The following is a 72089-nucleotide window of genomic DNA, read 5'->3' as shown; positions in this document are numbered from 1 at the left end:
TAGCATTGAATTTGGGTGCCCAGTGAGGAAGTACTGCTCCAGGAGTAGCTCTAGGTCCTGCTGGGTCTCTCTGTGACTGCAGCCGGCTCCGCCCTCCTCCACACTCCCCCAGCTTGGAGATCCCCCTGGCTCCCTGGAATATCAGCATCAGCAGTCCTTCTTTAAGAGTCAGCCAGCAGGAACGCCTCCCTTGTGGGGAGGAGCCATCGAGGCTACCCCTTGCTGGCCTCCAGAGTAACAAAGCCAGCAGCCATGTTAGAGTGAAGAGGCCTGGCTGTGGAGGGCTGTGTGCTTAGACTGGAATTATAGCAGTTCATTTTCTAAAGTGCCACGAGACCTGGGGATGAACCTTCGGAGAGAAGGGAAAACCACAACGGCAGTCCCCTTGGTGAGATGCAATTCATCATGGGCATGACGGCTGGGTCTGTCATCAAGAAGGGTTCTTTTTCCTGTGAGGCACAAAAGCAATCCCATGGGCTCTGTGTTGCAGCAAGAGGACCCTTGAACTCCCTCAGACACCCTGGCTGTGTGCAGGGAGCTTCTGAAATCCAGAGACGGGGGCATGCATCGCCCTGAGGGCACAGAGCAGAGGTATATTAGGAATTCCAGTTCCTATGCCCCTCACCATACTTCCTCTCTCTAATTGAGAGTGGAGACAGTGTGCGGTGAGGGTAGTTTGCAGTGGCAGTGAGACCCATTTATTTCACTTCTTGTTATTTTCTCACTGAGATGTAACTTAGAAGTAGTCTCAGGAATAAGAGGGACACTTTTGCTTCCTAGTGAACGGAGGCTAACAGTCTGCTAATAGCCTGGGTAAGAGACCAGGCAAGGTAGCAGCTGCCATCCTGAACACCATTGCACCATCTCAGTTACCTCCTGCACAACCAGAAGTGAGTCCTTGTGACCTCACAATACCCCACAATGGAGCAGGGAGCACCAGCAAAAACTCACCCCTGCTGCCTCCTCCTACCAGCTAGCCTCTAGCGACATCTCTGAACAAGGTCTCTCCCTGCTCACACTCAGCTATGCAGAGTGGGGAAAGGTACAACCTTCAGAACCCTCTGCTTAGCTCCTACTGCTAACCTCGTGGATAAAGGTAGCCAGCATCCCCTGTTGGGTCACAGGGAGCTGTCCTGCCTAGCTGGCTCTGCGTCAGATCTGACCTGAATGCACCTGTTCTAAAACGTTTTATTAAAAGATTAACTGCAAACTCTTCCTTTAGCGTTTTCTGTCTAAAGCAAGCACTGGGGATTCTGGGGGAACCTCTGAAGAGCGCCGTGCCTTTACTTGCAATTCTTCCAGAGGTATCTGAATTTCCATGTCTTTCTTCCCCACGTCCCCATCCCATCCCTGGACAGAAACACAGAGTTTGAGGTTTGTTATATCTTGTGTCAGAAAGCCCTTCGACAGAGCGACACTTCAGGGCAACCAAGTGCGACCTTGCGTTTCACCTAGGGGCGGTCCTCCTCCCCGCCCCCCAACCCTGCGGTCTATGCCAGGTGGAGGCAGCGCCCCCTCTAGTGGTCAGTGCTTTCAGCCTGCACAAGAATTCTGGAAAGAACAAGGTAAATTGTTCTGGGGTTTAACGCAGACCCCAGAATCTAAATTTAAAATAAAAGCATTTCTTCTGGATTTTTTGAACAGGAATTATTTTTCTGTCCAATGCAAAGGATCCCGTGGGGTCGTTACAGCCGATGCTTCTGCCTTCCTTGTTCCCCACGCTCATTCCCACATACTGGGCCAACACAAGGAGTGAAAGGCTGGCTGGTCATTGCCTTCTCTGGGCCTCGGTGTCTTCATTTTTCATCTTGGAAAAACATAATTATTTCTGCTGCCATGATCTGAAATCTCTTACCCATAGGGAACGGTGTTCTATGTCCTTCTAATTCTTCATTTGTTTCCAACAGTTTCCACAATGCAAATCTCATTCTCTACTTGTGACTCTTGTGGCAGGGACAAAATTATAACGTGCCAGGGACAGAATTACAACATAGCAGATACCCAGCCCTTCAGAATGAGTGGAATTTGGGGAGAAAGCGTCTTAAGAGGATTGTAAGGGAGTTTTCTGGGTGCTATACGTCAAAATTCAGACCTTGCTTCCCTCCCGCGGCCACCCTCTCAGCTTCCAGGTTCTAACCAGGTGGAAAGAGTGACCAGAATTCCCTGCTGGGTGTGGGAGGTCATACGCAGGCCCAGGTTTATTTGGGTTTGCTCTTAGGGGGGTTCCCACTGTCCCTAGAGTAGAACTAGTGGGTTCAGTGTGAACTCCAGCCCTACCCTGCCAGGACCAGCTCACTGTTCAGCCTCCTGTCTCTCCACTGCCTTCATTTCCCCAGGCACTGCCACTTGGGGCTACAAGAATATTCCTGTGGAAGAAAGATGATACTCTCTTGTGCCCCTGATTGCACATCTGTGGCTTCCGCTGCTCTACCCCATGCTCTCTCCTGCTTCTCACTGAGTACTCCAAGGGAGCCCTTTACCCCCAAATTTTCCCATACCCTCAGGCTGGCTGAGGGCATCTCACAGGCGTGGGCAGAAGCTACCATCACACTCCCCACCACTATAGTAATGGCCTGTTGATCTGTCTGTTCATTGAGGCACATACCGAAAATATCAGAGTCACAGGGCAGACAGGAGCCCCACAGCTCACTTGGTCCCAAGTGAGCCGGTCGAGATTCATTCATTTTCTTTCACAAACTTCACAGAGAAACCAAATCTACAACTTCCTACCAAAATACTCTATGTCTCCCAATCCTCCAGCCCCCAGCCTCCTGAATGTTCAGCCTTCATTGCCGAAGAAGACCATTATTTGGGAACAAAGGAATCTTGTAGTCTTGAAGATCATGACTGAGTTCTAATCCTTCTACCTCCTGGCCTTCTGTTATTCAGACAAAATTATCTAAATTTCTTGAAATTCTCTTTTTGGAGATATGAAAATTGGAGACACCTTTTGTGGAGTTTTTAAATTTGAGATTCTTGCGTAAGAAATTCTCCCTTCCCCATTTCTTTTCTCTTGGCATTTTCCCCCAAGAATCATCTGGAGAATATAATGGTTTTGTAACTGAGCTATGAGACGAGTCCTCAGGCCTGATGCTCCGTAATAGGGGTAGAGCGAGATCCTCTTTTCTTCATGAGCACAGGAAGGAGAAGTCTGCCAGATAAAGGAATTGGCTGATGCATTCCTGAAAGCAACCTACACTTCTTTGCGCTGGCATTTTCAGTCTGACTTACTCCAATCTTCAATTATTAAAGCAAGGAATGAGTTTTTCACTGAATCATGATAATCAAAAAATGAGTCTAACATGGCCAGTACTTAGGAGTTCCACCAAAGGGGATCACTAGCAAACTCCTGAATTTTCTATCTTTGCAGTTTCCTTGAAGCTAATATGACCTCCACCTAGCTGGAGGGACCCGTGCTCTGATAGCAGTCAGTTCTCCTCTTCACAGTCATACATCTAGCAAGCCCAGCGTCCTATTGAAAGCAGCCATGTTAAGTCACTCACTAGATTCATAAACAGCTGCTTCCTGGTTGAAAAAGAAACCTGGGTTGTGGTCCTGGTGAAGTCCTTTCCACAACAGACGACCTCAGGGACGTCTCTATGAGTACAGAGCTTACACCAGGTCTCTCTTCAGTAGCTTTGAGGTGCTGTGAAAAGACATTAGATATTGACAGAAGCCACTTGATCTCCATCCCTGGGAAAAACCCTCCTTGAATTGCCTTGTCACAGCGCCTAGTAAATATTTTCAGACTGCAAGGTTTGTGGTTGAGAAAGTTAGGAAGCCAAGATTCCCCATTCTAGCCCATTGAAGAATAAGTAATGTATAAAATAGAGGGGCAACATTATCACGTGTACTCTTCCTGACAGAGATGTTGGAGCTGACAACTGGAGACAACATGGCTTGGTGACAACATCATAAAAGGTGTGCCAGTGAAATGTAAATATATCTCCTTGCCTGGATGCATGTGCACACATGGGGCTGAAAGAAGTCAAAGACTCTCTTGTCAAAATCAAGGGAGCCCACCGTGCCTGGTAGAACCAAGAAAATACAAATCAGAGGGGACGCCATCCTGAGGGACACCCTGGCAGGGCAGGGTGGAAGGAGCGGGGTCTGGAGATGGGGAGCCCGGCCCTCAGAAGCAGAAGACAAGCCTCAGAGCCCGCTGTTTGGGGGTTCCCATGCTATTTGCCTGCAGTGAGATTCACATTCCTGGGGCATGTGCTTTCTTGCATCTTCCCTTGCTCAGGCAGTCTCTTCTGCCTAGAGGGAAGGATAGGTCTTCGCTGGAGGAGACTGAGAATCCCAAGGGGTCCTGCAAGTCTATCTCTTCCATGGGGCAGTAGGGAGTCAGAATCTCCCAGCTAAAGGGAATATTTTTGTCCGACCCTTTGTCTTCATCCAGACAAATGTTTAAACCAATCATTACAGATAGCAGGTATTTATCTAGACTTTTCTTTCTCAGTCTGATGATACAGCCTCTTTTGTTAGCTATTCTAAGATTTTACACAGTGTTTTCCCACTGGAGAAAAATCAATTTCACATATGCCAGTGAAAAACTCTCTCTCTCTCTCTCTCACACACACACACACACACACACACACAGGCACACACACACACACAAAATGGGGGTGCTGGGTTTTGAATCATTTTGGCCAATCAAGGAAACTGCAGTGTGGACATCCCAACTGAACTGCAGTGGAGAGGACTGCTTACCAGGCAATATTTCATTAGGACTGATTCAGCCGTTAATCGCTCTGTGGTTTCTGACTAATTCCTTCCTTCCCTTTGGTACAGCACATCCTTTCAAGGAGAGAGAGGTTTGAGGGTAGCTTGGCAGCTTCACAACTTCCATTTGCTTAAAAATGTGGAGATGTCCCCTAGATTCCTGAGAGAGAGAGAGAGAGAAGAAAGAGAGAGAGAGAGAGAGAGAGAGAGAGAGATACGCAAATTCTGTCACTCCAGGGAAGTACAATCATGCAAGCCCACACATTCCATCCAGGAGTGCCCCTGGCTGAGCCAATCCTCCAAGTCAGATCCAGGAACAAAGCCTCTCATTTGGGCACCCAGATGATTCATTTAAAGGACATCTGAGCCTCTCCAGAGTGATAACAAGGAGGACTACAGAAATGATGATGACTGAGTGCCTAATCTTGAGCTTTACTCTGAAATGTGTTGGGTCTACCATGGAAGTGTGGGCTCTGAATGAATTCAGAGTCAAACCTAAGGGAGAGATTAAGCTGTGGTTGATGGCAGCCATATTCATGCTGATTTCCAGCATGCAACAGAACAATCATATATCTGTTTGGTTGGCTTATATCAACATTAGCTTCTATTAGGTTGGTGCAAGAGTAATTACCATTAAAGAGAATGACAAAAACCGCAGTTACTTTTGCACCAAACTAATAATACTAGTACTAGCTGACTCCATAGATTTACAAGTCCTAAGCAGTCATTTGGATTAACATGAAAATTCGTTGACTAATGATAGTATTTATAAGACTATGTATTTTGCTTACGTTATCTCATTTAATTCTCACGACGTCTTTACAAGGTAGGCACTACTGTCATTTCTGTTTCCTAACTGAGGCTCTAAAGGGTTAAGTAATGTGCCAGGGACAGACACAGTTGGTTTCAAAGCCAGGCAGTCTGACTCCAGAGCAGGACCTGATTCCTAAACCTTAGCTACACTGAACTTTGTCATTAGAGAAGATGGCAACCATTCTTGAAGTAACCGCACTGCTGCTTCTGTGGCTCTGATTAGGCTGTTAATTTTCCTAAGGGTAGAAGTCAGCTTCTCATTTTCTTTCATTTCCCTGAAAGTGCTCGATAGGGAACTGTGCACACAATGAGCTCAATCATGTCGACTCGTTCATTCAGTTGGGGAATTTGGCCCGCAGTTAACTCCTATCTCCTGCCATCTCGCTGACTGTTGGCAATGCTGCTTCACCCTCAGTCGCTGCTTATGTCTGTGAAAATGCTAAAGAGAGATTGGAAGCAGGATTGTGTGTTGATAATTATTTTTCCCGGATTGATGATAATATTGAAGAGGAAGGAGCTAGGAGTGAGTTGCTAAGCGACAGAAAAAGAGCAAGTGGAAGTTTCTTAGAAGTAGAGCAGGAAATGAGAGAGCAGAAAGTGAGAAGGTAGGAGAACTGAAGCAAAGCCTCGCTGGAGAAGGATGGTTCAGAGAGAAGTAATTATAGGATGTTTATATTGATGACAATTTAAGCATCTGAAGCACAGCCCATGACATTTTATTTGGATAACTTGGGCTTACAACAACTTGGCACTGAATCTAGGCAAAGGAATAATAACTTAGCAAACAAATTCAACTGTAATAAATCTGGGAGAAGAATGATGGCGTCAGTGAGTTCACATATGCTTCTAGTAGAGACTAGTGAGATGCATTTAACACCCGGCCTATTTCCTTTCTTATATAAGGAACTCCTTTACTCCATGTGGACAGAATAGCTTGGCACGGCACCGTTCTGTCACTCTGCTAGGTCATATTCTCTTGAAGACATTAAATGACAGTGCTCACCAACATCTAAATGATAAGTAGAAAGTCGACACATATTTACCGAGTACCTGATTGTACATAACATGCAAAGATCCGAAACATACGTGTTATGGCATGATCCATGGAATGTTGCTGGAAAGACCGAAGCACAAAGATGGCAAGCACATGGTACATGTATGCCCTTGCCCTGCTTGTCCTCAAAGCAGATACAGTAAAGCAGTCCTGATGCACGGTCTCATTGAGCCAGGGTGCTGCCCCAGCAAACCTCCCAAAACAGCATTCCATGCAACCCTCACTGATTATTCAGAATTGCCCCAAGAAGAGAAACCTATGTCCTATCCTTGCCCCCACTATCGTGAGTAGAACTCCAGTCTAATATAGTGAATTATTGCATAACAGACTATAGGGCTTAACGAGGAATTCAGAGGACATGGCGATTACTCAGGGCTGTAGTGACATGGTCTTGAGCTTCATGTCAGAAGATGGGTGTGACTGAGGTTGGCATTGGAAAAGGAGTGATGGCCACACGGACAAAGGCACAGTGGTCCTGAAGGCCCAACAGCCACCAAAAGCAGGTAAATATTGAGGAACAGGTTCCTAATTCACAACCATCTGATGAGGGACTAAGGGGTCCAGCCTTGGGGTGCTGAGAAAAGCAATAGCCGACTGCCTAGCAACCATTGCTAAACTCTATAAACCAAGGATGAGCTGGAGAAGAGGACAGGGGCCAGGAAATGCAGTCAGTTTTCAAAGCAGAGCTCGTGTCACAAACCCAGAGGAGTGTTAGGAGCACTGAATAGAAATGTGAGCTTCCAAAAAGAGTATATGGAAAGCTTCAAAGTGCAGAATCTTCAGTAGAAAACATGCTGAGAAGTGTAAGAGATTATGGGAAAATTAAAATGCCTTGTGGCTCACCATCATAGGGTAGATAAAGCAGCTGAGGGTCAGGTGAAAAGTCTTTCCTGCTGTCTTTAGAAGGTAGCTTGTTTTCATTTCCACTGAAGGCAAAATAGAAGGGGATATCTTGCAGCAAGATATATTTAGGAATGACATCAGAGGCACTTTTTTAAGAGATGGGGTCTTGCTGTGCCACCCAGGTTGGAGTGCAGTGGCGTGATCATGGCTCACCACAGCCCCAAACCCTTAGACTCAAGGATCCCCCCATCTCAGTCTCCCAAGCAGCCAGGATTACAGGTATGCACCACGGTGCCTGGCTCAGAAGCACTTTATAATAGAGTTGTTGGAAACTGGTCCAGATCAGCAAGAATGATATGGCATCTTATTCACAGGGTGTCTTCAAAAAAGGGAAATGTCCACAGATTTGGGCTGTGTTACATACATTTCCACCTGGAGCCAGAGAATAAACTAAATAGCCCCTGAATACCCATTTCAAGCAGGAGGCTAGGACTGTAAACAGCACGCAATCCTAGACTAGCTAAGCAGGGCAGCATGTCCGAGAAGCTCCTTCTATCCACTCCCGGATGTCTTACACTCTCCCTCCCGCTGTAACCACACCACCACTCATATAACCCAACAAGAACAGAATGTAATCAGCCCGCTGGTTTTGGGTACCTCCTAAACAATTTCATAGTATAAGCATTGCCATTCCCCAGTGTGAGTCAAGTTCTTTGGCTGGTGTCAGATCTAAACATTTTAGGCAGAATTATATTTAACAAAGCCTTTGTACCCTGGTGTTCCCAGCAGAAGATATCAATGAGGAAGGCAACAGCTAGAGCTCAAATTCCTGAAATTCTATCACTGATTTTCATTAAATCATCTTAAACAAATAATCAATGAGGAGAAGATATCAATGAGGAAGGCAACAGTTAGAGCTCAAATTCCTGAAATTCTATCACTGATTTTCATTAAATCATCTTAAACAAATAATGTCTACTGTCTTGAGCTTTTATTTTCATTCTTTAAAATGTGTATGAGGCCATATATCTACTTAATTACCAAGACAGAATATTTCGGGAAGAAAGAGACAGTAGCACTAATGATCCAAGAAGCAAACCGGATCCATCTCTTACTGGCCTAGCAATATGCACTAGGAAAAAAAAAAAGCAAAAAGCAGAAGACAGAATATTAGTGGTCAGGGTACGCAAAGTCTGTGCATATTGTATAAGTGTGAAAGACAGGTGCCCCCAGCAAATTTAAGGTGGAGACAGAAACCGGGAGCAGCAGGAGAACCACAAAAAATATAGCCAAAAGTATTTTAGCATGAAACAATTGCACTTGAGGAAGAAATGATTATAAAATGATAGGGACTCTCATTCTCTAGGAAGACACTCAAGGGCCTGCGGTGCTATATTTCTCCAAAAATTCTGATTTCTTTCTTTCTGTAACAACGTACGTGAAAGCCTGCCTTTTACAGGCTGGAAAGACCAAGGGGTGTATGTGTATAGAGATGGAGCAATCCAGTTGGCCTGGCAAGATTCCTGAAGAGTCTTTGAGGAAAGAGGACAAAAGTCTTGGAATTAGCTGAGAAATCCATTCCACCATTGTGATATGGAAAAGGACACATTTTCAAAAAGAATATAAGAAAGAAGTAGGAGATACAAGAACTAAGTTAAAATGTTGATCTTGAAGATTCAAGAAATTCATAGACATCCAGTGTGTTGTGCTTAAGCTTACACCGACTACCTAGCACCATTCAGATGAAGTGAATGAGCAAATAGCCCAAAAGATCACCCTGTTTATCTTCCAACTTGGATTGGAAATTGGGTCTTGGTACTGCCCCCAAGGCCCCCCAGACTTATTTCCTTTGAGCTGGAAGGTAAAATTCCTTCTCCTATGTCCACCTTTCCTTCCACCCTAGCCTCTTGCAAACCCCCTACTATAGGAGCCGTCCAAAGTCCCAAATAATGCCATCTGTGAGTCCCTCTTTATTCCATTCATGTTAGACGTCAGGAAACTCCAGCCATTCTTCTGATAGCTACACACAATTTATGGTGGGTGTTTCTCTCAGCCTCTTCCTCCATGGAAGAGTTTATCCTGTTGCTGGTGTTTGGGTCTGGGAACAAATTCTCTGAGGGCTGGGTAGGAGTATGCTTGGCATCTGGGGCAGTCCTCATATTCGAGCTTCCTCTGATGTTCATTTTTCTCTTCTAGCCTTCTCTCTTTAAAGGCACGAAGCTCCTTGCGGACCACTGACTGCGTTTGGAAGTTAATCTCTGAGTTTACAGCAGCCCTGACCTTCTGGGGGTAAAATACAAAAGAAACGAAAGACGTCAGTGAGCATTAAGGGGCTTCAAAGCCACTTTCCTATTTCTGGGAACAAAATTGCCACAAACTTGGTGATTTAAAACAATAGAAACTTGTTTTTGAATTTTTTTTTTTTTTTCTGAGACGGAGTTTTGCTGTTGTTACCCAGTCTGGAGTGTAATGGCACGATCTCGGCTCACCGCAACCTCCACCTTCTGGGTTCAAGCAATTCTCCTGCCTCAGCCTCCCCAGTAGCTGGGACTACAGGCGTGCACCACCACGCCCAGCTAATTTTTTGTATTTTTAGTAGAGACGGGGTTTCACCATGTTGACCAGGATGGTCTCGATCTCTTGACCTCGTGATCCACCTGCCTCGGCCTCCCAAAGTGCTGGGATTATAGGTGTGAGCCACCGCACCCGCCCGACCAACAATAGAAACTTGTTCTGTCTGTTTGGGGCGGTCAGACGTCTAAAATCTGGCAGGGTTGAGCTCCGTCCAGGTGCACTGGGGAGATTCTTTCCTTGCCTCGCTGGCTTTGGCAGCTGCCCCGGCCTTCCTGGCTTGTGACGGCACCATCCAGTCTCTGCTCCAGTCTTCACATCGTCTTCTCCTCCATGTGTTTGTCTTCTCTGAGTATCTATCTGGCAAACGTACATGAGATTGCACTGAGGGCCTACCCAGATAATCCAGACTAGCCTCTTTCTTTCAAGTTCTGTAACTTTTGGGGGGAAATAAACATTCTTAACTTAAATCACATCTGCACAAACCCTTTTTCCAAATAGGTAATATTCACAGATTCCAGGAATTGGATGCAGATGTTTCTTGAGGGGAGGAAAGGGCCATTTTTTCAGCCCACACAGTGGGGAAAAAACTGATATTAATTTTGTATGGCACACAGTGTCTCATATTAATTCTACAGCAGTCTGTCAATGAAATATTCTTATTCACGTTCTGTAGATAAGGAACTTTAAAGCCAGGGAAACTTGCTCAGGATCACTAAACTGATAAACAGGGGGACTTGGGTTCTGTCTGACTCCCCAGTCACTGTGTTCGACAGGCTACAACAACTTAGGGGACTTCATGCTGTTTCTAACTGCATGCCAGTGGGTAAACCACCTGACTTCCAGGGCTCTGCTTGCCCACAGGATGATGAGGTGGCCATCTCAGTGTCCCTTTCATCCTTATGATTCTGGTACCAAGGGACCCCTAATGATCCAATGAAATGACAGGATGATTTGCACAGTGTTATTGTTGGATAGAAAAATTGTTTTTGACCTCGTCACCAAGAAATACTTCGTAGAAAAGATGAAGCTTCTTGGCCATAGGTTCTATCTTGTCATGCCCTACTTAGATCCTCCGGCAAGCTCCAAAGTTACTCACTCAGTCAATCATTTTTTTCACCATGTATTTATTACGTATATTTGATTTCCCAGAAAATTTCATGGACATTAAGAAAACAGTGAAGTTTGGAAAACCCAGACATGGTTCCTGATGGAATTTAAAATGGTCAGGCTGAAGAAATCACCCTATTGTCTCTGCAGCAGCATGAATCAGTTAATCCTAGAAACCGTTAGAGTGGCAGTTCTCAAGCTTTATCTTGCATCAAAATTATCTGGAGAAGTCAGGTACAGTGGTTTATGCCTGCAGTCCCAGCACTTTGGGAGGCTGAGGATCACTTGAGGTCAGGAGTTCAAGACCAGCCTGGTCCCAAACCAGTAGCGAAACCCTGTCTCTACTAAATACAAAATTAGCCGAGCACGGTGGTGCATGTCTGTTATCCCAGCTACTGAGGAAACTGAGGCAGAACAATCACTTGAACCTGGGAGGCTGCAGTGAGCCGAGATCACACCACTGCACTCTAGCCTGGATAACAAAACAAGATTTCATCTCAAAACAAAATTATCTGGAGGGCTTCTCATAACACAGAGTTTCTTACCCAATGGGTCTTGGATGGGGCCTGAGAATTCGCATTGCTCACAAGGACCCGGCTGATTCTAATGTTGCTGCTCCAAGACCACTTTGAGAATCGCAGCACTAGAAAATTCCCAGCTGGAGGACCTTGGACCTCTAGCTACTATGGCATTTTATGAGAAATAAATATAGCCTATTGGGTGAATAACTAAAAGTAAAACCACCCTTATGTGGGTTCGTTTCAATATTTTGATGTTAAAAAGAAATCTTCACTCTTAAAAAATTTCTTCACCCTTGAACAAAAGCCAGAAAGTCAATCAGGTTTTATCTCTTTTGCCAACACTAATTCTATTGGCAGAGGTTTCTGTAGTGCTATGCTGAGAGTGATTCAAATCCTGCATCTTGGCCCAGTAGGAAAGAGCTATAACGCGTTAGAAATATTTGTCTAGATGAAGGAGACAGAGTGAAATAACTGTATTGTGTAGTTACCATTTTTAATTTAAATATTGAAGCTATTACAGTTTAGACTTATATCCTCTTCGCTTCTAACTCCACACCCTCTGGGAGCCATCTCCTCCATCCCATGACTTTAAAGATCATCTGTGGGCTGATAGTGCCTTTCGTACCTCCTGCCCAGCTCCCCACTCTGACTCCCGGAGCTATTTTTTCCAACTGTCTTCTTGACATCTCCACTTAGATACTGCATATGCATCTCATAGTCAACTTTCACACGTTCAACAGCGAATTGTTGATTTTTCTCCTCAAACTGCTCTATTCTCGTCTTAATAAATGGTATCAACTATCCTTTTATTTTGGAAAAAGTTTGATTTCTCTTTCTTGCTCTTGTGTCAGATCCAATTCCCACCCAAATTCTATTGATTCGACATCCAGGGAATGGCTTCGGTGCCTGTACTTCTTCTCATATTCATGCTCACTCACGGTCACCATCATCTCTCACCTACGTTGTGCCAGCAGCTCCACTTCCATTTCTCCCTCCCTGTAATGCAAAGTGGAAGTGATTTCTGGCACCTTACAACACTCAACTGCTCCCTGTTTTGCTCAGGGCAAAATCTCAACATTAATACCTTATCCCACAGTCTTGCATAATCCAGCCCCAGACTGTCCCTCCAACCTCAGGCCTCCGTAGTGTTCCAGCTACACTGGTCTTTCCTCTCTTTCTCAAATGTCTCAAGTGCTTCCCCACCTCAGGCCTTCCATTCCCTCTGCTTCTGACTGGAATATGCCATCCCCACTCAGCAAAGATGCACCTACCTCCTGGTCCCAATTTAGAAGACCACTTCCTCAAGGGAGCCTTCCTTGATCTTCTCAATCTAAATCAGGACTTGCAAATACTCCCATATGGGATTTTTCACTCCACTTTACCTAGCTTGTAATTTTTTTTTTTTTTTTTTTTTTGTATCTGTGTTTCTACTAGAATAGACTGTTAGCTTCCTGAGGACAAGGAATATATCCCTATGGTCTCACCACTGTTCCCCAGCATCTGGGTCAATGCTCATAGGTGCTCAGTTAATACTTGTTAAATGAAGAAATGAGTAAAAGCATAAAAGGTAGAAAGATTTTGCTCTTCAATTCAGGCTACACTCTCTTATATCTGTCTGTCCAATTTCTCCAGTTCTCTGCATCCTCCCTTGTAGAGTCTGGGCTTTCCACAGATGATGGAATGTTTGTCTGATGCTGGGCAAAGAAGGTTCATGACAAGGTGGTGAGAGTTTCTATTTGTAATAGCTCCTTTGTCTGAGTCCCTAGCCCAGGAACTCTAAACCATCCAGCCACCCCCCAGCCCTCAAGAGACAGTTCTTCAGGTGGTGTTGGTGAGCTCTGTGGTGTCACAGCAAGATCCCTGTCTTTCACTCCTACCATGATGTGCATTTTGGGAGAAGGAGGCTTGCTTGAGGCACAAGATTTGGGACCGTCTCCTCCTGCTAAGTCGGTTTTGGTTTTGCACAGAGAAAGGTTCTTTAACTTGCTAGGCGTTTTCAACATCATCCACAGTTTGATTCCAGATTCCACAGCTAAGCCTTGAGAGTAAAGTGCCTCTTATTTTGAAGACCAGTATTGAAGAAAGAGCAGATGGGATGTGGTAAGGGGTAGGGTCATGAAGGGGATCGGGAAGCAGGCAGCAGAGCTGGAAAAGAAAGAGGTGTGACCAGGACCTTCCCTATACCGGATGGAGAGACGAGCTGTGGCCCGGTGTCCCATGGTGTCTTCATATTCTCCCCCTGCCCAGGTCTCTCAGCCAGGAAGCTCTCTAGGCCTCAGTGCCTGCAGCAGTATAATCTTGAGTGAGTGCTCCAGTTCTGGAAATTTTCTTCACTCACAGGGCATGTAGAGGAGCTACAACACATAGGCAGGAAAATCAGGCATTAGGCCTAAAATCCTACATATCACCTTTTCCTCTTTTCTCATTTTTTTTAATCTCCAAAGGCATCAGTGACTGAAGAAGTTAAGCTTCCTAGAGAAAATTGAAAATTAAAAAATGTCTACAATCCTGCTGTTTCTTCCTTTGTGGGAAATGTTTTATCCAGGTCAACAAAATGCCTAGAGTCCAGGTGTGCTACGGGCTGAACATTTGCATCCCCCCAAAATCTATATGCTGAAGCCTCAACCCCAAGTGTAGCTGTACTTGGAAATGGGGCATCTAAGAAAGTAATTAAGTTTAAATAAGGTCCTGACCCCATGGGATTAGTGTCTTATAAGAAGAGACACCAGAAATGGTTGTCTCTCTCTCTCTCTCTCTCTCTCTCTCTCTCTCCACCAAAATTAGCTAATAAGAAATCTTCAGAATTCTGAATAGAGTATGCTATATATATGCAATAATATACATGGGCTGAGGGAATCATTGTGAGAGCTCAGCTACTAGGGAAATGGATTTCTGATTGGGAGTACATCATTCTAGGATTAGACTCTGGAAGTCAGTCTATGGTGGAGATTTTATCTCTTCCTTTTTTCCTTTTTTCTTTCTTTCTCTTCCTTCCTTCCTATTATCCCCTCCTTTCTCTCCCTTTCTTCTTATTTTTTGAACATTTAAAATAGAAAATCCTGGAATGATTTTCTTTTATTAGTGACTTGGCCCAGTTCTGCAAAAAAAATAAAATGCAGATATGTTAGCTTCCTGGAAGTAGCAAGAGAAATAAAGCAGTGGTGCTAACTAGGGTAATCAGAGCCAGGGTGTGTGACACCTAGAGGAGAGGGAAGAAGGCTGGAAAGCAGCCTCTCTCTTCATAACCTTCTACTCCAAGGCACTCCCAAGGCCTGGGGAGAGAGTGAAGTGTACTCCAGTGCTCCAGGGAAGCTGCTTCCTGACTCAGGGTCAGTGTTACATGCAGCTAACTTTGTTTCTGATCCCTTGCTAAGAAGCCATGAGACAGAAAAATACTTGGATATAACCAGATGTTTGCATTTCTTTACATACTGTGATTTATTGCAACTTGGTGTAAATATTTTATGCAATTATTAGTAACCAAAGATGAATTGCCATTTATGCTTTATGTTAACAAAAGTATTACTGTTTGTAGGAAGAGCATGAGGGGCTGGATCTTGTATGTGTGAATCTGAGAAGCCCTTAAGAGTTGAGATATTTTAGTCTGTCTCTAAGAATCACCACAAAATGAGATTGAGCTTGGTAGGAAATCACTGTCCTTAATAAGGAAGGCAAGATCTGTCTCTTGAGCTTAGATTGGTGACTAAGACACGATAGACTAACTGCCAGGCAGGGAGGGATTGGCCTCCAGACATAGGTCCTGAAACAGTTAACTACATCCCCGCAGGCCCTTCCTTCCCTTCCCTTCCTCAGCTCAGGGATCTTACTGGAACAAGACCTTGCAGTTCAGCTAGGAACTTGGACGTCGTGCACAGAAAAGGTTAAGAAGACTGGCAGGAATGAGGAAACCTGAAAATTCTCTGAAGAGGGAAAGAACAAAACAAAACAAAGCAAGGTTGGTGCTAGTTCATTACATGCCTACATATGTGTTTGCTAGAGACACAGAAGATTTGAGGATATAGGAAAAGGCAAACAGAAAATGAAAATAACGCCAGTGGGCCAGGCGTATTGTCACACTCACTTCCAGGGCACTTGAAGAGGGGAATGTCTGGGGACTCGGGGGCCTGGGAGGCACTGAGGGCAGCAGCCTCCACCAGACCCTTATAGGTGTTCTGTGTCTCGGGAGATGTTTCCTCTGGGGCCCTCAGGAGAAACCCCTTCCGTTTCTTTTTTTTTTTTTTCGGAAACCTGAGGCACAACCCTGAGAAGGGAAGGAATGGTGGAGGTGGCAGAATACGATTGGTCACTGTTCAGAAGCGTGGGTGCCCCCAGGCACAGGTGGATCTACATTAGCTGCCTTGGACCACAAAATAACATTTCTCCAGATTGGATGAATGCAGGGTCAAAAGACTGAACACTCAGCATTCACACATTGCTCATTCACCCAACACCTGTGAGCTGCAGCGCCAAGTCTGTGGTCAGTCTCCGATACCTGATCCCTTGACCCATGGGACTTCCCTTACAACACACAAATTAAAAGATAAAATGAAGAATTTCGAGCTGGTGGCTGCAGAATATTAAACCCCAAGCCTTTGAGCAAGGGGCTTTGTGTGATGTTCTGATGTTCTGCAATAAGTCTTTCTAAAAATGTTATAATGTTTAAGTAAAGTTAGTTTTTGCTATTTGTATGTAAAACTCTCAGTAATACAGAAATTAGAACTAGACTATGCTATCCAGAACATAGGTAAACTGGGGAATTAGGCCCAGTTGGGAAAAAAAGCAATAAAAATATTAAATCGTGATAATATACCAATTCCAGTCTTGTAGCACCGTAACAATGAATTGAAATACTGCCTATGGTTACTTAGAATGTGGTGCTCATTGCAGCAAGGTTTTGGGAGATTGAGTGGCCACTGCTTTGCTAAAGCATAAATGACGGGAAGAGATCAAGGAAGGCGCAAGGGAAACGGCTGCTTCTGGGTAGCATAAGGAAAGACGATGGTCAGATCCAATTCCTGCATTCTCTGCTCAAGGCACATAAGGAAGCTCAAGCACTTTCTGTGACCTTGTTAAAAGAGTCTCTTATGTCTTGCAGGCACAGGGCTCCGATAAAAACAATTTCACAGTTTGATCCTATGGGCTGCCAATTTACAACAGTTGAATTCACAACCTCGTGAGGTGTCGCATGTGAGAGTGAGGGCATGGTTAGGAGTGACTGGGAAGCTGAGAATTGGATGAGGCTGTATAGGAGCGCTAACAGCATTTGGAGCCATTTCTGTTACCATCAGCAGAGGCAGACTCTCCTCCTCCCATGCTTGATGAGTCTGTTAAGCTTTGCCTGAAAGCCCTCTAACTCCTTTGATGAGTCAATTCTCCTCATGTCTCATCCCAATTACCCACAATTATGTCCTGACCTATAGCTATAAACAGATCCCAGCATACTCCAAAGAGTGAATAAACAAATCAAAGCCAGAAGTCTTACACACCCTTCCTAATTTGCATTAGGTATGTCTGAATACTATGCAAAAGAATAGCTTCTGAGTGTCTTAGATTAGAAGAAAATAATATATTTTTAAGATTAGGATGGATTTATTAATATAGGCTCACCATCTATTCTGGATTCAATATGCAGGGCTTAACAGCTGAGCTTGATTCCAATTATGTTTTGGGTTGATATATTGAGATCTGGACTGAATGGTGGCTCAAGTAAAGTAAAGTTTATATGCCAAAAATTCTTTGGTCTACTACAGAAATAAAGAATCTGAATAATATGAGAGATGAAAGTGGTGGAGTAGATTTATTACTGTGTGATATCCATGAATTTCTTAATTCTGTAATCTAAAACCAGTCCATTCACCAGACATTAATCAGTCCATTAGTGAGGAGAAGGCCAGAATCTTTAATCAAATCTTTAGAGGTTGTTGTCTTTAGCGGGGGGTACTGATAAGGCACGTTGTTATGGAAGTGTGCTTCCCAACTTCAATGGATTTGGGGAAGATCCCAGCGTGGAAAAGGTCAAATAGTAGCTCTTTATCATCACATGGATGATGTTGGTGGTCACCAAGGAAGATGTGGTTATCACAGTAGACAGCATGGCCTGCATGGTTATCAGAATGGTCTCAACCACAGGGATTTTAAGTGACAGCTAACTCATCATGATGTCACCAGGGCCAGTAGAGCTAGGTAGCCCATCTGAGTACAACTGGATTTCAGTAACTTACAAACAGCAGCTCTGTGGACAGAGGTGGGCTTGGACTCCACAATAGAAGTCATGATCCCTTACTCAAGTTCCAGACATGAAACGGCTGAACGACACAGAGCCTCTTAAATGAAGAAGTTGATTGCCCTTAAATAAGGACCTTATAATAATACTGTATCGTATATACTATGAGTCTTCTTCTAGCCTTCACCAAAGAAGACTGCATCCATGAAGCAGGGTAAAAGTGTCTAGGGAAAGGTAGATACCCAGATGTGTGGCTAATTTGTCTCAAGCTTAAATCAAATTACTTCCTGCAAGCCTGCTGCTGGTACTGCTTGTGCCCTGGGAATGGTCCATGGAGTCCCTCAGTGCCCTCCCTCAATCTCTACCATGACCTTAACAGAGCCACACAGATTTACTCTCACCCTCCCTTCGTAATGGCCCCCATGAGATGACATCCCCATCACAAGACAAGGGAACAAGTTAGTCTCTCTCTAATTCTTGAATCTGCAGCAAAGCCTCCTTAAAGTAACAACGAAAAGCAAAGCAGAGGGAGACTTGTTGCCCGTGATGCCTTGCAGATCCCTTCCTTGCATCTCTAGAGAACCTTAAAACAACCTTCTTTCAGATGACCAAATTAGATTTACAGTGTCTTGTCATAGGAGCCGCTGGTCCTAAAATCCCTTGGAATATTAGAAATTGTGTGATGGTTACCAGTTACAGTCACCAGTGATATCTTCAATGTGGGTCACCTGTCAGTAGACAGAGACAGATAATAGTGAACCTATTGACTGGATCCAGTTGATAGTTCTGAAATAAAAGATGACTGATGATTAAAACAAATATTTAAGAGAAACCTTCCTTATGTTAAAATAGAGTGGCAGGCCTGATGTGGTGGCTCATGCTTGTAATCCCAGCAGTTTGGGATCCCAAGGTGGGCGTATCACCTGAGGTCAGGAATTCCAGACCAGCCTGGTCAACACGGCAAAACCCTGGCTCTACTAAAAATACAGAATTAGCCAGGTCAGGTGGCACACGCCTGTAATGCCAGCTACTCAGGAGGCTGAGGCAGGAGAATTGCTTGAACCAGGGAGGTGGAGGTTGCAGTGAGCTGAGATGCTGCCACTGCACTCCAGTCTGGGCAACAAAGTGAGACTCTGTCTCAAAAAAAAAAAAAAAAAAAAAAAAGATAGTGACAGACTGGGCCCCAGCTGGAATATACAGGCTTGCATATGGATTTCTCATTCATAACTGTAAAGATCCAGCCAAACAATAGTAATCATAATAAACTAAGGAGACCTGGGGTTAAACAAATCATTACAGTTGACAATAGACATGTAAACATGACCCTAATTAATGGATCTATAATCTCTCTTCCAAGTTTCTGGCCATTAGCCATGCTTCTAATTAAACTGAGTGTGGGAGCAGCATTCCGTCTCCTGAGGGGCTGGTGCAGCAGCATGCTGAATTCCTGCCCATCCCAGGCTTGACTTTGCAACCTCTGTTTCGTTATCTGCTGAAACTCAAATAAGGCTTCACTTGTTAACAAGACTCTCCTCTAAAACGTCTCTAGCCTTTGATCAATCTTCCTTTTTATTCTGCAGGAATCTAAAGAAGTTGGAATGGAAAGCAGAAGAACATTGCCATATGTTTACCAGGTGGCCCCACCATGGGCCACACAGACCAAGAGAGAAAGCAGGGCCTTGTTCTTAAAGAGCTCACAAATTAATATCCTTTTTCCCCACCCAAGACATAGTCTTGCTCTGTCACCCAGGCTAGAGTGCAGTGATGCTATCTTGGCTCACTACAACCTTTGCCTCCCGGATTCAAGCAATTCTCCTGCCTCAGACTCCCAAGTACCTGGGATTACAGGCACAAGCCACCATACCCAGCTATTTTTGTTTGTTTGTTTTTATTTTTTTTAATAGAGATGGGGTTTTACCATGTTGGCCAGGCTGGTCTCGAACTCCTGACCTCATGATCTGCCCAGCTCAGCTCCCCAAAGTGCTGGGATTACAGATGTGAGCCTCTATGCCCAGCCTGAATACTCTTAAAATAGGAATGAAACAGAAACAGTTTGTTCCTGTACCTCAGAATGACAAAGGAAACTGGGCACCTTTGCAGGTTACTGAGTCCATCCCCCCGTCTCACAGTACATTCTCTGCTGAAAGGGCTACAGACAGACACCTTCCGTTTGAGGTTCACCCTAATTGAAGTCCATCTCTGGACTTTCAACCTGCAGTTCCTGTGCTGTTTCAGCCTCCATGAACCATGCGAGGAATTAGTGGTTTTCTCACATGCACTCCTTGACATCTGTTCTTTAGCCTGCCAGCCATATTTGATGCTAAGGGAGAAAGAGAGAGCTGCCTCCCAAACAGAATTCTTTGCCATACATCTATCGTGTAGTGTTGACAGTCCTTCTTGCAGTGTGGTGCGGGGGCAATGATATCTCTGTAAAAATTCTCACTAGAATCCAGTGATTTATTTAGCTAACAGCTAAGTTAATTATGTCAGTTTGACAATTTCAAGAGGGAAGGAAAAACACACATGGGCTGGATGAGGAGATTGACTGGTAATATTTTATACCAGGACATGATTAGGAAACCCAGTGATTTCTTGGTACAAATCTCTAAGCAATCAAGCATTCCCCTATAACCAAGACCATCACTACATTTTAAAAGAAATCTATTTTTTCCCACAACTGAAAAGGGTGAGGTAAGGCAAAACATCAAGCAAAAAAAATAAGCACTCAGTTTTCAAATACTGGGATATTTCCTCTGGAAGGAGGAGGGAATCTGGGGACCTGGATTCTGGTTCAGTGACTCTCTCTTCACCTTAGCTTTCTCATCTGTACAGCAAAAGACTGGCCAAGTCGGCATCTCAGAGCCCTTACAGATCTGATAGCATGCCGGGATGCTGTAAGACCATGGATGTTCCATTTTCAGGACTCTTGGGACAAGAAGTGGAGTCAGGTGACCACTGGGACTAAGCAGACATCACAGGTTCTCTGCCTCAGAGCCACAGCCACACTTCCCGCCCTGGTCAGGGAAGGTCTTCCTTGTCTCTTATAGCATTAATCTCAACACTTCCATGCCATTCAAAGGCTCCACTGTTGCATTTTCTTTACACAAAACTTTTACTGATTTCTTTCTCCCATAAGCCTTGAAACTAAGTACAGATTTATTCATCCTTTCTATGCATATTTTTTAGCACCTGCTATAGAAAAGATACTGTTTCCAGTACTAAGGATACGGAGCAAACAAAACAATCTCCGCTGTCATGGAGATACCTGCTGGGGCTCTGGTAGCTTTCTGCATGAGAAATGGGCCAGGTATGATTCTCACGTTAGGGATGGGGAAAGGAGGAACCATGGGCAGACAATGTTAGCACTCTGGAGGTGCAAGCAAAAACAAAGTCTGCAAACAGACTAGAATAGAATGGCTTATATAGGGACGTCGTGAGCTGGGAGTTTTCGCTCGCACCTGTAATCCCAGCACTTTGGGACACTGAAGCGGGCAGATCACTTGAGGCCAGGGGTTTGAGACCGGCCTGATCAACATGACAAAACCTTGTCTCTACTAAAAAATACGAAAATTATCCAGGTTGCATACACCAGGAAGTGGAGGTTGCAGTGAGCCCAGATGCCACCACTGCACTCCAGCCTGGGGGACAGAGTGAGACTCTGTGTCAAAAAAAAAAAAGGACATTACGTGGCAGAAGAGAGCTTGCCGAACACCTTATTTTCTTCCACAAGTAACAAAACTAAGAGTAACTAACAAGTAACATTTACAGGACACTCTAGGATGGAGTAATCTCTTCTACAAATTTTTCTATTATTTTCTTTAACAAAATCCTTTCAAGGTATCATTAATGTTGCCTTTAATCAATGAAGTTGATGAATTACTCGGAAGGTTTTACTTGACCAGCCTGAGATAATTATTAAATGGCAGTGCGGAGACTGACTCTAGTGTTTACTTCAAATCTCATACTCTTTCCATCATGATAAAGCTGCTCTGCATATTTCTTATTCCATTTTCGTTCCTGAAAGACGGTTTTAGTGAACTGAAGCTTGCCAAAACCTCATTCTGACTACAAATCACGGAGCCTCCCCCATGAACTTACCAACTGCTCCCAGAGTTACTTCTTAAATCTTGTTTTAGCCATTAAATTTTGGTCTGATAAATAAGGCAGTCATTTTAACTATGTAAGTGGAACTAAAATAGGGGGAAAATGACTAATCCCTCACTACATTTTGCTTGTCAATGGGGAAAGAACAATTCAGGACTGGATTTAGATGTATGTCCATGGTTTAGGGATGAGGAGTTTTGGGAATCGTCTTTAGGTTCATAAAAGATGCCTCATTTCACTTCCACTGAGAGAATGGAAGAAGATGGAATTGTTGAGCTTGTAGCACAAAGAATTTAAATGAAAGGCATAACAGAACTTCAAAACCGTGAGCGACATGGTTCACTGGAATAGAAGGATGCTTCAGCAACATGTGGATTCCGCTTCTCATGTGATTCTCCTAGGAGGCTTACAGTGGAGGATAGGAAATGGAAGGTAATGACTGAAATGATTTCAGAAGGTTCCATCCAGTCTTTGTTGTGTAGTTTCAGTTGGTACAGTAGAAAGAGTAATGGACAAGGCGGCAGGTGATCTGGGTTTGCCGGGGCTCTGCCACTATCTAGTTGAGCACCCTCAGACAGAACATTTAACTCCTTTGAGCCTTAGTTTTGTTACCTTAATCATAAAAAGGGATTAACGGATCTTTGTCTAAATCCCTGACAGATGATAACGAAAAGCCCTTGAGATAACCTTTGCTGTATGTGAGTTAATGAGAGCAAACTTCTTTTCTTTATTTTTATTACTATGATATCCCAGGAGTGTGCTTGGAAATATGTACTGGATCTGGTGCATAGCAGGCATTCAGTAAGTGTTTGGTGAATAGATGTCTTCACCAAATACATCTATTATATACAACTGAGGTATTTGGTAAATATATGTATTCACCAAATACATCTATGTATACAACTGACATAAAAACACTTTGCAATATATAAAGAATGAAAATGAAAAGCATCACAGGTATATCAACTGTCTGTGGTGACTATTCCAGTGTGTGACTCATTATCTCTTCCACCTTCATGCCACCCCGTGCACACCCCTATGAGTCAGGGTGAGCTCAGAAGGGACAAACCAACCATGTTGATCTCTCTCAAATTAAATCAAGCTAGTGACTACAGGAAGCACCGCATGATACAAGGTGAAAATTAAGGTTACAGAGGCTGTTACTGGCTTCTCTTTTGGACCTTTCTATTTTCCTTGGATTTATTGAAGGGAGTAGAGATAACCTACCCATTGTTTTCTCTGAACTCAGCAGGGACATAGGCATGCAGACCAGGAGTCTCAAAGTCCATCTTCCTTCATAAAAGCCCTTCTTACAGATTACCTGTAATTCCTTGACAGGGCAGTGAGTTGCTGTCCCAACTGATTGCAGGCAGTTATGATCAGAAAATTGAATCAGCACATGCCTCTGTATAATCAAAAGAAGCTGGTACCCATCTCTCAACTTGATATTAACTTAGCATTTTTCCAGATAACCTCCCTGCCCCATCACAGAGTTGCCTCTCAAATATAAATGTCAAGTAAGGCAGCAGAAATTAATTTTATATGCTTTATGGGCACTAGGTAATAACCAGAAGAATAATAATGGAGAATAGAATTATAAAAGAATTGGGAGTGAGTATGCTTTATAGACCCTGGAACATTGCCCAGGGCAGTAGAGTAAGTGGGAGAAGAAAACACTGCTGATTGGGGTCAGTAGTCAGCTTTCTTTGCAGCATCAGTGGTTTTTAGAACACCCAGAACTTTCCCTTTTAAAGACAGCACACAGATTTTTTATTCCTAAGCCTACCTCCAAGACACCAGGATGCTCAAGTCTTTGATGTGCAGGTACCCAGCTGCTGGTGATAGCAATAGATTTTGTTCGGGCAACTGTAGAGTTCTCTATATGAGGAATAAGGATGGGAGCACCTAACTGGTATTCTGCCTGCATTGAGCATTTTAGCATGTAGTTAAGGGGTTGCTCGGAAATTACATCACCTACCTCTGAATTCCACTGTTGCCATTTACTGACTGTACAGCCTTGGGCAGCTTACTTAACTTCCGTGCATCTTAGTTTTCACATCTATAAACTAGAAATAATCCTAGCATCCTTTTCATGGAGTAATTGAAAGGATTCAACCAGTTTGACTCATGTAAATCATGTAGAAAATTTTCTGGCATATGATAAGTACTCAGCTAACATGGGTTGTACAAATTATACCGTCAATTAAAAATGTGTGCGAATTGTATGCAATTGAACTTTCTAACTTTAGATCAGGGATGGCTAAGTTTCCCAATTTTCTCTTTCTCCATTAGTGTTGAAAGAGTTTGATACTTCTGTGATTCTATGTCCCATCCTCCTTTTAGATCTCAACTTCCTTCTATAAGAGGTAGAGTTGGAAAAGTACTCTGAGACTGAAAGTTCTGAGTTCGTGTACGAACTCAGCCAGTGACTAGCTGGATGACTCTAGGATAAGGTCACGTTCCCTCTTGCAGTCTCATGTTTTTCATTTTCTTTCTTTCTTTTTTTTTTTTGAGACGGAGTTTCACTGTTGTTACCCAGACTGGAGTGCAATGGCACGATCTCTGCTCACCGCAACCTCTGCCTCCTGGGTTCAAGCAATTCTCCTGCCTCAGCCTCCCGAGCAGCTGGGACTACAGGTGCGCACCACCATGCCCAGCTAATTTTTATATTTTTAGTAGAGACGGGGTTTCACCTTGCTGACCAGGATGGTCTCGATCTCTTGACCTCGTGATCCATCCGCCTCGGCCTCCCAAAGTGCTGGGATTACAGGCGTGAGGCACCGCGCCCAGCCATGTTTTTCATTTTCAAAGGAGAAGCTTGGACCACTTGACTCCTAGCGATGCTTCTGGTCCCAACATTCAAGAAATCTACTCTCACGGAAGCTCAGGGACCCTCATACCCAAATCCATAGGTGACTCAGTTTGGCTTCTACTTTGTGCTGAATACCAGGGATACATCACCAATTCTCATCTCCCAAGTACATTTTCACCATCCTCTTTCTTCCACTCCTCCTACTCCTCCTCTGTCACTTAGCAACTTGGGGTCCCAGCCTGAGTAAGTGTGAGGAACTGGAATTTCCAGAGTCCAACTAGCCTGCAAACTTCCCCTTTTACTTCCCCAGGCCACCTTCACATTTCCTGCAGCTTCTCAAGGTACCTGGTCTTTTTACTTTCAGAAAATCTTGTCAACTAAAGACTCTCTACAGAATGAGCAGTCACATGTGAATGGGTCTGTCTCATATAGTCATAGAGCTATCATCTTCCCTGTAGTTTATCATCAAGTGAGCTGGAAGTTGAAATCCTAATATGTCAGGATTTATATGAAATTGTGATATGATATAATTCCTAACTTAGGACATTGATGTAGAGGAATAATATATGACCAGGACAATTCCTCAAGCATCTAAAAGCAGAAATGTCATTTGACCCAGCAATCCCATTACTGGGTATATACCCAAAGGATCATAAATCATTCTACTGTAAAGACACATGCACACGTATGTTTATTGCAGCACTGTTCATAATAGCAAAGACTTGGAACCAACCCAAATGCCCATCAATGATAGACTGGATAAAGAAAATATGGCACATATACACCATGGAATATTATGCAGCCATAAAAATGGATGAGTTCATGTCTTTGCAGGGAAATAGATGAAGCTAGAAATCATCATATTCAGCAAACTAACACAGGAACACAAAACCAAACACCACATGTTCTCACTCATAGGTGGGAGCTGAACAATGAGAACACACAGATGCAGGGAGGGGAACATCACACACCAGGGCCTGTTGGGGGGCAGGGGAGCTAGGGGAGGGAGAGCATTAGGACAAATACCTAATGTAGATGACAGGTTGATGGGTGCAGCAAACTACCATGGCACATATATACCTATGTAACAAATCTGCACGTTCTACACATGTATCCCAGAACTTTAGGTAATTAAAAAAAACCAGAATGAATTATAGAAGGTCCTCAAATAATGTCATTTTATTTAACATTGTTTAGCTATAAAGTTGTCAAGAAAAAAGTCTGGTTTTATTATGCATAATTTTTCTTATTGTTGCAGTTTCTAAGAACCTACTGAAGATATTAAAAGAGAATTTACTGTACTTCACATTTATATTACTTTTACTGTTCATTTATAATTAATTACACATTGCACCTATGAAATCTATACTGAGGATCCATTTTACTGGTCCTCAAGTATGAGTTAGATTAAAATTGACCAGGGAGCTTATAAGTGCTGATGCCTGGGTCTCATTACCAGAAATTCTGATTTACTTAGACCTGTGTGAGTATGAGGATGTTAAAAAGCATCAGAGAGAGTTCAGATGGTGAAGTTCCCAGATGGATTAAGCTAAAGAATGTAAGTTACAAAAGAGTTTATTGTACCACCAAGAAATGTGATTTCTTCAAATATCTTCTTCGAATGCGTTGCCTTCCACACTGTAGCAATTGTCATCATGCTGGGTTATTTTCACCACTTAGAATTTTCATTTTATCTTACTGCAACTGTAGATTTATATACATATGGATTTTTATCATATTTCCTTCTTGAGCGCACATAAAAAGTTAGGAAAGAACATGGTAACAACAATCCTAAACTTCCCATTCAGAGACTGATTCTTTAAAAATTTCATTATTTTTACTTTCTAATAAAGAAATTGTGGTAACATGGGGTATATATACAATGAGATAAGATTCAACAGTGAAACAAATGGCATCTTGTCATTTGCAACAACTTCCATGGGACTGTAGGTCATTAAGTTAAGCGAAATAGGGAACCGTTATGTTAAGTGAAATGGGGAAGGCACAGAACAGCAAATATTGCATGTCCTCATTCATATGTAGGAGATGAAAAGTTAATCTCATGAAGGCAGAGAGTAGATTGGTGGCTGCCAGAGTGTGGGAAAAATGGGGAGGTCAATGAAGAGAAGTTGGTATATGGGTCAAAAGTCCATGCAGAAGAATTAAGCTGGAGTATTTATCAGTACAGTAGAGAAATTTTAGTTAACAATAACATGGAATATTTCAAAATAGCAAGGAGATAAGATTTGTATTGTTTTCATTATGGCAGTTTCTAATGTATAATATTGGTTCCAATCTCATTCTTCTGTACTCATCTTTTGCCAGGTTGGGACTTTCGAAACCACATTCTATTTCCCATGCAGGTATTTGTTGTTGCTTTTGTTTGGTTTTGAGACAGAGTCTCAGTCTATTCCTCAAGCTGGAGTGCCGTGGCATGATCTTGGCTCACTGCAACCTCTGCTGCCCAAGTTTAAGTGATTCTCCTGCCTCCGCCTCTCAAGTAGCTGGGATGACAGGCACAGGCCACCACGCCCAGCTAGTTTTTGTATTTTTGTAGAAATGGGTTTTAACCATGTTGGCCAGGCTGGTCTCAAACTCCTGATCTCAAGTCATCTGTCTACCTTGGCCTCCCAAAGTGCTGGGATTGCAGGTGTGAGCCACCGCACCCGGCCCACGTAGTTTTCTTACTGTGTAATTCCACTCCTGATCACTAAGGTTCATCACATTGAAAGTTCAGTATACTTCAACACCTTCACTCCCTGAAGCCTCAGAATTTAGAGGCTGCCTTCAGTTACTGTTTCTGTTGCTGCATTGTCTTCCAGTAACAATTGAACCAACCCCCTGTATTAAATTCTCTTCATTAAAATAACTAGATTGACTTCCTGAACTTTGATTTGGGAACAAAGTTATTTTGTAGTCATCTATAACTGGAATATTTTTAAATGTGCTCAAGAAGTAAAGCTGATTTTAAAACATAATATGTGTGTATTATTGGCATTTGTGTGTCTATTTGATTGTGTCTGGTTCCCCTACCAAACTATAAGTTCCGTGAGATGGGAACTATACTTTTACTTATGTAGCATTGAGCGGAATGCCTGATACACAAGTGGCTGTCAGTAAGTATTTCTGAATAAATTATTGAATGAGTATAGGTTAGTCTATTAGGTTAGTCATTTAGAACATAAAATCATATGGAGTTCCTGTCTTGGGAATGAGATGGGGGAGGAAATTCCACCAGGAGTGAATGGGACTACAGTTGTACAGGCGACACAAAATGGCCAAGATCTTCTCGTCCTTCATTCATAAGAGTGCTGTTATGCTACAGGAAGCTCTTGACTTGGCCACATGCACATTGCACTATCTATACCCTCTCAAAAGGGACCTCAGGGAACTCTCAGTCCAAATGTCTCTGGGAACTGATGCCAGGGAAGGTCATTGATACTTTTAAGAGCCAAATTTTGGTTAGATCACAGAGAGTATAACAGCCAAAATAAGATGTAAAAAGAGCACACCAGTGAAAAGAACAATTCACCATGACAAAGCAAGGCTTATCCCAGGAGTGAAATATTCAAAAGCAATTAGTATAATCCATTACATTAAAATCTAAAGAATAGAAACACAAGACAGTGTCAAGTGATGCAGAAAAAGCATTTGTAGAAATCCAATATTTATTCATAATATAAACTCTCAGCAATTTAAGAATAGAAGGGAAATTCTTCTCTGATAAATGATATCTACAAAAAGCCTACAGATAACATCATGGACAATGTTGAAAGACAAGGTTCTTCTCCTCTAAGACCAGGAACAAGGCAAGGGTGTCCATTCTCATCACTCCCATTCAACATTATACTAGAATTCTTAGTCAATGCAGTGAAGTAAGAGAAAGAAATAGAAGTGATCCAGATTAGAAGGAAAGAAAGGTATTCCTCTTTGCAGATGACGTGATTGTCTATGTAGAAATGGTAAGGAATCTACAAAAAATTCCTACAACTGACAGTTGAACTTAGCAAAGTCACAAGACATGAAGTTAAGACAGAAAAATCATTCATATTTCTAGATACCAGCACTGAACAACTGAAAGCTGAAATTTTAAAGAAATAATATTGCTTATAACAACTCTGAAAGTGAAACACTGAGGCATAAAAATGAGTGGGACCTGCATGCTGCAAAATGCTGATGGAATAAATAAAAGAAGGCTTCAACAAATGGAAAGACATACTCAAATAGTAAAGATGACAATCCCAGTCAGAATCCCAGCAGGCTTTTTTCAATAAAAAAAAAAGAAAAAGAAACTTCCATACTAATTCTAAAATTCATATGAAAAGGTAATGGAACCAGAATATGAAAAACAACTTTGAAAAAGAAGAACCAAGTGGAAGAACTCACACTCCTGATTTCAAGACTTATTATAAAGCAATGTTAATCAAGACAGTTAGCTATTTATGGTAAGATAGACAAATTGATCAATGAAATGGAGTAGAAAGTTTAGAAATAGACCCACACTAATATGACCACATATTTTTGACCAAGGTGCAAAAGTAATTCAGTGGAGAAAGGAAAGTATTTTTAACAAACCATGCTGGAACAATTGAATATGCATATACAAAAAATGAACTTTGATCCATGCCTCACACCACATACAAGAATCAGCTCAAAGTTGGCCATAGACCTAAAGGTAAACTGAAGAATTAAAAATATTCTAGAAGAAAGCATAGGCTAAACCTCCATGATTTCAGGTGAGGCATGAATTTCTTAGATAAACACATGACCCCTAAAATAAACTACTGAGAAATTGAACTTGATCACAATTAAGTACTTTTGCTCTTTAAAAGACACTTAAAAGAATGAAAAGACAAACTGGGAGAAATACCTACAAATAGCATATCTGATAAAGAACTTGTATTCAGAATACACAGAGAGCTCTCCAAATTCAATAATAAGAAAAACACAATTTAAAAATGAGCAAAAGATTGGAATAGACCCTTTACCATAGGTATAGATGGCTGGCCAATAAGCACATGAAAAGATGTTCAGCATCATTAGCCATTAGGGAAATGCAAATTAAAACACAAGATATTGCTACTTACCTATTAGAATGGCTCAGTTAGAAACACAGACAGTGCTATAGTACTGGTGAGGATACTTTGCTGGTGGGAACAAAAAATGTCATACCCAATCTGGAAAACACCTTGGCAGTTTCTTAGAAAATTACACATATACTGATCACATGACTCATATCTATTCTTCTCCTTGGTGTTCAACAAGAGAAATAAAATTTACGTTCACTCAGGGCAGAGCCCATGGCAGCTCAGCATAGCCAATACAGGCAGGCAGTGATTAGACTGCCTCCTTGATGGGCAGGACAGTGCAGCAGATACTCACAAATAAAGCCCTAACTCCCCAGGACAGAGCACCTGAGGAAAAAAAGGGGCTTTATGAGTTCTGCTGCAGCAGACTTAAACGAACCTGCCTAGCAGCCCTGAATGAACAATGGAGCTCACAGCTCAGCACTTGAGCTCCTATAAAGTACAGGCTTTCTCCTCAAGTATAAAGTACAGACAGTTTCCTCAAGCAGCTCCCTGACCCCTGTATTTCCAAAGAGTCACCTCACAAAGGACTGATCAGACTGACATTTGGTGGGCATCATTCAGGGACAGAAGAAGAAACTGGTAGCAACCCTCACAGTTTTGCAGCTGCTACAGGTATACCCCAGGCAAGCAAGGCCTGGAGTGGACCTCAGTAGTCCTACAGTAGAAGGGCCAGACTGTTAGAAGGAAAACTAAGAAACAGAAATACTTTATCATCAACAATCTGGATGTCCACTCAGAGACCCAATCGGAAAATCAGCAACTACTCAGATGACAGGTGGATAAATCCACAAAGATGGGAAGAAACCAGCACAAAAAGGAGGAAAATACCCAAAACCAGAACACCTCACCTCCTACAAGGGACCGCAACTCCTCACCAGCAAAGGAACAAAGCTGGACGGAGAATGAGTGTGATGAAATGACAGAATCAGACTTCAGAAGGTGGGTAATGAGAAACTTCCATGAGCTGAAAGAACATGTTCTAACTCAATGCAAAGAAACTAAGAACCTTGAAAAAAGATTTGAGGAAATGATAATAAGAATGGACAACTTAGAGAGGAATATGAGTGAAATGAAGGAGCTGAAAAACACAACACGAGAACTTTGCAAAGCATGCACTAGTTTTAACAGCCGAATTGACCAAGCAGAAGAAAGGATATCAGAAGTCAAAGATCAACTCAATGAAATAAAACAAGAAGCCAAGATTAGAGAAAAAAGTGCAAAAAGGAATGAACAGAGTCTCGAAGAAATGTGGGACTATGTGAAGAGACCTAATCTATGTTTGATAGGTGTACCTGAATGTGACGAAGAGAATGAATCCAAGCTGGAAAATATTCTTCAGGATATTATCCAGGAAAATTTCCCCAACTTAGCAAGGCAGGCCAATATTCAAGTCCAGGAAATACAGAGAACACCACAAAGATATTCCACAAGAAGAGCAACCCCAAGGCTCTTTGTGAAAATGAAATCCTTTGTGAACAAGCAAGTACTCAGAGATTTTGTCACCACCAGGCCTGCTTTACAAGAGCTCCTGAAAGAGGCACCACACATAGAAAGGAACAATCAGTACGAGCCATTCCAAAAACATACCAAATGCTAAAGAGCATCAACAAAATGAAGAATCTGCATCAACTAACGGGTAAAACAGTCAGCTAGCATCAAAATGGCAGTATCAAATTCACACATAACAACATTAACCCTAAATGTAAATGGGCTAAATGCACCAATCAAAAGACACAGACTGGCAAATTGGATAAAAAGTCAAAATCCATTGGTGTGCTGTATCCAGGAAACCCATCTCACATGCAAGGATACACAAAGGCTCAAAATAAAGGGATGGAGGAAGATTTACCAAGCAAATGGAAAGCAAAAAAAGTAGGAGTTGCAATTCTCATCTCTGATAAAATAGACTTTAAAGCAACAAAGATCAAAAGAGACAAAGAGGGACATTACATAATGGTAAAAGTATTGATACAACAAGAAGAGCTAACGATCCTAAATATATGGATCCAACACAGGAGCACCGAGATATATAAGGCAAGTTCTTAATGACTTACAAAGAGTCTTAGACTCCCACACAATAATAGTGGGAGACTTTAACACTCCACTGTCAATATTAGACAGATTGACCAGACAGAAAATTAACAAGGATATTCAGGACTTGAACTCAGACCTGGAACAAGCAAACCTGATAGACATTTACAGAACTCTCCATCCCAAATCCACAGAATATACATTCTTCTCAGCACCACATCACACCTACTCAAAACTTGACCACATAATTGGAAGTAAAGCACTCCTCAGCAAATGCAAAACAACTGAAATCATAACAGTCTCTCAGACCATAGAGCAATCAAGTTAGAACTCAGAATTCAAAACCTAACTCAGAACCACACAGCTTCATGGAAACTGAACAACTGGCTCTTGAATGTTGACTGGATAAACAATGAAATGAAGGCAGAAATAAAGAAGTTCTTTGAAACCAATAAGAAGGAAGACACAACATACCAGAATCTCTGGGACACATTTAAAGCAGTCTCTAGAGGAAAATATATAGCAATAAGTGCCCACATGAGAGGAATGGAGAGATCCAAAATTGACACCCTAACATCAAAATTGAAAGAGCTGGAGGAGCAAGATCAAAAAAACTCAAACCCTAGCAGAAGACAAGAAATAACTAAGATCAGAGCAGAACTGAAGGAGATAGAGACACAAAAAACCCTTCAAGAAATCAATAAACCCAAGAGCTGGTTTTTTGAAAAGATCAACAAAATAGACAGACCACTAGCCAGATTGATAAAAAAGAAAAGAGAGAATAACCAAATAGATGCAATAAAAAACGATAAAGGGGAAATCACCACAGATCCCACAGAAATTCAAACCATCATCAGAGAATATTACAAACAACTCTATGCACATAAACTAGTAAACATGGAAGAAGTGGATAAATTCTTAGACACTTGTGTCCTTCCAAGCCTAAACCAGGAGGAAGCTGAAACTATGAATAGACCAATAACAAGGTCTGAAGTTGAGGCAGCAATTAAGAGCCTATCACACAAAAAAAGCCAACGTCCAGATGGGTTCACAGGCAAATTCTACCAGACACACAAAGAGGAGCTGGTACCATTCCTTCTGAAACTATTCCAAATAATCCAAAAAGAAGGAATCCTTCCCAAATCATTTTATAAGGCCAACATCATCCTGATACCAAAACCCGGCAGAGACTCAACAAGAAAGGAAAACTTCAGGCCAATATCCATGATGAACATAGATGCAAAAATCTTCAGTAAAATACTGGCAAACCGATTGCAACAGCACATCAAAAAGCTTATCCATCATGATCAAGTAGGATTCATCCCGGGGATGCAAGGCTGGTTCAACATACGCAAGTATATAAACGTAATTCACCACATAAACAGAACCAAAAACAAAAACCACATGATTATCTCAATTGATGCAGAGAAGGCATTTGACAAAATTCAACAGCCCTTTATGCTAAAAACCCTCAATAAACTCGGTATTGATGAAATGTATCTCAAAATGATAAAAGCTATTTATGACAAACCAACAGCCAATATCATACTGAATGGGCAAAAACTGGAAGCATTCCCTTTGAAATCTGGCACTAGACAAGGATGCCCTCTGTCACCACTCCTATTCAATATAGTACTGGAAATTCTAGCCAGAGCAGTCAGGCAAAAAAAAGAAATAAAAGGTATTCAAATAGGAAAGGAGGAAGCCAAATTGTCTCTATTTGCAGACGACATGATAGTATGTCTAGAAGACCCCATCATCTCAGCCCAAAAACTCCTGAAACTGATAAGCAACTTCAGCAAAGTCTCAGGATATAAAATCAATGTGCAAAAATCACAAGCATTCCTATACACCAATAACAGACTTAAAGAGAGCCTCTTTGCTACAAAGAGAATAAAATACCTAGGAATACAACTCACAAGGAACATAAGGGACCTCTTCAAGGAGAACTACAAACCACTGCTCAACGATATAAGAGAGGACACAAACAGATGGAGAAACATTCCATGTTCATGGTTAGGAAGAATCAATATCGTGAAAATGGCCATACTGCCCAAAGTAATTTACAGACTCAATGCTATCCCCATCAAGCTACCATTGACTTTCTTCACAGAACTGGAAAAAACCACCTTGAACTTCATATGAAACCAAAAGAGAGCCCACATAGCCAAGTCAATTCTAAGCAAAAAGAACACAGCAGGAGGCATCACACTGCTGGACTTCAAACTATACTATAAGGCTACAGTAATCAAAACAGCATGGTACTGGTACCAAAACAGAGATATAGACCAATGGAACAGAACAGAGGCATCGGAGGCAACACAACATATCTACAACTATACAATCTTGGATAAACCTGACAAAAACAAGCAATGGGGAAAGGATTCTCTGTTTAATAAATGGTGTTGGGAAAACTGGCTAGCCATGTGCAGAAAGCAGAAACTGGACCCCTTCCTGACACCTTACACTAAAATTAACTCCAGATGGATTAAAGACTTAAACATAAGACCTAGCACCATAAAAACCCTAGAAGAAAATCTAGGCAAAACCATTCAGGACATAGGAGTAGGCAAGGACTTCATGACCAAAACACCAAAAGCATTGGCAGCAAAAGCCAAAATAGACAAATGGGACCGAATCAAACTCCACAGCTTCTGCACAGCAAAAGAAACAGTCACTAGAGTGAATCGGCAACCAACAGAATGGGAAAAAATGTTTGCAGTTTACCCATCTGACAAAGGGCTGATATCCAGAATTTACAAAGAACTCAAACAGATTTACAAGAAAAAAACAAACAAGCCCATTCAAAAATGGGCAAAGGATATGAACAGACACTTTACAAAAGAAGACATACATGAAGCCAACAAACATATGAAAAAATGCTCATCATCACTGGTCATCAGAGAGATGCAAATCAAAACTACATTGAGATACCATCTCACGCCAGTTAGAATGGCGATCATTAAAAAATCTGGAGACAACAGATGCTGGAGAGGATGTGGAGAAATAGGAACACTTTTACACTGCTGGTGGGAGTGTAAATTAGTTCAACCATTTTGGAAGACAGTGTGGCAATTCCTCAAAGACCTAGAAACAGAAATTCCATTTGACTCAGCAATCCCATTACTGGGTATATATCCAAAGGACTATAAATCATTCTACTATAAGGACACATGCACACGAATGTTCATTGCAGCACTGTTTACAATAGCAAAGACCTGGAACCAACCCAAATGTCCATCAATGATAGACTGGACTGGAAAAATGTGGCACATATACACCATGGAATATTATGCAGCAATCAAAAACAATGAGTTCGTGTCCTTTGTAGGGACATGGATGAATCTGGAGAACATCATTCTCAGCAAACTGACACAGGAACAGAAAATGAAATACTGCATATTCTCACTCATAGGCGGGTGATGAACAATGAGAACATATGGACACGGCGAGGGGAGCACTACACATTGGGGTCTATTGGGGGGAATAGGGGAGGGACGGTAGGGGTGGGGGAGCTGGAGAGGGGTAGCATGGGGAGCAATGCCAGATGTGGGTGAAGGGGAAGAAGACAGCAAATCACACTGCCATGTGCGTACCTATGCAACTATCTTGCATGTTCTGCACATGTACCCCAAAACCTAAAATGCAATTTTAAAAAAATTTACGTTCACTCAAAAAACTATACACGAATATTTATAGCAGCTCGATTCATAATAACCCCAAACTGGAAACAACCCAAGAAGTCTTTCAACAGACAAATGGACATATACATTGTGTTAAATACATACAATGGATGCTACTTAATAATAGTACAACCACTATGGAAAACAGTATGGAAATTCCTTAAAGAACTAAAAGTAGATCTACCATTTGATCCAGCAGTCCCACTACTGGGTGTCTACCTGTGATGGCTAATACTGACTGCAACTTGATTGGATTGAAGGAGGCAAAGTATTGTTCCCGGGTGTATCTGCAAGGGTGTTGCCAAAGGAGATTAACATTTGAGTCAGTGGCTGGGAGAGGCAGACCCACCCTCAATGTGGGTGGACACCATCTAATCAGCTGCCAGTGCAACTAGAATAGAGCAGGCAGGAGAAGGCAGAACAGCAGACTTGCTGAGTCTTCCAGCCTCCGTCTTTCTCCCATGCTGGTTGCTTCCTGCCCTCAAATATCAGACCCCAAGTTCTTCAGCTTTTAGATTCTTGGACTTACACCAGTGATTTGCCAGGGGCTCTTGGACCTTCGGCCACAGACTGAAGGCTGCACTCTCAGCTTTCCTACTTTCGAGGGTTTGGGACTCAGACTGAGTTCCTTGCTCCTCAGCTTGTAGACAGCCTAAGGTGGCGCTTCAACCTGTGATCACGTGAGACAGTTCTTCTATAAACTTCCCTTTGTATGTACATATATCCTATCAGTTCTGTTTCTTCAGAGAGTCCTGACTAGTAGACTACCCAAAGGAAAAGAAGTCATTATATAAAAAAGACACCTGCACACACATATTTATAGCAGCCCGATTCACAATTGCAAAGACACGAACCAACCTAAGTTCATATCGATCAGTGAGTGGATTAAAAAACCTGGTATATACCATGGAACACTACTTAGCCATAAAAAGGAAGAAAATAGGCTGGGCGCGGTGGCTCAAGCCTGTAATCAAAGCACTTTGGGAGGCCTAGGAGGGTGGATCATGAGGTCAAGAGATCAAGACCATCCTGGTCAACATGGTGAAACCCCGTCTCTACTAAAAATACAAAAAATTAGCTGCGCATGGTGGTGTGTGTCTGTAATCCCAGCTACTCAGGAGGTTGAGGCAGGAGAATTGCCTGAACCCAGGAGGCAGAGGTTGCAGTGAGCCGAGATCGTGCCATTGCACTCCAGCCTGGGTAACAAGAGAGAAACTCCGTCTCAAAAAAAAAAAAAAAAGGAAGAAAATAATGTGTTTTGCAGCAACTTGGATGGAGGTGGAGGCCATTATTCTAAGTAAAATAACCCAGGAGTGGAAATGCAAATACCGTATGTTCTTACTTATAAGTGGGAACTAGGCTACAATGCCACAAAAACATATAGAGTGATATAAAGGACATTGGGAACTTGGCGGGGAGGTTGGGGGAAGGGTGAGAGGTAAAAGACTACGCATTGGATAAGTGTACACTGCTTGGGTGAGGAGTACACTAAAATCTCAGACTTCACCACTGAATAACTTATCCGTGTAACCAGAAACCACCCCAAAACTATTGAAATTAAAGATAATAATAAAATAAAATCGTAATAAGCTATTGCGGCATCCGCTCAGGTGAATCTCAGAGGCACAATGCTGAATGAAAGAAGCTAGTTTCAGAAGATGATACGCTGTATAAATTCATTCATATGACGTCCTCAGAAAGATAAAACTGTAGTAGCAGAGAAAAGATCGTTGGTTGCAGGGAGCTAGAAATATGGAGACGGTATGACTACGAAGTGGGTAGCAGCATGAAGGAGTTCTCTGGGGTTGTGGAACTGTACTCTATTCTGATTAGCGGTGGTGACATGATCCTATATACAGGTTAAAACTCACAGAGCTGTAAAACCCCCAAAAGTCAATTCTGCTATATTTTAATTTTTAAAGAAAGGAACAAAGAGCTATTCTGGGAGAAATGAAGACATGAAAGGATAGCCCAAGAGGGTCCAATGGAGAAGCAGAGGCAAAGTTTTCCTTGGCTCTCGGTTACCGGCTGACTGCAGAATAGGAGTCTTGGGCCTAGTTCAGCATCAACTTGCAGAAACAATGCCTTTCGACCTTGCCCTTGTTGATTCTCTGAGTCCAGGTTCCCAGCCCCCATGTCAATGGACCCTTCATCACAGCCAGACATAGGCCTGGGGCTTTCCCCATGACCAGGTTCTCATTAACTGCCATCTCACCATCAACCAGCGACAGCACTGTCCCTCTTGCCCAAGCTCCTCCCTCCCTTGCACTCTAGATGCCCTTTAAATGGCACCAGCCCAAACCAGGGACAGTCTCTCATCCACTCACTTCCCAAATATTTACAGAGTGCCTGTTGGGTGCCAGGCTCCACCAGGGTCTCTGCTGCCAGGCCAAAGCCCACGGTGGCATATTCTGGAGAGTCCGGCTGTTGAAGCAGCTGTCCTCTCGAGAGCCAGCACTGGCATGTCCTGTCCCAGAGGACCCAGGCTGTTATCTCATTTCCCATCTTTGCAGATGTTAAATGTTTCCAACACTTCACCCCTTTCTCAGATGAGGATTTAAACATAGCCAGGTGGACACACAGTGTGGTAATATTTTTCTGTTGACTCAACAGCCTCTCCAAGGAAGCACTTGCTTCCTTGATTCTCTGACCTTATTCAGTTGGTCCTTTCAGTGTGACAACTTTTCTCAGCTTAGTGGCAGAAAAAAATCTTTCTCGTCCTGTTTCCAGAGGTGCAACAGGAGGTTGGCAAGAATGGGTCTTAAAGAACCACTGTGACGCCTGCAAGGTCACTCACAGCTTGGCAACAGAACTGGGTTTGGAGTTTATACCACAAGAACTCCAGTGCATTTCCATCGTCAAACAACCTGGAGAGCTGAAGATTGTACACCCTGAAGAATTTGTCCAAAAAGCCAGACAGAAATGGAGGAAGCTCTCTCCCAAGCAGCTGCATAAGCAACATAGGGCAGAAACACTTTCAAAACTGTCATGTCCTAGGGGCAAGAGATGTTTTTGATAGAAGTTGTGATCACAGCAGTTCACAACAGCCCCACATTCAGGGAACTGTTCCAGCATGCCAGAGGTTGGGAGGCTTTTAACGCCCATCATTCATTCATCCTCACACACGCCAGCTAAGTGAAAGCAATGGGAAGGAGCTGACAAACCACAGAGACCAGGAAATGCAGAGTGAATGCTGCTCGGAAGAACAGTGGAAGGTAAATGGGTATCAAAACGTAATATGGGAGTGCAGGCTGGTCTTAGGATGCTTGAAAGCTGTTCTAATAACTTCCCAGCACACGCGGAGGAGACCAGCCCGCAGGTGCCAGGAGCGAGAAGGGAAGGAAATGCTCACCCCTGTGCCTTTGCCCGGTGCACGCTGCAAATGTGCTGTCCCTGGTGCAGTGTGCAGCGAGACTGGCCTGACGCTAAACTCAGGTCAGAGCTCTGCTGAGTGAGAACACCAATTCCAACCCTCAACCTGACACTTTCTTAAATACACGAGGGATTAACAACAATAACTGGTAATCAAATAGAACATTTATAACAATATACTGCAATAAAAGTTTCCCTGTCTTATTGTACTGTGCTCATTTACTTTCGAACTTCAGTTGAACTCAGGCAACTGAAACTGCAGAGAGTAGAAACCACGGAAACGTGCTATTACGGCACGTCTCTTGACCTTGGCAGTCCCAAGTGGTGGGGAGCACACTTGACAGATCCTAGCAGGCCGACCTCAGTGCAAGTCCCAGCTCTAACTAACTGAGTGACTGAGTAAGCAGTCTGCTCTCTTAGGTTCTGCCACAGATGCAGCTGTTTGCCCTCCAGGTGCCCAAATAGATGAGAAGAGGACAGCAAAATTTCGCACCAGACAGCCCCCTCTCTACGGCCCCTAACTGTCAAATCTTGCACCTCTGGACATCAGGGCACAAAAACTCTGGTAAGTCTCCAGACACCGAGGATGTGAGCCCTCTGATGCCTTTGGTGAGACCATGCTTTTGGACCACTGTGGGCACACGACATTCTGAAGACACTTGTTACCCAGTATGCAGGCCACCCTCTTCCCATCCCCCCTTCCCCAGTGAATCTGAATGGCAGAGACTAAGGCAATTCTCCGGATCCCTGAATCTGCTCTTCCTTCAAGGCTGCTGGAGAGGGTTGTAGCGCCAAAGGGAAGAAATCTCAGGGAGATGCTGCCCCCTTCTGGGAAACATGAAGAAGTGAAACCCCAAAGAGCAGAAATTTCCTACCTGTTCTCAAATTTCTTCTTGCTGTGGGGGACACACACTGCCCCGTGTTCTGGGGATAACCAAGCACATTATATGCTAGATGCAATTGCCTGAAAGAAGAAGAAACGTGGATTAGATTCATTATCGACTTACCATTGAGACCTTCCTTCAAAGACAGGAAAAGTCCCTGAGAGGGAGGGACAGGATTTAAGAGGTTATTGCTGCCATCCCCTGCCACTGAGCAAGAACTGAAGCATGGCTCAGTCTCCTAGCACCCTCACCAACAAAAAGAAATTCTCCTTCTGTCTACTAAATCCCTTTCCTGCTACAAGTTCAAGTTCACACTTCCCTTGGGTCAGGGATTCAATGGGTGAACAAACCAAACATGAGCACCTATTATTGCTTAGCTCAGGAACGCAAGCCATAGCCTTGTCTTTGGGGAGCTCACAGTATAGTCAGAGGGACAGAAACGTAGTCAAAGAAAAACTATATGTAACGTGCATGAATGTGCCTGGGTGTTACGGGAGTGGCCGGGAACACAGACCAGATTGGGGTGCATCAGGGTCCTGAGGGGGTCCTCATGCAGAAGACACCTTAACCTAGCCTTAGAGAATGCATAGGACTTAAGACGTGATGTTCAGGAAGGAAAGCAGTGAACGTGTGAGACCGTGCATAGCTGGACATGCATGTGGTGAGGAAAAACGTTCATTGTTCTTTCGGTCTGTCTTGTTTTCTCCCCTGTGGGGATGAGAAAGCAACGGGCCACTTCAGCTTGAGTTTGATGGCACGCCACCAAAAGCAGCCGTCGGACTGTCAGAGTTTACACACAACCTTCTGGCCATAAATAGCACCCTGCATGCACTTACACACCCCCTCTGAAAATAGCATTGGCTGTTCTCACAGTGGTTTGAACTGAGAGTTTATATTTAGTTTACTCTCCCCCATCTATTTATATTTCTTTTGTTTACATAAATATCCCTCTCAATCCATTGCTGTCATGTCTGGGCACCTGACGTCATTAAAAGAACGCATAACAACTGCATTCCACATGAACTGGGCAGCTAAATCATCTCCCCTCTTATCCCTGATCTGTTCTCAAATGCACATCTTAGAATTCCACAATCCCGGGCTTGAAAAGAGACTTGAGAGGCTTTTTTATTCCTCCTCCCCTCCCTCTAGCTAGATTCCCTGGCACTGGACTGTTTAAATTTCACAGACCTCCCAAAAAGGGAGCTGTACTCCACCCCCTTAGTCCAAATTTGGCATTTTGCAGCCGTAGACTCGTTCTACTGGACCGCCTGGGAACAGTTCGCTCTGCTCAAAAGGCCCTCCACGAGCTCACGGGCTGTTTCCCTGCAGCCAATTTCTTTTCCCAACCAACATTTCCACTTTATTTCCCTGCAATTCTCAGCTCTTACTTTTATCAATCTTTTTTGCCATTTTCAGGAACTCTCCTCAGAACCTCCCATCAGATTCTGCATTTTCCTCAAGCTTGAGGGTTCAGCATGAGTACGACTCTGGGTTTAGTTGGAGGCCGTGGGAGAGAGGGTGGTTTAGTCCCTGGGGCAACACCCAGACCCAAGCATGATGTTCTGGACACACGAATCTCTTGGACTCCAGACCTTTCTCTGCCCTGCTCCTAGAACAGTAGAAAGAACAGAGGTTTGGAGTCAAACAGTTCTAGAGGCACCTGCTCAGCTGCAGAGTTGTAGAGTCTTGGGCAAGTGCATAAGCCTCTCTAAGCCTCAGTCTCCTCATCTGTAAAATGGAGACAATAACACCTTTCCATGCTGTGAGAAAATATGAGGAATAGGAAGAGCAGGTGTCCAACTGTTATGAAATGTCTAATATCCCCTCTTCTCTCTTCTCACAAGAAGCCAGGTGTCCTTCTCTGGACATTTTTTAAATCCCCCTTCCAATGAAGACTTCCTAGAGCTTCTGGAGAGTCTAAGGAAGCCTGAGTCTGCTCTCTGGCATGAGAGTCAGTGTTCCTAGACAGGAGCAAACCGTTTTTAATATAGACCACAGCCTGGTGTTCCTGGAAAGAGATTGAATTGCTGCATAGTCGTGGTGGCTATTTGGACAGCCTGCCTGGGCAACCAAAGAGCAGAATCCTATTCTGCGGTGCACAGCATCCTAAAGGGTACGGACACACTCTCCATCTCTAATGAGGACTGAGCAGGACGCATAGAAGACGCGGCAGGGAGGTGGAAACTGAGGCACCCAAAGGTAAACAGCCACATCGGGGAGTGGGCAGACCACCTGGAAGAGGCAAGACCGGCAGACACCTCATTCTCATGCACGTTGTCTCTCTTCCATTCCTGGCTCCAATCTCATCCTCTTCAGTCTCTCACCAAACATACAGCCAGTCTGGTATTTATTCCAGGTAATCTTGCCTTTTATTGCAATCTCAAGCCAAAGCAGGAAAGAACGGAATAAAAAACTCAGAGGAAAAACAAAATTCTAAATTGTATCCAAGTTAAAAGCTCTTCTTCAGCACGCACGCTGGATCATATAAATCACCTGAGAAAAAGAGGCCGCTTTAGGAGCCCGCTCTTTAAAATCCTCCTCCCAGTCAGGGTCAGCACTCTGGCTTCCAGGAGGTGGGTGGGGACAAAAACCCCAGATGCCCCAGAAAGGCAGTTGCTGAGGCAGACAATCCCCAAGGGAAGCAAAGGGCTCTCTGCTGGACCGAGGCCACAAACTCCGAGAGATCATCTCTGAAGAATCCAGTTTCGTCTAGGAAAGGGCACTGGCCACACCAGCTCCTGCATCACGGTCTTGCCCAGGCTGTGAGAAATTGGCCACATCCTCCCTTTCTCTTTCATTCAGTAACAATTTGTAAATTTTCTACCGTCACTGACCCAGGCACTTGTCATCCATCAATGAACTCAGCGGGGAAAAGTCCTATGATCATGAGGTTTGCATCAGCTTTCCTGATCCGTGGCTGATGATCGTCCCTGATGTTAACGTGGGGCTTTGTTCTTGGTGAATGTCTTTAGATGCACTCTCTCATTTGAATTTCATGGCAGCCTTTGCTCCGCAGATCCTGCAGCCACCATTGGTGGATAAGAAGGGAGAGGCACACACAGAGAGTGAACGCAGAGTGATTCAGAGGTGGAGTCAGTACAGGAATCCAGGGCTCCTGACTCTCCCCATAGGGCTCTGTCCTCTGTTTCTCTCTGCTCCTGCCTTGATGCTGATGAAATCCAAGTCAGCCACTTCTGTGCTAGGACCATTCCTCCAGGAAGCCTGCCCAGACTGCTTCACCACATTGATCTCCCCATGCTTGAGTTACTGTAACCCTTAGGCAGGCGCCACGTTAGTTTCTCAACACTGTTTTAAGCATCATACTTCGCTGGTTAGAGTGTAAACTCCTGGGTGACAGAGATGGCATAGAGAAACTCTGGATCGTTTAGCAGCACCTCCTGCTGAGGGTGCAGTACCTCCTTTATGATGTCCCAAGACCCTGATGTCCTCGGTTCTCAGGCCCACTGAGTAGGGTTTAGAGCCTCAGAACATGACCTCGGGCTGCAGGTGGCCTCGTTAGTTTATTTTGGTGAACTTTGCAAATCACTTTCTATGTGTCCCATTATATGGAAAAAAAAAAAAAAAAAAGCCAGGGAGCTCTGCTTACATCCACTAGCAGAGTACTGGACACCTGGTCGGTGGTTCATAGATATCCAACAATGTGTTGAATGCTGGAAAGATGAACGTCACATTATTTCAAGCTGGGAAGGAAGGATGAAGTATCTCATTATTGCAAATGAGGACTGAGACCCAGAGAAGTGAATGATTTGTTGAGGGCCCTGCAGTGCATGGGTATCAGAGCCAGCCCAGGGCCCTGGCTTCTTAGTCTGTTTCCATGCTCCAAGCTCACTTTATTATATAAATGGATAGGTTATAAGAATCCAGTGAGCCACAATTCCAAAATGGGGTGAAGTGTGAGGAAAGAGGTCTTTTTACATCCTTGCTTCAGCCCTTGGGAAGGTTGAAGACTGTGTGTTACGTTCAGGCTGTAACCTTGACTCAGATTCCAGGGAAAGTGGCTTCAGGTTTGCCAGCAAGTCAGCAGACCAGAGAGAGGGATGGGGCAGAGAGAGATAGCCCATGGGCAGCCGAGGTCAGACACCAGTCCCAGATGGACAGAGTCTCAGAGGACTGCTAAGGCCACATGAGAGAAATCTCCATTTCCATGTGAGGCTGCATCTCTGAGGGTGTGGGGAACACCTGCAAGCCAGATGCATTAGTTGGAGTTGAATTTTGTCGGTACTAGGTTCAGTGCACATCTCATCCCCCACCCTTGCCCACTGTATAAGTGAATACAATTTTGTCAGACGGGAAGAGAAGGGAAGCTGAGCAGAAACATTTGGCACGCAATGCACCACACAAGATGCTGAGACAATATGTGGCCTATCAGTGACTCACTCCCGACAGCACTCTGTCCGGGCTGTTGGTTAGAAAAAATGGGAGCATTTATGGAAAGAGATTGTGACACACCCAGAAACCACAGGTTTGAGTCTTGGCTCTCTGGTTATAGGACATTTTGAAGTTACATATCATCTCGGAGCTCAGTTTTCTCATCTATCAAGACACAAGAAGCCTGGCTAGCTAGTACCTGTACATTTTTGTTTAATATTTATAACATTCCAGTTCATTCTTCTCTCTTGATGTCTTGAGATGCTAGCAAGATAGGTGCTAATGGTTCGTGTTGGTATACTAGCTCTCTCTGTCTGCAGCAGGAAGGAATAGAGACCTACCAGGGGTAGAATCTTTTTTAAAAAAATGGAAGTGCATATTTCAATGGCTAGCATAATTTCTGGCCTGTAGTAGAATTTCAGTAAACGTTTAGTGAGGAACAAAAGGAAAGAAGAAAGGAAGAGAGGGAAGGAAAGAAGGATGAAAGGGACATAGAAATTGAAGCATACTGTTTTTTCCTCTATGTGAAAATTCTGATTTTTACCTAAGTAATGAAAACTAACATTTTGGTGTGTATTATTCCAGATATTATTCTAAGTGCTTTAACCTATTTTTAATCTTTATAACCAAACTGTGAGAAACATGCCATACTTGTCCCGGTCTTACAGATGAAGAAATGGAAGCACAGAGAAATTTACTAACTTGCTGAAAGTCACCTAGAAAGGAGGATGATTAGGGCCGAGAAACCAAAAGACAAGGAGACCAGAAAGAAGTCCAGCCCCAGGAAACCCGTGCAAAATTGGCTCCACCTGGACCACGATTCTGCAGAGAGGAACACCGGAGCCATGGGGTATGAACAGCGACAGTGTAATTTATTTATTTATTTATTTATTTATTTATTTATTTATTTGAGACGGAGTCTCGCTCTGGCACCAGGCTGGAGTACAGTGGAGCTATCTTGGCTCACTGCAACCTCTGACCCCCTGGTTCAAGCGATTCTCCTGCTTCAGCCTTCTAAGCAGCTGGGATTACAGGCACATGCCACCATGCCCAGCTACTTTTTTCTTTTTAGTAGAGACAGGGTTTCACCATGTTGGCTGGTATGGTGTTGATCTCTTGACCTGGTGATCCACCCACCTCAGCCACCCAAAGTGCTGGGGTTACAGGCATGAGCCACCATGCCTGGCCCGACCTTACAATTTAATGTGTGATCTTGGGCTGGTCATACTTCTTTGTGCCTCAGTTTCCTTGTCTGCTGTTATATTTTAGGTAGTCTTTAAAGCACCTGACCCAGAGCCTGACAAACAACTGGCCTTGAAGCATGTAACTTCACTTCTCCTTTGCTGTTTGTTTTCTAGAAACCTAACCTCAAGTTACATTGTTTATGCTAAGATGGGGTGGAGAGACCCAAAGTGTGCAGTATCTCTAAAGTCATAGTTCCAAGAAAGATCCTCAAGCTGCCAGGTGGTAATAGGCAAGCAGGAAGCGGGTGCTCATGAGCTAAGCCAGAGCTTATCACCTTAGGCCCAGGCCAAGGCCCATCCTCTACCCTCAGGCAGGGATTCAATTAAACCACAGAGAGCTCACCCTCATCAAAGATTTCCATAGGTGCAGCACTCCCCAAGCTTCCTTGGCAATAAGTTCCTCCTCTTGTCTAACTGACATCCCTTCTGTTATAATTTGATCTTACTTCCTTTGCCCTGCCTCTAAGGGGAAAGGAGAACAGCTGGTCATCCCCACCCACACGCAGGCCCTTCCGATAAAGGATGCTACTGCCAAAGCATGGGCTCCAAAGCCCTCACTTTCATCCTGTCGTAAAACTTGATCCAACCCTCGGGTCCTTTGTGGTTCAGATGTCAGTTGAGTCAACCTCAGTGGGTACCAGGCAGTCTGTGGGCAGCAGAAGATATTTCCTATGCCCTGGGAGTGGGCCTCATGGTCTTACTCTAGTGGCAGGTGGAGCAGCACCCACCTGTTCATTCCGAAAGCCCTCTACCCAAGGTGCTAGTGAAGGGAAGGGGTTTCTAGTTGTGCCTACAGGGCGGAGCAGCAGGTGGGGGAGCAATGGGAAGGAAGATCCTAAGGCTTCCCTAGAATAGTGTGGGTGTGGGTGCCCAGAAAAGGAAATCTAAATAGTCCATGATTATGTGAAAAGTTATCAGCATAAACTGACGTCAGAGTTATCAAAGAATACAGCTTAATTCCAAAAGATGCCATTTCCCACCTATGGGTACCTTTTGGTTTTTATTTTTTTAATGATAAGACCCAGTTTTACTGGAATTGTGGGGGCTAATTGCTCTCACACACAAGTGACGAAAGTATAGACTAGGTTCAACCAAAGCCCTCAAAACACTCTAGGAAAAAACATTTTCACATATTCTATGAAAATACTGACTCTTATGGGTAAAATTAATTTACCCATACTCACTGCACATTTTTTAACAACTGCAAAAGTGTTTTGAAACAAATGCATGTGTTCAATGATAAGAATTTATTTAATAAATGACAGCTCATCGTCACTGTTAAAGAATGTATGACCATTAGATATAAAGAATATAAAAACAAAAAATCATCAGCATGTACTAAGTGAAAAAATAGGCATTAAAATAACATAACAACAGTTCTTATCTGAAGAGAGATAGGGAAAAGAGAGGTACAAACTAATGGCTTTGCCTCCATTAGAAAAGGGCCAGGGCCAGCCACAATGTGTGCATCTGATTATGAATCTTTTTTTTTTTTTTTCTGAGACGGAGTTTCACTCTTGTTACCCAGGCTGGAGTGCAATGGCGCCATCTCGGCTCACCGCAACCTCCTCCTCCTGGGTTCAGGCAATTCTTCTGCCTCAGCCTCCTGAGTAGCTGGGATTGCAGGCACGCGCCACCATGCCCAGCTAATTTTTTGTATTTTTAGTAGAGACGGGGTTTCACCATGTTGACCTGGATGGTCTCGATCTCTTGACCTCGTGATCCACCCGCCTCGGCCTCCCAAAGTGCTGGGATTACAGGTGTGAGCCACCGCGCCCGGCCCTGATTATGAATCTTAGATATATTTTAGTTACATCTAGCCAAGCATAGTTGTCCTTCTATAAATGTCTCCTGAAGTCGTTGATCAAAAACTATTCCTATATGACCCACCAATTCCAACAGAAATGAAAATGTATGTCCCCACAAAGATCTGTACATGAATGTTCATAGCAGCATTATTTAGATTAGCCAAAACCTGGAAACAACACAAATACACATCAACAAATGAACAAAGTGTGGTATTTTTACAGAACAGAATGTAATTCATAATTAAAAGGAATAAAATACGAATACATGCTATAGCACAGACGAACTTCATAAATATGATCAGGAGAAGTGCCAGACACAAAACACTACCTATTGTAGACTTCCACTTACATCAAATATTCAGAGTAGGCAAATCTATAGAGACAGAAAGTAGGTTGGTGATAGCTCAAGACTAAGGGCAGTGGAAGTGACTGCAAAAGGGAAGGAGGTTTCTTTTGGGGCTGATGGGAAGTCCTAAGAGTAAATGGCAGTGATAACTGCACAGCTCTGTAAATACACTAAAAGCCATTTAATTATACACTTAAAACAAGTACATTTTATATACATAAAATATACCTTGAAATAAATCTTTGTGAAGTTCCTCTAGATGATTGTACTTAAGAAACACATCCCGGTGAATATGTGTATTCAGTCATCAAATATTTTTCAGCTGCTCACAATATGCCAGGTATTACTTCAAGAATTTGTGTGAAAGAAACAGAAATTATCAACTATATTTTAGTGATCTGCAAATCAACTAACATGCTGATATTTATCAATAGACTTAAATATTTCTTATCAATCTTTCTAACCCTCAGATTTTGCACAGTATCTGAGGTCTATTGCATACAATAGACCCTGTCTAATATATCTTGTTGGATAAATGAATTAAATAGATACAAAGAGAGCCTGAAAATTGAGAGAAAGGAATAGAGAGAGCGATGGCTTCCCCGAGCTGATCCTAGGAGTGACATCCAGAGGGAAGAGTGAGCAGGGGAAAATAATCCAAGGCAATGCAAAGAAGAATATGATGTTCTTCTGGCTTCTCAGGACCCAGGAAGAGTCTTTCTGAAGCTTTGCTTGTTGGGGTTTAACCGGTGGTAAAGGCCAGGCGCAGTGACTCATGCCTGTAATCCCAGCACTTTGGAAGGCCAAGGTGGGTGGATCATGAGGTCAGGAGATTGAGACCATCCTGCCTAACACAGTGAAACCCTGTCCTACTAAAAATACAGAAAAAAAAAAAAAGAAAAAAAACCTGGCCTGTAGTCCCAGCTATTAGGGAGGTTGAGGCAGGAGAATCGCTTGAGACAGAGTGAGACTCCATCTTAAAAAAAAAAAGGTGATAATGTGGGTAATTTGATAATGTTTATGGATAAAAAAAGGTGATAATGTGCAGCAGCTGCCTCAGGCCATGCTTTTCAAGATCTTGCCCAGTGTCTTGGTGGTGGTTCAAGCACAGAGACTGGGAGTTTCTAACGCTCAGAATGTCTGAGTTCCAAGCCTCATGCCATTACCAGAGCCCTGCCTTTCTTGAAGGATTTAGTGGGCAGCTAGGCTAAGCCTCTTCCCTGCTTTCACCTTTCATTGAGCTCAAGCACCCTATTTGACACTGGCCAGCTGGTTGGAAAGGGTGGTCAACATCAGGGTCTCTGCACCCCACCTTTGTCCTGGAGTGTCCCAGAGCTGTCTGTATCTCACTCCCTCTCCCCTGCCACACACAGAGTAAATGAGGGCCTCTTGGAACTTCACAACATATGTGCAAAGCTGTGAGGTGGTCTATTCCCTTTGACCGAGTTATTTTGAAGAAAACAAAGCTCTTCACAAAGATCTGTTCTTTTTTTTTTTTTTTTTTTTTTTTGAGATGGAGTTTCTCTCTTGTTACCCAGCTGGAGTGCAATGGTGCGATCTCGGCTCACTGCAACCTCCACCTCCTGGGTTCAGGCAATTCTCCTGCCTCAGCCTCCTGAGTAGCTGGGATTACAGGCACGCGCCACCATGCCCAGCTATTTTGGCATTACGTGCATAGCTATGGGTAGCTGCCCACTTTGGGAGAGGAACCTTGGCTAAATGTCCTGGGATTTATTCATATACTCTGCAGGACACTAGGATAGTGGAGGGGGAGGCACGCAGTGTGATGAAGACAGGAAAAAGGCCCTCTGTGCATCACTTCCCCAGCAAGGGTGGTGGTAATTGGGAGAACCTGGTGACCTTGTACTAACAGGGCTCTTGGGGAACAAGCATCACGCATGTGTCCTCCAATCCATACAGGGCAAGTGGAGAGCCTTGGGGCAGAGAACAGCCTTTACTATGTTGTTTTCTGCTGTTTCTCCAGGGCCAAGTACAGTACCTGCCGTGGAACAGACTCAATAACTATTTTGTGAATTGATGCAAGTGAGCTGATAGGCTGGAGGAGGTAGAATAATGTCACCCCACTTGATTGAGGGAACACCATGATTTGGAAGCCCCCTAAGACTCAAGGTGACTGAGAAAGCCCTGAGCACAGCCAGACTCGGTTCACGTCCTCTATCCCCACCAACAGCACTGTCAAAGGCAGAAGAAACTGTTACTACTGGCTTCCAGTGACCGGGAAACCCACGGAGTAGGTGAGCACATTCTGGTCAACACATCGAGCAGACCTGTGAGGAAAGGCTCAGACCAAGTCCTGCATGCTCATGAGGGGAGAACACAGCCTGGTAGAAGAGCTGGGGAAGGAGTTCAAAGGCTCACTGACCCGGGATGGAGACACCTTTCATTTTTCCTTTCTGGAGGGAGCCTGCCCGAAACCATAGGCACCTGGAGAAGGGGAGGGGTGGGCTTCTCATTGCGTGTCATAGCCCTGCCTTCTGAACCGGAGTTGCCCTCCAGGAGGGCATTGTTGTGTATGTGTGTGTTGGGGAGTGGGTTTCAAGACCTTCTTAGAATGTGAGCACTGAATGGCTTCCCTGGGCTGGCAAAGGCACTCAGGAAGGGGTTTGAGTTTAGGGTCGGGATGATGGGAGAGGAATTATGGAAGTTATTTATTTGCATTTTCCTCTTTTTCATTTTGGGATCTCAAATCTAGCGGCAGCGCTTCCTTTCACAGGATTACAAGTAGGGTGTCAGGAGAGCGAGGGTGACTCTGCTCTTCTTCCTATCTCTGAAGACCCTCAGAGTGGGCAGAGAGAAAGGCAGCTACTTTCACATGGAGGAATGTGTCCCATCAAATCCTGATGGGATCCTTTTGTCCCCCTCCTAAGACTCTGTGGCTTATAGAATGGACTGAGACACTGAATCAAAATGGAAGCTACAGACATTTCAGCAAGATTCATTAACGTGAGGGGCAGAGCTAAACTAGGTGCCAGGACTAAATGCATAGAATCTACTTGCAAAGCCCACAGATGAATACACACTCCCCACAAACACTTTCTCTCTGTCTCTCTGTCTCTCTCTCTGCCTCTCTCTCTGTCTCTCTCTCTCTCTCTCTCTCTCTCTCTCCCCCACTCTCTCTTTGTCTCTCTTCCTCTCATACACACACTCACTTTTCAGCCTACTTCTTATGTTTGCATCACTGTTTCTTGGCCTTCAATATCCAGAATTCTTTTATCAAACTGCACCTGGCTAAGTAAGGAAATAGAGAAGCTACTTGAGTTTTTTAAAATATTATACACTTAAAAATTCTATCCATAGTTTTATTATTACAATGCAATAGTAACATAGTCATTAGGTTGGATTCAACAGCTCGCATCTGTAATCTCAAATCTGGAAGGCCAAGGCAGGAGGATTTCTTGAGTCCAGGAGTTCAAGACCAGCCTGGAAAACATAGGGAGACCCCATCTCTACAATTTTTTTTTTAATTTAGCTGGGCTTGGTGATGCACACCTGTAGTCCCTAGCTACTCAGGAGGCTGAGGTGGGCAGATCATTTGAGGCTGGGAGAACAAGGCTGCATTGAGTTGTGATTGAGCCACTGCACTCTAGCCTAGACAACAGAGGGAGAACCTGACTCTTAAAAAAAGAAAAAAGATGTGATTATTACGGAAAAATGAAATAATAAGCAAGAAAATTTCACTATTATCTTCCCACAGCAACTACTCTTACCCATATCAAGATATAGAACCTTCCAGACATTTTTCTATTTTTAATTTTTCCTACAGCAATTTAGATATAGATATAGACAGAGACATAGATATATTGATATACATATATATTTTTAAATTTTAAAATGAGATTATGCCCTTACAATATGTTATTTATTTATTTAACTTATAAGGGAAAGCTTTTCAGGCCAAAAATACATGTCCACAAAAATTACACTAAATAACTCAGAAATATGCTAGTGGGATATTGGCATAATCAGCCAATTCTCTATTGTTGGACATTTAGGATATATTTAAATCTCTAAAATGCATCTAATTAAAGCTAAATTTTTAGTCTATCAATTTACAATACACTTTTAGCAGTGAATTTGCCCTTATAGTCACTCTATGTACCTGTTTTCTCAGAAAAGCTCGTGTAAATGACCATTAAAAACCAGACTTCTTGAAGGGTAGAGCCTTGTCCAAAGGAATGAGTTCCAGTTTGACGGGAGGGATGAGGCTGGAGCGTCGTACATGCACTATGGATTGTTGTTAAGAGCAGAATCAGCTCCTACGGATGACAGCAGAATGTGAGGACAGAGAACAAGTCCGATGAGTCCCTTAAAACCCCAAAGGCAGATCTTCCAAGAAGCTAATGAAGGACCCTTATTAAACTGTCCCCTTCCAAGACCCTGCCGGGGAGAGCTCCTAAAAATGTTCTCACATGGGGGTATGGTTTTGAAAATGTTGCAGGAGTCAAATATTTTTATTGCTATTTGTTAAGATATTGAATCCCTCTAACCCCAACTTCCCTTCCTTCACACTCCCCTTCATCTGGGGAGGTATTGGAGTGGCTCTGGACATTTTTAGGATAGAGTTAAGGGTGCTTTTAGTCAGTTACAGGGTTCCTCGCTACTTCAGTGGAGGAATGGCTTCCAGGAAAATGTGCCCTATCCATTGTGTGATTTTCCTCTTGCTGAGGCCAAAATTGTAGGACCAGAGGTGACACTGCAATACACACACATCCTGTGAGTTCTTCACCTAAAGACTCTGGGGAGTGTGTGAGAAGCAAAGAATTGAAGGAACAAAAGCTAGTCTGTGGAAAAGACTATTCTGATGCTCAGTTGTGTGCAGTTACATTCCAAGAGGTCTGTTCTCATTGATTCCTCATCAAAATGGAAATTCTTTCCCATAAGAACTATATTTGACAATGCAAATATATCATTATAAAAACAACATACATTTTTCCTTTATGACAGGAGTCAGAAAAACCCAAAATTTATTAAAATTCCCCTATTTGTAGGGCCCAAATATAACAGTATTACAAACAGCGAGTCCATTTGTTGTGTGAAATCACATTTTGTGCATCCTAATCATTGCTCTTAAAAAACAAATTTCAGCTGAGCACAGTGACTCATGCCTGTAATCCCAGCACTTTGGGAGGCCAAGACGGGTGGATCACGAGGTCAGGAGTTCAAGACCAGCCTGGCCAAGATGGTGAAACTCCGTCTCTACTAAAAATACAAAAGTTAGCGGGGCGTGGTGGCGGGTGCCTGCAATCCCAGCTACTCTGGAGGCTGAGACAGAGAATCTCTTGAACCCGGGAGGCGGCTTGCAGTGAACCAAGTTTGCGCCATTGCACTCCAGCCTGGGCAACAGAGCAAGACTCCATCACAAAAAAGGAAAAATTCAGTTGAGGAAAGACTGAATTATCTTTCCTCCCTCTCTATAGAAAATGGTTTTATAAAGTTGTTGCCACAGGAAGAGGTGATTGAAGATAATGTAGGGAAAAAAGTACTGTGTTGGAAGTTAATTAATGAAAATGTCATTATTTTCCTGAATTTGGGGATGTATGTTGTAGATGTCAGCTTTTTAAAAATGTTTACTTTGTTGTGATTTCTTTTATCATGCTAAATAAATATGTTTTCAACTTAATTCTACATGTGTAGTTTTTACATTCTTTTTTTGAAATCATGTGAGTTTGTGATGATCAAAACCTAGATGAACTCCTGGGAACCCCCATATTTCCCAAGTACGGTGCTGGGCACAGGGGAATTTCCTCCATTAATGTTTATCAATCATACTGACAACCATCAAACGTGGACAGGGCAGATGCGGCCACACCGAAAGGCAGGGAAACAAAAGAGACAGGCTTGTGTGTTCCATTGGTGTTCAATGTGCTATGATTCCTTAACAGAAATATCTCACTACACTTTTCTTGAGTTTTTTCACTTTTCCTGTCTCTCCAATACCATATCCACTTCTGCATTTTCACCGTTTTCCTTCTTTATCTTTTCCTTCTACCCCACCCACCTTACTTCATTCTCTCATTTTCCTTCCAAGTCTGGAATAGACATCTTCATATAAAACTGAGAAATGCAGCAGCCAGGAAAACCGAGCTCAGTGGCCACACAGTGCCCACTTCTGATACCAGCAAGCTCCAGCAGGCATATGATCAATGGAGTCTCCTGCAGTCAGGGCACATAAGACGTATTCACCAAAACTGGTAGAGACTGTGGATTTTATCCGGCCCATCCCTTGAATTACACATGAAATAAAGAAGCCTAGAGAGAGCAAGTGACTTGTTCAAGGTCTCCTGCCTCCCCTGCCAGTGATCTTTCTATTAAACCTCTTCATGGACTACTAAGCCACACTCAGATCATCAGTGCCAACAAGTTTTCTGCCTACTGTTGACAGGTGGGTAGAGGATTCAAGGTGTGGGGAGTTCCAGATGCCTGGCCCAGGTTCCACTCTCACCAACAAGCTAAGTACATCGACTTCATCACCCAGCTAGGTGATTTCTCCCTGAGTCTTGCTGAGTATCAGGTGCCATCTTCTGACTGTCTCCCAGCCCATCCTCTGAGTGTCCACCTTTCAGCCGAGACCTGGGCTTGCTGGTAAATACAAAAATGATTTCAGTGGGATGGCCTTCAGATAGCCCACCAGGACCCATAGGCAGTAGGGCCAGGAGCCCCAGCTTTGCAGGCAGTGTTCACACTGGCGGAACAAGGAGCCCACCTTCGGGGTGCATGGGATGGAGGTCACAGCAGCCAGGCCTTGTGTGTAACCCATGACCCAAGCAACCACGGAACAGACAGAGGTGGCTTAGTCCAGCCCAGGTCATTCCATATTACTTGGAAATATTTCACTGTTATTTCAATCTGAACAGTCTCCCTACCACTCCACCCTTTACTCCAAACTACCAAAGGCATTTGGGCAAACTGGATGTAGAAGGAGGAGATCTAGGTTCAACTTTTGATTTTTACCATTTGTGCTCTGTGTCACACTGGGCCAGGTCCCCTTAGCTTACTACTCCATGTCCTCATTTGTACAGTGAGATCATACCCCAGTGGCCTGCAAGCCAACAAGCAGGTCCTGGGAGGCAGGGACTATCGCAGGCATTTTCAGTGCCCTGGCCTCATTCGCTTTACTTGTTGTGTGGTTGGCAGTGGGTGACCCCGACCCCTGAGGTCTCAGTTCACAGAGGTTGAGGCAGTCCCATCTGCCTGCACCCAATGGTTTTCTTTGTCGTCTTTTGGCCTTTCTGAAAGATACCTGCTTCCTTGGCCCCACTGCCTGGGCTGTCCCTACAGGGTCCCTGTGATGCTCCCTGACACTGCAAGGCAACCACGGAGAGTGACAAGGAGCCACAGGGGAGTGGAAACTGCGGATCTGCCAGCCTGTGTCCTCCCTCCTGCCTGAGGGGGTTGTAGAGGCAGAGGAGGAATCTGCTGGAGGCGGCCCTGCAGAGGTTTGTGTGTGACTCTGTTTCATCTGCCTTTTCTGAGCGCTCTCCTCCTCTCACCAGGCCTCAGGAATTGCTGCATGTGGCCTCAGGGAGGAGAGTGGGCTACAAGGAGAATTTGGCAAATGGTAAATCTGTCTTCGAGGATTTCACAGGCAGCAGCGTGGGTGCTGTCCACCTGGCAAGCCTCCCACCACCGCGGGCTTCCAGGATGCTTGCTCAGCCCACATCCAGGAGTGAGAGCCAAGCCCCCCACCCAGGCCACTGTCAGTACAAACTAGACAAGGGCAAGAGGGGAAGGAGGAAGACCAGGGGAAATAGGGAGAAGGGAGTCCTGCAAAAATACTACCTGCTCCGCAAAGCTTCCCTGCTGCACTGAGCCTCTGGCCTCACTCCCTCCTCCAGACTCCCAGAATGCTCCTGGGAGCCCCATCATCTTGTATGTGGCATGTATGCCCTTGCTGTCCTTTAATATGAAGGACACTGTCTCCACCACTCAAAGCCACTCTAAGTGCAGGTGCAATGTGCTGCAATTCATTTGTTATTTCTGTGATCTCACATCTAGCACAGTGGCAGGTGGTTAGGAACCATTTTCTGACTGGTTCTTTCCTTGCAGTGATAATACGGTACAGGGGAGGTGGTGAAAGGATGGACGACTCAGTACTGGGCAGACTTGATTGCACCTGGACTCCTAAGCCTCAGACCACATGCAGAGGGTTTGTTTGCTGTTGCCATGATCAGGGAATCCTGTTCATTTCCATCATCATTGACTGAAAATGATGTGTGTCACACTGTGACATATGGGGTGTGGATAACAGGAAGGTGGACGATATCTAGTGTACACAAATTCACTTGCTATCTCGATTCCAAAATGTCCTTAATCACTCTCCTTTACGCTGTTTCCCTCTCAAGGGTGTCCTCAACCAGAATGTTGTGAGAAATTTCATCATCTGACAGAAAAATTTGTTCCTCCATAGGAAACACCGTCCATATTTTTCCATATTTTTTGAAACGTGCAAGGAATGTTGTGTCTACCTTCAGCATCTGTGCAGCCTAATCCTTGAGAAGGGAAACTAGCAAGGCAAAGAGCCCACCATCCTTCTGAAGACACCATGATCCAGGACTGCGACCCCAAAGTGAGGACCATGTTCCATGTGTGTTCGGAGAAAACTGTGCTGATGCGTGAAGAGGCACTGGTGGATTTTCGTAAGAACATTCCATTTCAATTCTCCTTCTTCCCTTCAAGGAGGATGTGCCAGTTGGTGCCAGTATCTTGTTAGCGCTTTTCAGACTCTTAGCTCCCATTGTAATCCCCCCAAATAGATCTTGAAGCAAGAATCTCAACAGACTACAGTACCCAGCTCATTTCAGAACATCATTTTCCATTTATTACATTTGCCTTGTGGTCTCCAATATTTAAAGTACGTAATGCTGCTTTTCCATAGGCATTAGTGACAACGTTTCCTTTTAAAATAAATGCATTTAAGTAAAAAATAGATCTGGCTAACAAAAAAGTATTAAGTGATAGCACAGATATTTACAGACATGCTCAAAATACTGAAAGTTGTGTGCTCATGACCAAATGTTGGGAACCACTGGGATGGTTCTCAGGGATAAGAAGTAAGAAAGTTTTTTGCTGGGCACGGTGGCTCACGCCTGTAATCCCAACACTTTGGTAGGCCAAGGCAGGTGAATCACCTGAGGTGGGGAGTTTAAGACCAACCTGACCAATGTGGAAAAACCCCATCTCCACTAAAAATACAAAAAAAATTAGCTGGGTGTGATGGTACATGCCTGTAATCCCAGCCACTTGGGAGGCTGAGGCAGGAGAATCACTGGAACCTGGTAGGCAGAGGTTGTGGTGAGCCGAGACCGCACCACCTCACTACAGCCTGGGCAACAAGGCCGTCTCAAAAAAAAAAAGAAAGGAAAGTTTTTATCCCCATCCTGACACTCTTTAATGTGTGGCCTTCAGCAAGCCACTGTCCCTCTTTTCATGACTGTTTCTATATATGTAAAATGAGGCAGACTGTACTCTAAAGACTTTTAAAGTATATTTGTATATTGCAATTCTCAAATTCTAGGATTTTGTGTGTGAGAAGAGAGCATAGAAGAAAAATCCAGAACACTAAAAGGAAGTGGAATTCTTCTGCTTGTCATCTTTGAAGTTAGCACAGAAGAGCTTTCTCTTCAATTTCACTACAGACTGAGACTGAAAAGCAATGCCAATTTGCTAGTAGTTCTGTCTGTTTCCCTCTGTCACTCCCTGGCCGGACCTCAGAGACAGAGCAAGCTGCAGCTCCCAGCAGCTGCAGAGATGGGAGTTCCTCAGTTCTGCAGAGGCACAGCCAGGAGAGGGCTCTGCTGGGTCTGAACACCCCCCGCTAATCTCCCCATTCTGAAATCTGAGGCCCTGGGAATGGCCTGTTCAGAAGGGCTTGGACCTGGCCTAACAGCCAGAAAACTCCTTGGAGAATCCTATCAGCTACTACGTTTCTCCCCACTGTTACAGGTGAAATGAGAAGCTTGGGGATGGAGCAGCTCCCTTGCCAGAGGCCTCATTGGAGTTGGGGGTAGATCAGGGAGGCAGAGGCAAGCCCCTCACTCCTGAGCCCAGGGAAGGAGGACAACACCTGACTTTGTTCCCCCTTCAACATTACAGATTGTTTTGAAAAGGAAGAGAAGAGATTTGATCTTGGATGAACTTTTCTAATCATCCTTGAAATGGATTGAGCAAAATGCCTGGTTCTGGACACTCAGAGGCAGGAAAAGCTCTAATGTGACTTGGGGAAAATCAAGTGACGGGAGACAAGACAGGGGCTTCGAAGGGAGCAGAGGCTGGGCACTGGAGACGAAGCAGGGAGAACACTGCTGATGTGCTAGTGCCAAGCTACAGCTCAGAGCCTGGGGACGCTTCTTCAGACAATACCATATGCCAGTGCTGCTTTTTTGCAGAGAGGAGTTCTAAAATAAAGAGACTGAATGACTTCGTGCAAAAGGGCTCTTCCAATACACTTCTTCCAACGAGGCTTTTGCCTGTGTCTCTAACCAATCACTATTCATTCTCCGACGTCCCCTTATGTTTACCTGTGGACTCTAAGCTGGAATGCGTAGCTGTTTCTGTCCATCTTCTATAGCAGGGCAGCAAATCAAAATGCACACGTGGGAGGCCACTGTGTCTGCCTATGCGGAGGAGTGGTGGAAACCACAGTGAAACAGAGTTCATGCCGTATCTCGAGATGGCCCTGAGAGGGGCAGGGAGGCCAGGCAGAGTCCCCAGTCAATTTGGTTTTCCAAGGGAATCAGGAATTCTAGACTTTTATTTGAAAATTCTCCAATTTAAAAAATATATATATTGTGTGTTGGGGGAAGTAATCAGGTTTGCAAATGTCCAGTTTGCAATTCATTTCATCCATCTTTCTTCCCAGTTTTTGCATCATGAGCTCCGTCTAGAAAAAGCTGTGCCCCTCTCCTGAGTCCCTGCCCACACCCCAATCTTTGCCTCCTCACTCTAAACACAAAACTTTGTACCTATTGAAGTTGAAGAAAAAGTAGCACTAAGAAAGGGCTTTACACTCTCCACTTAGCACCATCCTGTCCCTGTTTCTCTCTTTCTAAGCAGAGAAATGTTCTATTGCTGTCTGTATAGCCTGAGGGCTCAGGAATTGCGTTCAATTAACCATCGCTCCAACAGTATTCCTTGAAATCCTAGTACCGTGACTAGGCCTTTGAAGTACAAAAATAATGCTTTTATAATGGAAAGAAAAATGGATCTGGCATTAGATCTGGATTCCAGTTGGGCAAAGATAGGGAAATTTAAAGGCATTCTGGTTATTTTAAAAAAACAAATGTCTAATGGGAAAATGTGTTGGAGAGAGATGAATTGTCCGATTTATCTAGAGAATAAGGTACATAGAGGTGACAGATTGGACAGGGTTTGGGGGAAGGAATGCGCTGGGTCTTGAAAGACAAATTGGGAACTTGGGCTGCTCTATTCTAGGCTTTCTCCAGCTTTTATGAACTAATGGCAGAAGGCAATAATCTTCACTCTTGGGGACCTAGGGATTTAGTCCAAAGGAGTGTCAAGCTTAAAATTTCCCTGAAGGCAGACGTTTTAACTTTAGAATGCATAATGTTGGAGTCTACTCCGTATTTCTGTAGTGTTTTGAAATATAAGATAACAGCACTTTCCTCAATTTTGGGGTAGGCTTGATGCTTTTAGGGAAATGTTCCATGTTTGTCTGTGACTTCGCTTAGTGCCTGGGACATGACCACGTATTCCTCAACCATAGATGCATGACTGTTTGAGAAGTGCCACCGGAAGGAGAGTGGCAGGGTCAGAGCAAGGGCATAGGGAGTTTACTCTGCAGCATGAGAATTTGTGTATGTCAGGAAGCCAGTGAGTTCTGCAGGAGAAGTACAGCATGGCCAGGAAGCCACTGAGCTCCACAGGGAGGAAGGACACTGGCCTGGTCTAGGACAGCAGCAGCAAAAGTGAAGTGGAAATAAGAGTCTAGGTAACCTTAGCAGGCAGAACTTATGGACTGACAATCTTGCTGACTGGACCAGAATAATGCCTTGAAAACAACTTAGAGAATACTTTTCACCAACTAGGGCATGTGCCAGAGCTGACTGGATTCCAGAATTAAACAATCCAACAAGTAAATAACTAGTACAGCTTCTCCAGCCTGCTTTGGGTTAGGGCTGGCTTGGAACTGGCAGCTTCTCAGTTCAAAGAAATGGGGGGAAGAAAACAAACAACTCCCCAATTACAACAATAGACTTAAGCCAGGCTTATCCCATCAGCTCATAAAAGACTCCTTGGACAGAGAGGGATTTTGACTAAACAATATTATGATGATTTAAATGCAAATGAATAAGAACCATGTGTGGCCAGTTCTCTCTACAAGGAGGTTACTTAGGTGGGGGTGGGATGGTGGTGGAGGGGTGAAGAGGTCCATTTGAGATTCTGTCTAAAAAACCTAATCAAGTGGAAAAAAAAGCAGCAGCAGTCATACCAAACCTACACTCTCCAACCTTCAAACTGTCTGGGGGCTTCCCTGGCCTGACTTCATTAGATGTAGTGAAGCCAGGTTTTCCAAATGTTCTGTTTGGCAAATCTGAAGCCAGTTCATTCCAGGCTAGAGATGCTCACAGTTCACTGTTGAATCCTTTGCCTTCTCTGTTTGCCTGTTTCTATGAGAACACAGCAAAGCTTTGGGGGTGCTCTCTGTGTGAAGGAAGGCAAAGAGGAACCTGGATAATCCAATTCCTCTGGAACCCCATATCATCTATATTTGGGAAAAGCATTAAGAAATTATTTCAAAAGTGATTTCCTCCCTTAATGATGGGTAGCATTGCATTCATTGTAATGGGTTTGCACTGTGGATGGATGGGTATGTCTGCTGAGTGGGGCATCAGGTGTCACTGAGGACTGGAGGTGGGAATAGCTGTAGAGGGAAGGTAGGGGAGAATCTATAATGTAACAGACTTTGTCTGTACTTTTGGTGTTTGGAAGAGGAGAAGTTGAATGGAAGACCAAGATGAGGTGTGGACAGTCTACCCACTCCTAAGAAGAAGGATTACACATTAATAATGAATGAATCTACTTAATTAAAAAGCAATATCAAAAGAGTTCCTCCTTCTACTAGCACAAGTCCTTTTAGGTCACTTGTACCATCTCAGAGGCATCATCTTCAGCTTTTCAGTAAAGTATTTAGAAGATAACCCAGGTGCAAGCAGAGAGCCCAATCGTGAATGAACTCCCACTCATAATTTCTACAAAAAGAATAAAACATCTAGGAATACAGCTAACAAGGGAAGTGAAGAACCTCCTCAAGGAGAAATACAAACCTTGCTTAAAGAAATCAGACAGGACACAAACAAATGGAAAAACACTCCATGCTCATCCATAGGAAGGACGGATATAGTGATAATGGCCTTACTGTCCAAAGTAATTTATAGATTCCCATCAAACTGCCATTGACATTCTTTACAGAACTAGAAGAAATTATTTTTAACACATGGACACATGGGGGGAACAACAAACACTGTTGGGTTGGGGGTAATGCGGAGGGTGAGGGGAGGGAGAACACCAGAAAGAATAGCTAGTGGATGCTGGGCTTAATGCCTGGATGGTGGATTGATCTGTGCAGCAAACCACCCTGACAGATGTTTATCTATGTAACAAACCTGCACATCCTGCATGTGTATCCCACATCTTAAAATAAAAGTTTAAAAAAAAGTCCAGATGGAATACACACTATGTACATGTTTGCTACTGTTACTATTCATTACTGTCTTTTAAAAAGAATTTCAACATACCTGTATCAAGCAACCTGCTTTGTACTAGGCATTATGCAAGGGATTTAGGATGCAGAGATAAATGACAGAATCTAGGTCCTTAAGGAGTTTACGTTTCTAGGTCTCGGGTAAGGTATCTTCTTCCCTATGTGGTTCTGTTGCCTCCATTCCACAGCCTTACATACCCAAGTGAAGGCTCAGGGAATCCACAAGGCAATCATTGTGGAGGGGTTCGGTAGGGGAGTAACACTGAACTTCCCACTGGCCTGAGGTTGACAGACAAAATACAGAGCACCCAGTTAAGTTTCAATTTCAGATAAATCCTGGTGTTTGTTTTGCCAAATCTGGCAGCCTTGACTGTCATGACATCAGGCTGGCCACTGAGAACCGTGGAATCTGCCCTGCAGACTCCATCCCCTTTTTCTGTGCACTTTTCACCCTTACATCAGAATCATATAGCTGTGCTTTCCTCTAACACTACTCTTAAGAAAACATCTAGACTTTACCCTGACGGTGAACTCTGCTCTCCTAGGGATACTTTGATTATAAGCCTTAGTTCTAATTATGAAGTGAAATCTGTGTCCCATGTTAAAGGAATAGGCTATAGGTGAGGGGTGGAAAATACTATTTCAGGCAGGAGGTCTTCCTGGGCCGTTGCAATCACACCAACTTGGCTATAAGCCATTGAGTCCACATATGAGGCCACCCTACTCCCACCTGTCCCACTTCTTCCTGTTGGCCTCCCAGCAGCACTTGCTTCCCTTTGACACCTAGGCAACCCCCAAATCTCCACTGCAGTTAGGTTAGCCCCCACACTCCCCTTGCTCTGTGCCTTGGATAGCTTCTCCCAGCTGCGGCTAAATTTCTAGGTCTCCATGGTCATGGAAGCTTGATGCCATCTCCTAACTCCTCGGCACCCCCAATCAGAGTGTGGTGGGGAGGCTCTTCCATCGTCCTGGAGCAGGCAATACCACACCTTCCCCTTCCCAGCCTACAACTGGAGACTTCCACTTGCACTCTCCAGTCCACCCTTACGATACACTTTGGCTGGGCAATGGTTTTTAAAGAACTGCTTGATTTGGCAGGGACCTTGTGCCTCTACCTTTTGTGAAATGTTCTTAATGATGTGTGCAAAACCTACATTTATTACAGAAGATAAGCAACTGCACAATGATTCATTTCCATCCTCTGGGACATGTCTGGACTGACTCAGTGAGCCCTCCCATTGGGAAAAGTGATACCAACTGAACTTTTAACCTTGAGGCTCAAATTCGGTTTCACCCACTCTCTCCTGCACATACACCTTCCCTAGTCAAGAAGTAAAGACAATTTTTCATCCATTTACTCCCTATTCTGTCTCTGTTATTTTCTGATAAATGTTCACTGACCTTGTGTGACTCCTTTGAGGACTTGGCATCTGCTTCTGGCATCTGATTCTGTCCCGTGCTTTATTCTTTTTTCTTTCTTTCTTTCTTTCTTTCTTTTTTTTTTTTTTTTTTTTTTTGAGCTTGTCTTTGTCAAACAAATCCTACTATTCCTGAGTCAGAATGCCTAACTGGAAACAGAAAAGGCCTCCTACTCCTTCCCAGTGATGGCAACAATTTTATCTGGGGAGAAATTATAGATTTGGGTTCTGAAACCTAGGTGATATTGATCCTTAGCTAGAATCTTTTAGTGACCTTGGGTCATGAAGGTGTGGAATATGTTAGATTTGAAGCATCTAGAGAATAGAGACTACACTGTATCAATTTCTTCATTCTCATAGCTTAGTGCCTGGCATACAGCAGGTGCTCAAACATCATTAATGAATAATTAATTGATGTTCCAATTTTAGATGCTGTGCTCTTAAGTAAGAGTATGAGATGCTAGCCTCCTTCCCCCAGAAACTAACATCTCTAAGGACTGTTGAAATCTTATCACTTGGTGAAACATCTAAAAAAACGTTACTGATCCTCAGTAACTGATTAGACATTCTAACATCATCTTGTGTTCAGATTTGGAAGTGACATGTGGGCATCCCTGGAGCTTAAGGAATGAAATTAAGAAGAAATTTCAAAATTAATGACCATTACCCCTAAGCTAAGGAAACCCAAAGACAATCTATGAGGATGGGCATTTGGGACTATCAGGCTGTCAGGATGGCTCAGGAAGGCAGCCTGGAAAGCCAGTGCAACTAGATCACAGAAGTGTGATTCGGAACGTGTTGACTGAAGGGTAACAGCTCCTCAGAGAAAGTCAGGATTTGGAACTGGTTATTCAGTGCTAGCCAAAGGGGAGATTGGTCAGCATAAAGATTCCAGGCTGGCTGCTCCTATGGTTGTTGACTGTTGGTCCTATTTCATCTGATCTACTTCTCTATCTTCATTTACCTTTGTGCATCAAAAGGAAATTTCATATTTACACTGTGGGAGTTATGCTGAGATCTCAAATCTATGTGACGTCATGAGAAGCATCTTCTCACACTACCTGATTTCAAGGCTTATTTTCTATTAAACAGCCATAATCAGGAGAGTGTAATAATGGTGTAAAGATAAACAAATAGGTTAGTAGAACAGGATAGAGTCCAGAGAGACCCACACATATATACGCAACTGATTCTCAACAAAGATACAAAGACAATTCAGTGGATAAAGGATCATCTCTTCAACAAATGGTGCAGAAACAACTGGATATCCAAAGCAAAAGTAAAATTAACATCAATCCATACCATACATCATAAACAAAAATTCATTCAGGAAGCATCCCATAACTAAGTGTAAATTTTAAACTATAAAAATTCTGGAAGAAAACGTAAGAGAAAACCTTTGTGATCTTGAGTTGGGCAAGTATTTCTTACGTGTGATATCAAAAGCAGGATTCATAAAGGAACAAATTGATAAGTTAAACTTCTTCAAATGACAATATTAAAAAAATGAAGAGATAGTTACAGATTGGGAGAAGATATTTGTTAAACATATATCTTATAAAGCAGTCGAATTCAGAATATTATGAAGTACTCTCAAAACTCAATAATAAGAAAACAAACAAGCTAATGATGAGTGGAAAAAAAGATTTTCCATCTTTTTTTAGATATTCAAAGGAGATCTATGGATGGAATATAAACACATGAAAAGATGTTCAACACCGTTAGCCATCACGTAAATGCAAATCAAATAAAAACTGCAATGATATCCCACTACATACCCACCAGAATGGCAAAATCAAAAATTATGACCACAGCTAATATTGCTGGGAATGTGGAAATATGTCACTCATACCATGCACAGTAGTTGGGAATGCAAAATGGTACAATCACTCTGGAGAACCTTTTAGCAGTTTTTTAAAAAAACGTAAACATATACTACCATATGATACAGCCACTTTACTCCAAAATATTTACTCAAGAAAAATGAATTTACATGTGTCCATGTGTCCATGTGTGTGCCTGTGTGTGTAAATATGAATGGGTAGGTAGATGGATGGATGGATGGATAGATAGATAGATAGATAGATAGATAGATAGATAGATAGATAGATCAATCTCCATACAGAGACTGTACATGAATATTTTTAGCAGCTTTATTTTTAAAATCCCAAACTGGAGACATCCTGAATGACCATCAACAGACAAATTGATAAACTGTAGTATATCCATATAATGGACTACTACTCAACAATGAAAAGGAATGAACTAGTGATACACTTAAAGACATAGATGAGTTACAAAGTAATTTTGCTGAGTGAAAGAAACAAGACAAAAAAGAGTAGTACTGTGTAATTCTACATTCAATAAAATAAAAACACATTGCTAGTGGCAAGAAACAGATCTGTGATTGCCTGGAGATGGGAGTGACAAAATTTCAAGTGCAGTCATAGCTTTCTACAGCCTTAAACTCCTGGGCTGAAGTGATCTTCCTGCCTCAGCCTCCCGAAGTCCTGAGATTATAAGTGTGAGGCACTGCACCTGGCCAGATCCTTGATTGTGCACACTGTCTTGATTGTGATAATTTCATCAATGTATATATATATGAAAAATTCTCAAATTGTTCTCTTTGAATACGAAATGTATGTCAATTATGTCCCAATAAAACTATTAAAAATACATATGTCTGAATTCTGGCAATTTCTCCCTATTTGTTAATGCAGAGGTCAAGGAAAGGACTAGAACTCTGGGGAGGGCTGGTTGCTTCTGGGCCTGTTTTGAAATGCCTTTCTGTATTCTTTCAAGTTGGACAGGGAGAAGATGGTGTAATATAATAGGCTATCTTGGCTTTGGGAGAAATTAAGACAATTTTTGGGCTGAAAAAAATGTGTATAAATTTCCCACAATTATAAGGAGTTCCTACGGATTGCACAGATGTTCAGACACATTCACATATATATGCTGACAATAAAACAATTCCATAGAAAAAACAATGGACAAGAAATGTGAACAAGGAATCCAAAGAAGCAGCTTGAATCTCTGCCAACAATTAGAAAGTGTAAATCAAAAACACATTGATAAAACCACATTACGCCCATTACATTGAAGGGACAAACTTAAATCTGTCACCACCAAGTGTTGACTAAGATGTGGAACAATTTGAAGTCAGATACTCTGCAGGGTGCACGTTGGGGCAATGAATTTAGGAAACAATTTGGCAAAATTGAAGGTTCTCACCCCCACGACACAGAAAGTGTATACCTAGAAGTGAATACTAGGTATACACTTTCTGTGTCGTGGGGGTGAGAACCTTCAAATTTCAACTTTCTCCTAGAGAAAGGTTGGCACACATGCACAGAAAACATGTACAGCATCACAGTAGCAGGAAATGGAATGATCTGAACGCACTTTAACAGGTACATGCATAAACTGTGGTGTATTCACATAAAATTCTAGACAGCAGCATAAATGAATGAGCTAGAATTACATATATAAATGATTCGAAAAAACATAATGTTCAAGGAAAAAAGGTTGTAGAATGATTCACACCATAGAAGGTCATTTTACAGCACGCAAATACCTGTTTATATGCAGTAGGGGCACGTATCAATGAAAGCCAAATGACTTACATGGTTATCATAAACTTCAAATTCAAGATAAGGGCATCATGGGTGTTTTCAATCATAATGATAATTCCTTCACCGGGCACGGTGGCTCACGCCTGTAATCCCAGCACTTTGGGAGGCCGAGGCCTGTGGATCACAAGGTCTAGAGATCAAGACCATCCTGGTCAACAAGGTGAAACTCCATCTCTACTAAAAATACAAAAAAATTAGCCGGGCATGGTGGCACGTGCCTGTAATCCCAGCTACTCGGGAGGCTGAGGGAGGAGAATTGCCTGAACCCAGGAGGCGGAGGTTGCGGTGAGCCGAGATGGCGCCATTGCACTCCAGCCTGGGTAACAAGAGCGAAACTCCGTCTCAAAAAAAAAAAAAGAAAAAAAATGATAATTCCTTGTTTCTTAATTTCAGTTGTTGGTTACTTTATTATTATTAACACTTCTTGGACATCTAAAATAACAAAAAGTAATAATAATTTCTTGCAAAATAATTACTCCTAGCTCTTCACTCTACATTGCTTTTGTTGATCTATAAAGTGAGTCTACCCTTCCTAAGTCAGAGTAGCTTGGGTCTAGCTATTCATCACGCCCATGAATGTATCAGTTACATTTGCATTTGCCTCTCACCCAGCCTTTTCCTCTACCAAGCCCCACCACTATGATGAGAGACCCACAGAGAATTTACAAGCTGAGGAGTTTTGCCCTCGCTCTTGACACACAATATTATTTCCATCTGGTCTTTCGTGACCTGCAGTCTTCCTTCATAGATCACCAGTGCTCTTTCCTTCGGGGTGGTTTAAGTCTTGATTGGTGTCTGATTTCAGGATGTTCAGTGTAGGCTAAAAAAAATGGGAAAGGTGCTGGGATTAGAATGACTCTACAGCACATTCATGCCATGACCCAGGGACTTTGGAATATGCGTAGGCTTTGATTACGTGTTTGTTTTATAGTTTGCATTGCTCTTTCAATCTTCAGCGTGCTTTCTTTTGGATAACTGCATTTAAAAGCTGGAGTCTCTATGTGAGAAAATCTCTAAACAACTGTGATTAAAAGTCATTCTATTTATACCTGATAACTCCAAGTGTTGGCAAATGTGGGAAGATTCATATAGCCTCATAAGATATGTTGGGCATATAGATTCTTACAATACTTCAGGAAGATAATTTTTGATTTCTGGTAAAAGCAAAAGCATACACACCTTTCAACCCAGCAAATCTACTTTAGGATGAGTCTAACAAATGTGGAACATTCACTGAAGCATTGCTAGTAACAGTGTTAACTTGAAATCAGCCCAGATATGAGTTAACAGCTGAATCAATAAAGAAATTGTGAATACTCTTATAGCAGAAAATAACAAAGTAGTGAAGTAAATGGTTAGATCTGTATCAATCAGAATGAATACATCTCAAAAAGGTAATCTCAGGTTTAATATACGTATTATGCAATGATACACGTGATAACGTACTGTTTGAGGAAGGTGATATCGTTTGTATATTTGTCCCTGCCCAAATGTCAAGTTAAATTGCAATCCCCAGTGTTGTAGTTGGGGCCTGATGGGAGGTGATTGGATTATGGATGTGGGTTTCTCATGAATGGTTTAGCACCAGCCCCTTGGTGCTGTTCCTGTGATAGTAAGTTCTCATGAGATATGATCATTTAAAAGTGTGTGGCACCTCCTCCTTATGCCCTTTCTTGTGCCTGTTTTTGCCATGTAATGTGCCTGCTCCCCCTTTACCTTCTGCCATGATGCACTGTGCTTCCTGTACAGCCTGCAGGACCATGAGCCAATTAAACCTCTTTTCTTACAAATTACCCATTCTCAGGTATTTCTTTATAGCAGTGCGAGAACAGCCTAATACAGAAGGTTTAAAAACATGAAAACTAATACTATATATCATGTGAGGACACATACACATCATGTAATAGAAGCACATGTGGGTGGAAGTAGTAAACTTGAAGTTCAGATAGTAAACATTTTTGGTGAGGGAAGCAGAAAAATCAGATCAGGAAAGCATTTACTCAGGGAATTCAAATGTATCTGTGACATTTTGCTGTAAAGGTTTTACAGCAAATGATTTAATTCAGTAGTCATCTCTAAAAACAGACACTTTCCTACACAGCCATAATGTTATCCAATCTCACAGAATTATTTATAACTTTTGGTATCACCTAAAATATATAGTTTATATTAAATTACCACGATTGCCTCAGAAATACCTTCTGATACTACCTTGAACAAATCAGGATCCAAACAAGGGCTACACATCAAGTTTTGTTTTAATGTCTCTTAAACTGCTTCGAATGGAGAGCAGGACTTCCTTCTCCCTACCCCACCCCAAAACCCCTCAACACACACCTTTTTCATATTTTCCTTGTTATGGAAGCTGGATCAAGTTGTCCTCCGCACTGCCTGCCATTCTGGATTTCTCAGGTTGCTTTCTCCTGCGGCCATTTAACTTGTTTCTTCTCCTTCTATGTTTCTCACAGAAACAATGTGTGTGAGATTTGGTAAATTCAGATTTAATATTTTTTTGGCAAGAGCACTTCCTAAATTGTCCTGAATACTTTCATTTTTGCATATTGGCAGGCACACTGTGTTTTAGTGATTGGTGAAGATGGATCAAGATGGGGGCAGCCTAATTCCTCTACCGCAGCGATCCCTGCCAATCTTTCATTGAATAATTTCATCCATTGATGATCATCGTCCCCAGTGATGACTTCGTTGGTGCTTACAAAATGGTACTTGTTGAATTAGATTGCAATGCACTGAATTCCTCTGTTAAAAAAAATTTCCTTTGGCTACAAGTCCTATCCAATTATCCTGAAATATATTTCACAACAGGAAGTCAGAGAGCACACTAGATTATTCCCTTTTAGCGACCAGTTTTCAGAATTAGGAGTTAATGCTTTCTTCCTTTTAAAAAAACTCAAAAAAATATGGCTAAATTTTTAGATTTTGTAACGCTGGGTGGTAACAAGTACAAAACTGTAAAAATATTAAAAGATATTTATAACTATTCTCTAAACCTGTCGAAACTTCAAAATATTTTATGCTGAAATGTTTAATTACACAAGAAAAAGTCCTGTTTTATAAAGTTCAAAATATACTTAGCGTTCAAATAACATTTAAAAAGAAGCTTGACCTAAGCTTTAGGAGTAAAAGTTATATAAAAGCTTTAGGTGGTTGATGAGAATTTGTTTTAAGAGTTTATGAAAGGAAAAACAGAAATAAGCTGATAATATACAGCGGACACGAGTGAGGAGGCACAGAGAAAATGCAGCCGCTCAACACCCTACAGGGAATGGAGGGAGTGTGTGGGATCCACCGCCCAGCTGCAGCCCAGGGAGTCTCCCTGTGGCCCAACTGCCTTTCTCAGATCAGAAGGCAGAAGAGCAGTCAAGCAAGCAAGCAAACAGCAGCAACAACAAAAGGACTGAAAGTGTTCTAGAAACGCCAGACTCAGGAGCAGAGAAGAGGCACAGTGGGCAATGCCAGTGAGAGGCATGAGGCCTGAGTGAGCTGGGATGCCCCGGGAGCCAGCCGAGGGCCTCAGGAGGAGGGTAGAAGGGAAATAATATCCTGACACTTGCTGGAAGGAGCACTGGCAGAAATCTTAAGGCTCCAGGAATGTGTTCAAGGGACTTCTATTTAGGAACCTAAGAAGGAAATGAAGCATAAATTTAGTTAAGTAGAGCTGGATTCAGATGAAACTTGAGGAAAGGCAATAAGACTAGAATAGGGTCGAAGAACTAGGGTTGAGAAGTCAAGAAAGTCACAATTTGAATCCTGATTCTGCACTGCCCAGTTGGGTAACCTTAAGCCTGTTACTTAACCACCGTAAGTTTCTGTTTCCTCATTTACAAAATCGGATAAAAAGAATACCTCTTCATAGAGTGCTGTAAGGATTCAGTGGGAGGACTGTGTCATAAACATAACAGAGTAGTGTTTCCATCGGCATAGTTTGTATTCTTACTACTATTATTACTGATAGAGGCAGGAGGTAGACAAAAGCCTGGTCAGTCAGTGAAGGGTCTTCAGAGAATCTCCATCCCACCCCCAAAACTTTACACTAGGTGTTTTGTGCACATAGGGAACCTGCACAGGATCTTGCCTGGGCATGCCCACAGTGGACTGGAGACCCACATGCACTGGGGCAATGGGGTAGAACCACCAGAAATTTGTGCCTTATGCAGGAGAAGAGCCTGGCCTCTTCAGCTCATGTGTGGTGGCCCTGGTATTCATTTGGGGGGCGGTGGAAACTTGCTTGTAGGACCCCCTCTCTTTGCTGAGAACTTTCTTTTTACTTAATAAATTCTATCTTCCTCGCCATTCATTGTGTCCCCATGCCTCATTCTTCCTGGTCATGAGGCAAGACCCTAGATTCGCTGAGCTAAGGAGCAAAACATCCTGCATCATTACCTTCCTTATAACATTCATTTCAATGTCTAAATCTAAATCTATATCAGTTGATACGAATGCCACACTATATCATGAAAGCAACTCAGGCAGGAAGGGCTGTTGTTTGGATCATTACTGTGTCATGTCATGCTCTGAAAAAATCTTCAGTAAAAGTCTATTTTTAAGAATAAGGAAGAGAAGGTTTGTGTGTATGCATTTATGTTTATGAACATGACAAGATTCACTGGGCGGCTCAGGATGGTTCCAGAGGGCTCTTTCTGTGCAAGTGGGAGGGGAGGAGGAAGGGACCTGTGGTTAAGAGGCTTTACCTCTCTGGGCCTCAGTATCCTTATCCACAGAAATCCGTAAACATGGGGTAGGAACCTGTTAAATAAATGTTATTTACAGAGCATTTTACTCTCTGCATGCACCTGGCAGAATAAGAACCTCCAATTACAAACCACATTTGACTACACTCCCAATGAAAATGCTGCTTAATTATCCTGCAAAAATTCAGGAATTGGGGCAGCAAGTACATACTTTTGCCTCTTTACATCACAGACACATTCTGATGTATGAGCTGGGCCTGGATCACTGGGAAGGTGGTATTTCAAAGCAGCAGGGAGACAACTTGGAAGCTCTGAAAGCCCTTGTGAATGTGAGCCAGCCACCCCCATCAAGGTCCTGGGCCTCCATCCAGGGAGGCCCCCACAAGACAAGTGCCTGCTGCCCTGTTCTCTGCCTGCTCCCTCCTGCTCTCTAGGGCTGCTGTGTCTGTCTGTCTCTTCTCCTTGGCCTCCTCTGTCTCACTTCCTCTGAATTCTTCCCTTTCCACCTTTCTCAGTTGGATGGAATCTGCTGTAATGAATCAGCAGTAGCTCAGAAGTCTTTGCTTCCTGGTAGTAGTAGCTGGTTATAGGGCTTATTGGCCATGGAGGCCTGAGCCCCCCACTGAGAAGCTCATTTACAAGGGAGCCCTTTGTGTATCTCTTTTCTTTGTCTTTTCCCCTGCAGTGATGCAGGTTAAAAGATCCTGGAAACGTCCAACAACACCAGGAAATCCATCCTCTTTCCTCTGCTGGCCTGAGCACGTGAGAGATGGGGTCTGGCACTCACTCAGGAGGGTGCTGCTCCCAAAGCAGGACCCCCGGCCCCCAGCGTGTCTTTGTTTTCCCCTAACAAATAAGAACTGTCAGAGAAATGGCAAACAGCCGTGCCTTTGAGTGATTAAGTAGAGCCTAAGTTTAGAGGGGTTGGCACGCAATAACACATCAAGTCCTTCATTTGCGGGT

This window comes from Callithrix jacchus, chromosome 9 (assembly GCF_049354715.1).
Source record: "Callithrix jacchus isolate 240 chromosome 9, calJac240_pri, whole genome shotgun sequence".
Lineage (NCBI taxonomy): Eukaryota > Metazoa > Chordata > Mammalia > Primates > Cebidae > Callithrix > Callithrix jacchus.
The sequence above is the reverse complement of the archived record's forward strand: the minus strand, read 5'-3'. Positions refer to the sequence as shown.